This window comes from Haemaphysalis longicornis, unplaced genomic scaffold (genome assembly GCF_048455015.1).
Source record: "Haemaphysalis longicornis isolate Haplotype H1 unplaced genomic scaffold, Haemaphysalis longicornis Haplotype H1 scaffold_6, whole genome shotgun sequence".
In the NCBI taxonomy this organism is placed as follows: domain Eukaryota; kingdom Metazoa; phylum Arthropoda; class Arachnida; order Ixodida; family Ixodidae; genus Haemaphysalis; species Haemaphysalis longicornis.
The window spans coordinates 56,555,439-56,606,549 of NW_027526407.1; the positions used below are offsets into that span (position 1 = coordinate 56,555,439).

Genomic DNA, 51,111 nt, shown 5'->3' on the forward strand with positions numbered 1-51,111 from the left:
AGTTTTGTGCAGCCAGGAAAGTACAAACACGGCCGCTAGATTAGAGCGCACGCAAGCGTGCGCTCTCATCCAGCGGCCGTGGTACAAAGAACGTAGATATCCGTACGCTGGCGCGAGTTTCAAGTGAACTGGCTGCGCGTGGCCTCAGTTGCGAGGGCGCCGACATAACACATGCACGGTGGTGCTTTGACGCCAAAAAATTTGAATTTCCCCGAGAAATGACTGCTACCTGTATGTTTTTATTCAAAATACCCCCCAATTAACCGACAAAATTGGTTTTGGCTTCTTATTGTCAGGCAATTTTTTAATCGAATTGCACGTATAATTTCCGGAACCAGAACATCACTTCAAGTTAACCGAAAATTCTAACTAAGTGACTTTTAATTGTCGGAAATCGATTGTATCTTGTTTGCGAGCGTACTTACCGGACGTAGTCCGAACGAGCGCAAGGAACACGACACGATTGTTTTTTGCGGTTTAAAGCTATTCTTCAGTTCAATATAGTAATCAAATTTGAAAAGCCTGCAGTTTATTCTAGCAGACAAACATGAGGCTGCCGGTTTTACGGTGTTTTCGACACGCCAATGGAATGTCTTAGAGGCAGCGGCTTCATGTTCTCTGTATTAAAACTGTGACTCGTAATTACCCGCGCGTGATATAGCCTAAGATAAAACTATACACGAACATGTAGCCTCCTGAGCAGTCAGACTTCATTAATATGCTTCGGGGTCTCTTCACCAAACAAGAGTTACAGCCATTTTCTTTAAAGGGAAGGTGAAGCGGTTTTAGAATTAAAAGAAAAGTTGACTAGCAGCAAGTACACATTGAATAGTTCATGTGTACGAAATATTTTCGCAATACATGCAATAGAAGCGGCGCAATGAGCAAACAAAAGTGGCCCGATGCCCCGCCCCCATCTCGCCGCGCGATGCCGGAAGACCGAAGAGCGCGGGCGAAAACCGGCTGAAAAACGTCATACCTGGACTTCCGGCCGGATCGGCCGCCTCGGCCATGCTCTTATCGCCGTGTTTCCTTGTGAATGATACTTGTTGTTGTTGTGGTTGATAGCACTCATTTGTACAATTTTCGTGTTCAAAAAGTATGCACGAACGCCAAACGAGGCATACGTTATCATGCGGTATTCCTAAGCAGAATAATGCCACGCCGGGATGCTTGATAACATACGGAAGCGACAGCCGAGGTGGCTGTGCTTGATGACAGAGAATATACTACACTGGATTAAATACTTTGTAAACCGCTCCAATGCGGTTTTTTTTTGATGCGACGGACGTGAATGTTCACATCAGATTCTAGATTTAGGAAGGATGGGGAATACTGCTGTACTTTGGCCGGGGATGTTTCGTTCCATTCCAGAAACCAAGTCACATTTGTTCAGGAAATACTTGTTTCGTTAAACACGTCGGTTTTCTTTCCCTATGGGCTCAGGACAGTGTTCAAAAAAACCTTTTTTTGGCGAAACTAAAACAAGGGGCCAATCCTGATAGAAGTTCTGTCCCGGCTAAGTGGTAAACAGTATTCCTACAAAGTAAAAGAACCAAGACAACCAGATTACTTATTTTGCAAGTATACATGTCACGATAAGGTGATGTTTGTCTGGAATAAAAAAAAAAAAAAAAACACCACTCCGAACCACCACCGTGCCATAAGTTGTGTTGACTGCGGGGGCCTAATTTTTTGCCCAATATTCCTTGTGGCTTCATATTATAACCTGGCAAGCACTTGTTGTCACTGAACCTCAAGTGTGCCCCAATGATAGTCGGTGATATATATAATGATGATACTAAAAAAAATTAGGAGCGAAGAGTAAATATACGGCCTCTGTCCGAGTAGCGTGCTAAATGCTTAAATCTAGAAATGCTCAAACAGGTTAACGATTCATTATCCCAAACGTTTGGTGATTGTTACCTAAAGTAACGTAACTACAACGCAACTGCCTTGTCCGACTGGTCTGTTAATTATAACGAGGTGGCCGTAATATTGTAGCAGAATGCGCAACGCACAAGCGAAAATCAAGCCCTACTACAGCCAATAATGCTGAGCAGGCACTAGTATGCTGCAGTGTTTTCAGAATAAATGCATGCGAAGCAGTAAGACGGCACTCATCGAAGTGCAGCTAGCAATCGCGGAGGCGCTGTAGCGCCGCTGCCGAAATGGCGCGCGCCTGTGGGTCTGTGTACGGGGATGAGTAACGGGGCTGGGGTGGGCGACAACGAACAAACACAATGCGGAAGCAGAGTCTGCTTGTTGGTTTATGCGTGTACCGGCAAGATGTGTCTCGCATATACGTTTACAGCGCATGAACGCTTTTTTTTTCGCGCAGTGCACGTACGTGCTTTCGCTGGTAGATTGTTTATAAAACGCCCATTAATCTTCGGCATAAATGGTTTTATGTATAATAATAAACAGTTAAGGCAGTACCTAATAATAACATAAGGTATAAAATCCCCCTATGCTGGTTGCCTAATTCAAAAATATTTTGATGGAACCCACTAGTCGACGTCACAGTCACTGCTTTGGGGTTCTCTGTCGTGTAAAGCAAATTTAAGCTCCAAGATAATTGAACCAACAGCACGGGAAATTATAAAACAAACATCCAGACATGTGCGAAAATTAAACTGCAAGCTAAATTGCCCCAAAGGCAACCGTGCGATCGTTCGCAATGCTTCCGACAACCCGCGCGGCCGAACGGTGTCCTCCTTTGACGTCATGACGGGCGCAACCAATCAGGGGCGTCAAAAGACGAAAAGCGCGCGTCTTTCAAACGGGGCCGCGCTTTTTGCAAGATAAATGCCACTTGGACTCATGTACGATAAATTTCAATGTGATATTCGGTATCAACGCGCAAGAAACTATATAACTGTTAATCGAACTCAAATTTTTTGGAAAGTGCTTCAGCTTCCTTTTAAACCTTTCTCATCCCGTAGATGTTCACATGTTCACAACAATTCCTCAACGTTTACTATGCCACTGTGGCCCACCTAATTACGACAAGTAAATGAACTCGCCGTGATGAAAGATCTGTCAGGTCACACCATAATCGTTCCCGAGATAATATACGCTATAAACATCGCACCTTTTCGGCAGCTAAAGTTGCCCGCGAAGTAAAAAACCTTCAGCAACGCCTTACCTAAAATGTTCAGTAGCGATGTCTAAACACAGTTTTAAACACAAGCCTTTGAATAATAATTTTACTGTGGACCACTCCCTGAATATTTGCTACGTTAAAACGCATGAAGAAGTGCAGTTAATTGCTGTTAGCGCTTGCTTCCAACACATATGTACAGCTGCTGCCACTCGCATGCACACTGCTGTAATATTTTACAGCTCAAGGAGCATAAAACGGCTACATCTCTAGAGGTAAGAAGACGCATTCACGGGACCGAAGACACCCACTCGTGCTCGGCCCGCGAGCGCCCATCCATGTTTTCGTGTATGTTTAGGAATGGTGGAGACCCGAAGACCACAAAAGAGCATGGCCTTTTGTGCACGTCCCAACCCTCCTATTTGCTTCTTGTGGTAATTCGGCATGCTTCACCGGAAAGAAGGGGACCCTTGGGGCGCGTTGGTAAGAGCGGGTTCGGGCCTCCCGAGTAGGGGGAGAAGAAGAAGAAGAAAAAAAAAAGTCTCCACCTCGGAACGCCACGTGGTGTCAGATTTTCGGAGCTTTCCGGATGTCCCCGAAAGTTGGCCTTCTTGAAGGTGGAAGCGCTTACTCAAGAGGGACGAAAGTAGAAAAAAAAAAAAAAAAACAGAGCGCCGTAGCGCCGTGTCGTCTCAGTTTTTCTACTTTCGTCCCTGATGTCTGAGCGCTTCCGCCTTCAAGACAAGCAGCATTGCATGTATGCTGCTATCACTTCCTTCTTATCGACTGCCTCTTGCTTCGACAACTCAGCTCCAGGGAACTAGGCCGTTTAGGGACGCACTGCTGTGCACTGCTGTATCTCTGAATACGGTGCGACTCTCCTGATATGCGGCAGTGCTGCTAGGATGGTGCAGTTGGCGTGCTTCTGCTACGTAGGGCTCGTTGCATATTTATCAGCTCTTCCTAATCGCATGAATTGCCTTGCTCTCGACAACAGGCGCCGCTCAGGAAGACGACGCTAGATTAGGTTTGGCCTCTGCTTCCATGCCGCGTAAAGTTGGGCTCATGGCGGTGCATGGTGATAGAACGTACTTCTTTTGTGCTACACACTGGCATTCCTTTAGATCAGCTTCTCTTCGTAAAGTTATGCGCAAGTCAAGGTGCTCATTGCTGGCATAAGTTCCGGATACTGTAGCAAACTGTTAGGTACTAGCAGTGAAAAGAATAGGAGAGGTGTATACGAGGTTTATCTGTTTCCATCATTGCTTTCGTGTAGACCTTCCTAGCGGCAGCGGGAGTCTGAAAACTGCAGGAATTTCAACCATATCTTCGCTGAAGCTTAGGAAGCAATCTCAGAGAAATTACATCGGTGTAGGTTACCGCCGCACGAGATATTTATAGTCTCGTATACAAAGAAAGCCTCAAAATATAATGCGAAATAAAATTTGATGTCTGCACTAATCGCGTATATATTTCTTAAGAAAAACTGCGTTATTTTGTACGGCAGTCAGATTACGTAACCTTGCATAGACAGGTGATTATTTACAGAACTCAGACATGCACAGAAGCACGTAAACAGTGGTGAGGCGGGCAAAATCCAGGAGAACGCGCTTTTGAAAGTGGGAAAGCTCAGGAAAGTATTTGAAACCACATTATAAACTAAGCTGAGGTAACCAGGTAATACTCGCATCCGATAAAGACTTGCCTGGGAGTCAAGTCCTGCTAGAAGTTGCCTGAAAGCATGTGTATTAGTACGTGAGTCAGAGTGCTTGGCAGCGATGGTGCTTCCTGAGCATGATAGAAAGATATTGCGGCAGAAGAGAGAGGGAAACAGCGAGAGAGAGAGGATTTATAAACAATAATAAGAGCGTTAGATGTGAGCGGCAGAAATTTAGATGGGCAGATGAGACCAAGAAGTTTGCGGTGATAAATTGGTCGCAGTTAGCAGAGGACCAGGATAATTGGAGATTAATGGGAGAGGCCTTTGCCCTAAACTGGGCGTAGATGGGATCATGATAATGATGATGATGATTATGATGATGATGATGATAATGAATGTGAGAGCGGTTGCTCAGTGCAGAAGCTCATGTGCTATCCGAACTGCCATGGTCCTCGTCGCTAGCAGGAGATCGTCTTCAGTTCGACAGCTGGACTGAAGTATCACCTGCTGCTCAGAGGAAAGGGCGGGTTGAGGGACGGAAGGTCTGGGTTTTTTTTTTTTTTTTGTACAGTCGAATATTATGAGTTTCGGGGTTCCAGGTTCCTGGCAGAATTTCAATTACTTTAGTATTGTGTGGGATAAGGTAAATGCACCCGGACTGCTTGGGGGAAAGCGCCAACTTGAATCTGTCTGAGTGTGAATTCTTGGCTTTAGTTCAGAGATGTTTCAGAGTGGCCGTTCGATGATAGTATTCTGTGATTTCTTGGTAGGTGAGAGCAGGTGCGGAAACCCTCGCTGTCAAAGCGGCTCGGTGAGAGAGCTTTCGAGGCTGTTGGTGAGCAAAATTATTGCGCTCCAATCAATAGAGGGCGCGAGGCGCACAATGTCCACCTGGTGGGGAGGCGGACATTGCTCCGGAGGTCGCAATGTGGCGTAGGTCTCCAGTCCCGACAGAAACTTGGAAGGCGGCTTGGGAGTCATTCAGCATACTCTGGGAGGCGGGAAGAAGTGCCACAGGGAACAATTGCGCCACTGAAATATTGGGTTTTGAACTGTCCTACAGTGCTAATTGCCCTCTATAGTGCGAAGCATTCATTCCCGAACCATGTTCGTCAGGCTTTCGTTTTTTCTGGCTTTTCGACTGCTTTGTAAGGCGTCAGCTGAACGAGGTACAAGAAAAAAACGCAATAAATATTTTCTCCGCGCAGTGCTCTTCTGTTCCACCAACGCACTCTCGACTGTGTGCTCTTTAACCTGTGACAACATCGCGGGCTTCACTTTGACGCGCACGGCTGACGTCTTTTTTTATTAAGCAGGCTTATGCCTGTCGCCGCTTTTTGCTGCCTACGTTTGCACGAACTAGTTCGATGCGCGTTATAAAGTAAGTTCACACTGCGACTACCTGTAGTGTACTTCGGTTTGCTTTTATATGCGTTAGGCAACCTGTGACATAAAGAAGGTTGCCAGCTATAAATCGTGAAACCGGTAGCAATAATTTGGAATGGTCCTGCCTATATATCAATCGTTTTCAGGCTCCCTATTATAAAAAGTCCATTGCACCCCCTAGCAATCTGTTGCAGAACAAAAACGTGTGAAGTCACATTTGGTCTCAACCCCTCGAATCCCCCGAGAATTAGTAATTGAAGGATACGCACTGTCAAAATCTTGGCGTGGAGCGAAACCTAAGCACTTGCCGACTTCCGTACATTGGAACCCTGAATAAGGCCACAGTAAACTATCGTATATTTGGGGTGTTTTCTTCTTGGTATTTGTTTTTGTAGGCGCGTGCGTCTCATGGGTCGTCTAACACAGTTACTCGGTCTAGGCGACCTCAGGCAGCTACGAATCTTCATAAACTAGAATACACCACAATTCTTAACCACAATTTTCTCAATATTCTAAAACGTCAGTGTTATTCAGGGGACCTCTCTATGGGCCGATTCGCTTTGACCGAGCGGTAAAATCTCTGAACGCTGGAATGTGCTCAGAAAAATGAGTGTCCTTCGGAATACTCGTAGCAACTTTTTTCCCTCCTAAAAGCAAAGCATACGAAAGCTGCCAGCAAGAGTTGAAGCAAACAGAGCCGCCGTTTTCTAGCCAGAGGGCAATGATGCTTTATACCGCTTCCAGCAACCGCGGTTCGAGCCGCCGGTCGGGTACGTCAGTCTATGTCCGTGCAGCGGTTTTCACTGATGATGCTCCTCACAAGGTCGATAGAAATACGCAATGAAGTGGATATAAAAGTGCAGCTCTTGACCTAGACACATGTACGAATGTAAACCAACTTTCTACTCAGTATGTTTTAGTTCAAGTCTTTGATATTCTGTTTTTTTATACTTCCGGCGATTCTCTCTTTACATTGGGCCACAAAAGCGGCCGGAAGCGTGTATTATTTTGGGCAAAGGAAATGAACGCAACCAAGAAAGCGCCTTGACCGCGGAAACCTTATAGACTCCATATTCTCCGTGAAGGTGGTATACCCAGCCCGCTTCCAAGTAAAAATGATTCTCTCAGCAGCCGCAGATAGGCCTGGGGAAGCGAAAAGAAATGTTCTATTTTAACTGAAGCCTGTGTTTATAAAAACAGGGTCCTGTATTTTTATACTTCTCTGCGAGAGATGGAGAGACAGATGCTGAAAAAGAAACCGCAGTTTCTTTAATCTGGCAGGATAAAGACGCTGCTAGTAGCGCAGCGGTTGGGCTGATATGCTGCCGAAATAGTGCATGGCAAGCAATACCTTGAAGCATGACCGCAGCCTCAAAATTGTTAGGTCGAACGGGACGCGCTCAGCAACGACAACAATAAAAAAACACACAAAATTGGTAAATCGCTACGCGCTCAAAAAAAGAAAAAAAGAAAAACAGGCATTATACCAAACAGCGGCTCCGGGAAGGGAATCCGGCTTGGCGTTTTAAAGCAAAGATTTTTACCTCTACCCCCCAAAGGTTCTTTCGCGACCGTTGGTGTCACCAGAAAACTCCAGCGAATAAATAAAAGAATATGCTGGCACCGCCGGGAATCGAACCTGGAACTAATAGACTAACAAAGCGAGAGCCCGTTGTCTTACCAATTTAGCTACGAGCCCACGCGAAGACGGGGAAGACAGGTGGTATACTCACCATGCACATCTACGGGTTTTCCCCCTGCGTTCTCGCTGAATGCACGTGAAAGCATCACGCGGCCACTCACGCCCGTCTAGCGGCCCTGTGCGCACCTTGCCCATGTTCTAAGAGTTAGAAAAATTAAAGGAAGCTCACACCAATGCTAGGCATCTCACTTCTAGTACGCCAATGTGCTGAAGCCTGTAGCCCCCAGTCTTCACGTAAAAACTCACCGCTCCTTGTCGTCCGCCCTTACGCCAAATCAAGGAATACATTCAAATACTCCTTGATGGCCAGGCCATCACTCCAAGCCCCAGCATCAAGATCCTGGGCCTACATCTCTAGGCTAACACCAAGAGTGAAGTCTCCTTGCAGCGACTAAAAACAGCATTGATCAAATCATACACATGATCAGGCGAGTTGCCACCAAGAAGCGAGACCAAAAGGAATCTGCTACTTTCGATTAATTGAAGCTTTTGTCCTCTCGAGAGTTACTTACGACAAACCCCTATCTTCTTCTCGACGAGGAAGACATAGAGATGCTTTATATAATGATTAGAAAGGCGGTTGAGCAGGCCATTGGTCTTCTCATGAGTGCGTCCACACTGAGGCTGCTTAGCACGGGCTCCACAGCACGGTGGAAGAGCTGATAGAAGGCCATCTTTCTAACCAGAAGCTCCGACTCAGAACTGCGGTGGGTAACCGCATGCTTCACCAGATTGGCTGGGCAGCCCAGAATGTCACTCCGCTTGACGTACTCCCAAACTCTTGGCGACTAAAACTAAAGATGCTCCCTTTGCTTAGAAATATGAACCCCTCACATGACGAGGGTCAACGAAAAGCACGGGCTCAAGCGCTAAACACCACCCTCGGTGGGGCTCATGCAGTTATCTACATGGACTTCTCCTAACATCGAGGGCAGCAACACGCCATCATCGTGGCTACCTCCAGAACCAACCTCCTTGCGTGTACCTCGCTTAGGACCCAACAAATGACGGCAGCAGAAGAGGCAGCCATCACCTTGGCTCTCACTCAACCAGGGGTTCGGAGGGTAGTCGCCGATTCCCAGCAAGCCTACTGGAATTACCAGTCGGGTTGGGTGTCCTGACCTGCACTGTGCGTGCTAAAAAACCCCTCCCCAAACGGTTCCATTCAGCTGATCTGGACACCGCCTCACGCTTCAATGGAGGGCAACAAATACGCCCACCCAACAAGCCTGCGCTTTTACCTCCCGTGCTATGGGGCTGCACGAGGACAGTCACCCGCTTGTCACGTTCAGGGAGATAATCCAGCATTATCGCCTTCTGAGACAGACCGTACCTTCGCCTTACCCTGACCTTTCCAGAGAACAACAAACTACACTACGGCTCATACAATCCGGGCTCCTTCCCACAGCCTACGCGTCTTCACGTAATGCATCCGAATCGCTACGACGCTGAATGTAAATTTTTCTCAGAAGTAGGAATACTCCGCCCCGTAATCGGGTTGTGCGCCTTTAGCCCTGAGCACCCTCCTCTCTTTCTGTCAACTACCCAACAAGAGCAATGGGAGATGCTGCTGTCTAGGCCCTCTCTACCTACTCAGCTTCAGCGGGTGGACAGAACATAGGCCGCGCGGACTGCATATGGGCCCCACAGAAGAAGGAATCACTCCCCAAGGCTGCACTCTGGGCCGTTCAGAAATCTGAACAGAAGTATTTCTTCCCCCTCCTCCTCCTTCTCTGCCGCAAATCTCGTTGCCTCCGTCCGCGGCGCAGAGACGGAGAAGTCAGATCGTCTAACACCGTGTTGGAGCTTACTTTAACTTTATAAAAAAAGTTTCCACTCTTGTGCTACACCAATACAACTCAACCTACAACCGTTCATGCATCATGCATTGATTTAACCTTACCAAGAATATCTCTTTGAAGTAATAAATGGTGCGGTTAAGTGCATTTCACTTCTCTCTGGTTTTACTATTTGTAGAGCGATGTGAGTGAATTTAAGTGACCTCGCATGGGTAATCATTGTGGGTGCTGTTTACAGCTTTGCTTTCCAACCACATTCACCGGGTGGATTGGCGCGATTTTTTTCTTCCTATCTAGAAGGCGGTAGTTGGTATTTGCGCCTTCTAAAAACAAGAATTTTACGATAGAAAAAGATAACTAATACTATCTCCTAACAGTAAGACGTAAAGTAGAAGAATTCGGGATCGGGCTGTAGAACCGATATTCAGCTCTTAACGAGGAAGCCGAGCTTACGACACAGGAAGCCAGCGACAACCTTACTCGCATTATCACGGAGTGTGCACTAGAAGTCGGGGGCACTATGGCTAGACAGGATACTGGTAAACTTTCACAGGAGACGAAAGATCTAATTAGGAAACGGCAAACCATGACAATCTCCACCGCAGCTGACAGAATAGAACTAGCGGAGCTTTCCAAGTTAATCAATAAGCGTAAGACAGCTGACATAAGGAAGTATAACATGGAGAGGATCGAATACGCTGTAGAGAACGGAGGCAGCCTGAAAGCAGTGAAGAGGCGTCTTGGCGTGCGGAAAAATCAGATGTATGCACTTAAAGATAAGCAAGGCAATGTCATCACAAATAAGGATAAAATAGTCACAGTGGCCGAGGAGTTCTATAGGGATCTGTACAGTAGCCGGGACATCCAGGATAATACCGTACGAGACAGTAGTTCAGAGGAGATAGACATCCCACCAGTAACGACCGAAGAAGTAAGGAATGCTTTGAAAGAAATGAAAGGGGGCAAAGCACGTGGTGAGGATCAGATAACACCAGACCTCTTGAAGGATGGAGAGAACTTGTACTTGAAAAACTCGCAACGCAATGCCTAATGACCGCAATGGTACCGGAATCTTGGACGAACGCGAACATAATCCTAATCCATAAGAAAAGCGACATGAAGCACTTGAAAAATTCCAGGTCGATCAGCTTACTGTCAGTCGTCTACAAGGTACTTACCAAGGTAATCGCTAACAGAATTTCTGCAACTTTAGATTTCAGTCAACCTAAAGAACAAGCAGGGTTCCGTAAAGGTTATTCAACAATGGACCATATTCACACAATCAATCAGGTGATAGAGAAGTGCGCTGAGTATACTGAGCCCCTATATATATCCTTCATAGATTATGAGAAAGCATTTGACTCGGTCGAAACCCTAGCAGTCATTCAGGCATTAGGGAACCAGGGGGGTAGATGAGCATTATGTAGGAATACTATAGGATATCTACAATGGGTCCACAGCTACCATCATCCTCCATAAGGAGAGCAGCAAAATACCTATAAGGAAGGGTGTCAGACAAGGAGACACAATCTCTCCAATGTTATTCACAGCATGTTTACAAGAAGTATTCAGAGCGTTGGATTGGGAACAGGTGGGAGTAATGGTTAATGGAGAATACCTCAGTAACCTCAGATTTGCTGATGACGTTGCCTTGCTAAGTAACTCGGGGGACGAATTGCAAAGCATGCTTTCCGAACTGGACGAACAGAGTAGAACCGTGGGCCTCAAAATTAATTTGCAGAAAACTAAAGTAATGATCAATAACCTCGGGACAGCACAGTGGTTTGAGATAGGTGGAGAGGCAGTGGAAGTGGTAAGCGAATATATCTACTTTGGCCAAGTTGTAACCCCAGATCCCAACCATGAGGCAGAGATAATTAGAAGAATCAGAATGGGGTGGGGTGCATATGGCAGACATTCTCAGATAATAAATAGCAGCCTACCATTGTCACTGAAGAAGAAAGTGTATGACAGCTGCATCTTACCGGAACTCACCTGCGGGGCAGAAACTTGGAGGCTCACTAAGAGGGTTCAACTTAAATTGAGAACGACTCAGCGGGCAATGGATCGGAATATGATAGGTGTAACATTAAGGGACAAGAAGAGAGCGGAGTGGGTCAGGGAACAAACACGTGTTAAGGCCATATTAGTAGAGATTAAGAAGAAGAAATGGACGGGGGCAGGGCATGTAATGCGAAGGCAAGATAACCGCTGGTCATTAAGGGTAACAGAGTGGATCCCTAGAGAAGGCAAGCGTTGCAGGGGGCGGCAGAAAGTTAGATGGGCAGATGAGATCAAGAAGTTTGCGGAGATAAATTGGTCACAGTTGGCACAGGACCGACGTAATTGGAGAATAATGGGAGAGGCCTTTGCCCTGCAGTGGGCGTAAATAGGCTGCTGCTGCTGCTGCTGCTGCTGCTGCTGATGATGATGATACTACCTCGGTCCTCAACTCCCTGGCTGCGGCTTCACAAGGGTTAAAATAGTTTTCGATGACGTTTGCAAATGCAGAAACAAAGAATCGCCGCTCTGCTGTATCAAGTTTGTTTCAAACAAGCTCCGAGTAAGGCGAAGTTACATTCGGGTTACGTGCTCGGGTTAAGTGCAGGTCTTATCGCTGATTGTAATAAACCCGTTCATGTAACTTCGTCTTTCAGCGATTTGTGAGCACTCTTTGCCCCTCCCTATAAATAAAAGCTCGTTAGTTCGAAATCGGTTATTTCGAACTTCCGGTTAATTCGAACTCACGCCCTGGTCCGCGCACAGCCCTGTATAGTTCAAAGGGGGAAAACTCTCGATAATTCGAACGCGTCGGTATCCAGAACGGTTGATTCGAACTACGATGCCCTTGTTTCCATCGCTCCTGGCAGAAGAAGTCGACCAAGAGTGATTACATTGAGTTGCAAATCGAAACCAAACCAAATTTGCTCGAGATGCAAAACACCGAAACCGAAAAACAGCAGCGTGGCACGCGCGTTACGCTCCTGCAACAGCCTATTTCGCGTCTACCGAGGACGACGATCCACCGGCGCCAGTGCACCGGCGCATGCCATCATTATTTACGAAACATTATTTGCGAAACCGTCTGCCACAAACGTGTAGTAGCGCCTATTTCGCGTTAACGAATCCAGAGGTGGCTTCTTAGTTTTCTGCCCGCCCAGTGTTGCGCGATTCCCATTCATCCTATAGCGCCCTCGCGCTATTTCCAAGTCCGCTTAATTCGAACAATTTTATGGTCCCGTTTGAGTTCAAATTAACGAGTTTTGCTGTACCATTTATGAAGATGTTGTGTGCAACCGCTGGGCGAGGAAACAAAATACCGTAAAACAGTTACCTGAAGAAACTTACGGGCTATCGAGAAACATTTTTTAAACGTCTCTCAAGGGAGAATGTGGGCTTTTGAGCGTTTCATAGCGCTAAGCGTTTTCGTTGGTCCGACAGAAGCGTTCACCTTGAGGTCGGGCTTTAGAAGCGCAGTGTTTGCTCAAAGAGGAAGGTCGTAGGGTTTCTTACCGACTATACGTGAAAACTAAAACTTCGAACAGTGACAGCACTTCTGGCGGATTTTCATGTTTCGATCCCTTGGGCTGGAAGTCGAACAACGACGGCACTTAAGCTAGAATAATGGACAATCGATAACACCGCAGCACTAATTGTGTTCTTCAAGTACATAGTTACGAACGTTCTGACACGTTCCAGCACACCCGTAGAAATAAGAATTTTTTTGGATATCATATTTTCTTATACATTTCAAACAAATTACGCCCGGACCGTGTCGTGACGTCAATGATTAGTGGTTGATACATGTTTTTTGTCTTTTGCTGTGGGTGTGGCTTTTCTTTGGGATAGACGTTTTTACTGTTTAGCTGGCTGCACCGCAGCCGGCATTGTACGTGCAGTGGTCACTAGTTGCCTGTTATGTTTATATTCCCTTCATTTTTGGTACGTTTTAAAAAGCGTTCTCTACGTGTAATCGGAAAATTATATTGCACTTCTGCTTTGGACCAGATCCATTGAAAAACGCAAGAAAGAAGAATACTGATGGATGATATGCTATAGAATTAGCACACAAGGATTCCTCAGAGAGTAAATCTCCTTATAAGGAAAAGCGGCAATCTAACCGTGCTAGTTTTCGGAGTTGTATTTTCATTTGTAACTTTGACACGAAGCTCCCAATAGGAAATTTTATACATTACGGGCGGATGTTTAAATAACCCAAATCTTTTCTACTCTTTTCACAACCTCGTTACTGTATTTCTCTACCGGTAGTTAGTTTCCATGGTAACTTTTATATTGTTGCCTCACTGACCGTTATGTCAAACCAAATCAAATCAAATGAAATCTTTATTTGGACATAATTACATACGCCCACTAGGCAAGGCCATTTGTTGCCTCATTGACCGTTATGTAACTGAAATGAAATAAAAAAAATCTTTAGTTGAAAATAATTACATATGCCCACTAGGCAAGGATAAATGATATCCAAACGTCACCTGACGATGTCATGGCCTCGCGTTTACACATAATACAGCAGCGTACAAAAATATTGTAAACCAATACGATACACTCAATCTTAACAACAGTGGTAAGGACTACAAAGAGATATATACAGTACATCTCTTGGTACATGAACAATATTAGAAATTTGGGGCAATAGACAGAAGAAACAAACCACACCGTTCGTAGTAACAATAACACTTGAGTACATTGAGTCTACGGGGTTCGGAGTATTATAAATGAATAGTTTCTTAATTGCCTTTTTGAAAGGATGCACCATTTAGCTTAGCCGGGCTTCTTCGATCACAGAGTTATGTGTTAATAAAGAATATTGTTTGATTTTCTATTGTCTGAATGCCATAGCCAGTTCGGGTTCTTCGCCCCAATGAAGTCAAAGTCAGCATATTGTGGGTCACTTCTCAGCTCAGATATTTTTGCGTAAACAGGGAAATGTCAGATTTAATGTTACGATACATCAAAACTACCAACAAAAATTGTAAATTTGCGATAAAGTATTGCATCAAGAAATTCTAACTTTTCGGCTTTGCGTATTGTGTTTGGTGCACCGTACAGTTCTTAAAGGTGCCATGAAGAGAAAACACAAGTTTGGTTCATTCAAAAGATTGTCTCATTAGAATGATACTGACACCACTTTTAACGTAAACTTCGCTCAAATAAGCTACATAATTAGGAAAAACGGGAATGGTCATGCGACCCACCAGCTCATTTCCCGCAACAGAACCTATGTCGTCACATGAGCTGAGCTCTGCGATTGGCGGAGGCTGGCAGAAGCAGACGCAAATTAGGTAGAACTTACAAACTAGACGAACGAGCGATTTGCGCTTAAATTTAGGGCACATTCTTTACAAAGCAATAAGAATGATGGGACAAACAGTGGAAGTTACGAAAGCACATGTAAACATAGAAGTACTGATGCGTTCTGCTGTTCGTACTACGCACAGCATGCTTTGGTTTAGCTGCACAGCACTACGGGGCTTGGGGTTGTCTCAGACGACACTGGCCGATTGACGCAAGCAACGGTGTCTTACGTGACCCCATTTGTCGAGCGAGCACTGTTTCAGGGAACGAATATTTTCTCCCAGAACAAAAACAAGCCAGGTTTAAATGCGGGCAAAAACAAACCAAACGCTTGCCACGGTATGGTGGCGCCATCTAGGTTACGGAACGTAAAGAAACGCGGTAACAAACCAACACCGCTGTACAGGGTAGAGACAACCTTTGAACGGTCCCGTGCCGCCGCAATTGGGCCAACGGGCTCAACGCGTTATTCTTTTCGTTTCCCACGAGACCTAGCAACGCGAAACAGACAATATGATTCAAACTTCTTCAGTAAACCGCGTTGCGGCGATAATTTTAGCGCGGTTTTAACACAATGACTTGCTTCGGCGGCGAGCGAGCAACCGAACATGGCGGCGCCAGCGTTACGTGTCTCTACCCTGTACGGCGGATGCGTGAATGAAGGTATTCTAGGCTGCAGAGCGGTCGGTTCCCGTGATGTCACTTGGAGCCACGAAAACGCACGATTGAGCGGGAAAATCAAAATTTTAACCTAAATTGTTCAATTTCTCAGTGAATAAAGCACCGTTTGGATCCGGACAAGCGCTGGGGGCACTATAAAACACGAAATCTTTCGAATAAAACCAACTTGCATTTTCTCTTCATGGCTCCTTTAAGGTTTTTTTTTTTTCTGGAGTGCAAACAGCCTTTCCCCATCTGATGTGCTGCACATGCTTCTGACACATTCTTGTTTCTTTTTTTATGTTGCGACATTTACTGTCGATTGTAAAAGTTTGTTCGGAAAACATAGTTTCGTTCGGCTTGAGTCTCAAGATTTTGGACACAAAAGAAATTGTGCAATTTATGGTCAATTGAACCTTTAAATGTGGTTGTGTGCCTTTTAAAAAAGTTGTGACGACAAATACCAATACAAGTTCTCTACGGGTGCACATCACATGGGATATTGTTTTTAGAAGCCACCACCAGAAAACATGATTGCAATTATAGTGGGGGTCCAGTTCTGTCTAGTTGTATCACTTGAGTGCTAATGTGTAGTGAGCACACTGATAACTGTTTTCAGTGGTCCCTCTAGTGCACCAATGTTGTGATCGTCACGGGCATGAAATTGTGAAGTTCTATTATTTCTTCTTTTTTGGTTCAGACTACGTTTTTTTGTGTGTGTCATGTCAAGTTAACCAATATTTCAAGATATCCGAGTTTGACGCCACGAGGGGCCCGTAACTGTATATATAACTTAAAATTGTGCCATTAGTCAGAAATTGTTGCGTTTCATTTACTTACAGAGCCTCCAGACATACACCTGTCACCATGAATTGCATTAGGACACCATGGTGATAGGTCGTAAGCCTCCAAGGCCCTGGTGATGACACGCGCAGCACCATGGTACTGCGCATGCCATCACCTTAAAAAAACGGTGTGAGGATGCTCAACACCCTTTTTTTAAGAGTGTTGAGCTCAACACCCTTTTTTTTGTTCTTACACCGTTTTTTCGTCCGTACACCCTTGTTTTGCGAAAACACCTTGTAAGGGTGTTAGCCAAGGGACAAGGTTTTTACACCCTTTTCGGCCAAAAAGGGTGTAAAAAAGTTTAGTGTGTGTGGAGGTTCGCTCTGCTAATCCCAGGTGGCGACGTCATTCCAAGATCACTTTACGCTGGCTAGCACGTCCAAATGGGCCGCCTTTTTCCCATAGGCGCAAATCGCTAATTTTCTATTTATTTTCAGAATAAGCAGGTAAGTACCGTCGTTGATCCTGGGGTAAAACGAAATAGACCACAAAATGCGACTTTCTTGTGAAGTTTGAGCGCGAACCAAGCAGCGGTTTGCTCAGGAAATTTTTTAAAGTGCTCCAGTTATCGTCGTAACACCCTGCATTTGTACGACTATGATTACAAACAATAAATCAGTCTGTCACTGCAGACGTATACCTGTATAAATCCCCATTGAAAAAAAAAACCATTAGAGGCCCAATTGGACCTGCCGAGAGCACAATTTGGCTAAATGAATCAATTCGCGTTTCCAAATGGTTCCAATTGAACCATTCGTGTTTTCGGCGGGTCCAATTGGGCCTCCAATTGTTTTTTTCGACTTTGAAACGCGGGAGCGCTACTGTCGTGGGCGGGCCAGACACGAGCCGTGCGCGATGTGTGAGTGACTGAGAAGAAGAAGAAACGGATGTTGCCAAGCGCTCCGAAAGCCGTGACCAACCATTGCACAAGGTGAGCTTGGCGAAGATGGATTGCCTAATCAAGTATTCGATGCCTCCAGGTTATCACGTGGCTGGACGTTCCGCGAAGGCCCAGTAGAGGCTACTTTATGAATCACTGGTTTCGTGAAGCCCCAGTGACCACAACCTCTTGGTAGCTCGACAAGCTGTTGCTACTCATTAGGCGTTGATAGCTCGGCGTTTCAGAAGAGGGAAACGACTTCAGGCGTCGCTGCTGCTACGGATTAAGACATAAACGGCAGTTGGTTGGCACCGTTAGCCTAGCAGACCTTGCTGGTGGTTGCTTGGCCTCCCTGGCCTCGTAACTTGATTGTGGACGCAGTCACATCAACATTCACTTATTCGCCCGATTTGAAAGTTCACGAGTAGGCGTCACACCACCCGCCTTTGTAGCTCGAGTACAATCGAGCATTCACTGTGTACGACGCAAAACATCTCTGACGCAGTGTGCTCAAATTATCTTCATTTACGGGGTGAATCCTACATAGTCAGCGAGAAATGGGGCGACGTTCCCCGCCGTACTGCAGGCCGCGAGCAGTGGCGATGGAGCCTGTCATCTGTCGTTCAGCTGAGAAGTCCTAAGGGCGGTCTTTTGACAATTTTCCCCCGTGAAAATGGAAAGAGCATTTCTAGCAAGAAATCACAATTACCAGCTTCATTTCTGACTATATTTATAGATTCTAGCTGGAATCGACAGCTTCTAACTAGAAAAATTCTTGGTCTAGCTAGAGGTGATTATTTCCAGCTGGCAGGTTTTTTTTCTTCTAGCTGGACTGACAAATGCTAGCTGGAATAGCTGCCAGCCGGAAAAAACATCCCAATTCAGCTAAAAATGAGCTAGAAACTGAATGAATTTCTAGCTAGAAATTCTGCTTATTTCCAGCTAGAAATATTTCTAGCTAGAAAAAATTTCTGGTTTAATAATCCAGCTAGAAAAAATATTATTTTCACCCGGGTTTTTACCGAAAAAGAACCACGCAATCAATAAGCAACAAGGTTGACTATTTTCATCCTCCGTTCCTATAGCTCCTGCCACGTAGTATTTTTGGATATAACTGTTGCAGAACATCAAGAACTTCTAATGTAAACGGCCTTTCTTGCTGGCAGCCTTGTAAAAGCTCCCTTATAGTTTATCCACAAGTAATGCGCCGGGGCGCACGACAATATGCTCTCGCTGGGGTGTCGACCCTAACAAGCTAACGCAGCGACACGCTATGGTACTGCAAGGACACATATGAACTGAAATACAGATATCTGAACGAGCAAGATATTCAAAACCAGGAGGAGTCAAGACACTTACTGTAACAGTACCCTTGTGAGAACGCTTCTAACCCCGCATTCACATTAATTATATGCACGAGACCAATTAAATAAAACACGAAAGAAGCCGAAGCAGGCTATTGCAATATAGTCTCGCTTTCACATTCTACGACGCGGTAACCTTTCGTCACCGTTGCTTAAATCGGCCTCGACCTAAAAGAGCGCTGTTCCTGTCTGCGTCTCACGGTCGTTTGCGCACGCCTCTCCTGCTCCGGGAACCGGTTTAGCTACCGGAACGCTTTCCGGATCGCGACCTGCTAGATTTCTCAAGAAATCCGAGAAACTGGATTTCTCGGCTGCACACGTGTCTGCCGCTTAATACCGCTCTCAGTATGATGTATACTAGCAGAACCACGTTCTCTCTTCAACTCCGTTTTCTGTCCCTCCCGTTGTTCCCCTGCAGCAGCAGCAGCCCGGAGGAACGTGGCGACGGCAGCGCCCGGGAGGAGGAGACATGTCCGCCGGCAAGGTTCTCGCCCTGATCGTGGTCGTCGCAAGCTTCGCGATAGTCGCCGTCGCCGTCTCATGGTGCTGCTGGTGCGTGCGCAGCCGCTACGGGGCCGCCGACAAGAGCATCCAGGCGGCCAAGTCCGTCGCCACCGTCGCCGACACCATGGACTCCTCGAGACCCGCCAGGAGCTCCGTCTCTTCCAGTCTCGCCAACGCCAAGACCGTGAACCGGGGCACGAGCGAGCCCCGACTGCTGATCCCGGCCGCCGACGTGGGTCCAGCTAGGGCCTCTCTGCCGCCGTACGGGGACGACATCTTCCCTCTGATCGACGGCGCGCCCAGCGAAGCGATCCCCTCGCCAACCACGACAAGAGCGTCGGTGGTCAAGCACTCTCTTGACTCTCCCCCGCAACGTCGCTACGAGGAGGAACTATTTAGACGTCCGGCGCCGGAAGAGAACGTTCGGCAGAGGAGGAGCTCCTCCAAGCTGGACTTGTTCCGCCGAGAGACCTCCAGCATGCCGTCGTCGATCACTACTCCGGTCAAGTCACCCACCGTGCGCAGGCCCTCAGAGGCCGAAGTAGACGTCATGGAATTTGCCACATCCAGGGACACAAAGATGGGCGCTTGCGTCGAGGAGAAGGCTCCGAAGCGTGACGACGTGTCGCTTACCCCCGGCACTTCGCCTCGCAAAGACGCAGCCGAGGACAAATCCGACAGGTCTGCGACGGGCAGTCTTCGAGGGACCCTCGCGTCGGATGGCGAGCCGGTAGTAGTCGGATGTGACTTTCCCGGTGGCGATGCAGCGAAGCCGACTGCGACTCCTTTCCCGCCTCCGTTGGATTCGAGCGCTCAACATGGCACGTCGCCGAGGCGTTTTAGTCAGGGCAGCTCTAAAATGACTCCTGACGGGACCACCCCGACCAGAGGCGTGGCGGAAGGAGCCGGCGGCGCTAGCAACGCGGGCAACGTTTCGACTACGGCGGAACGAAAGAGCGTTCAAGACCCAACAGGCAGCATTGATAGGACTTCTCTCACAAAGGCATCCGATGACAGGCCGGCAGGACCTGCAGAGGGCGAGGGTTCCAAGTCGCCTCGCGCGTCTCAGCAGACGAAGAAGAAGATGGCGCTGTCCGAGTTCAGTTGGGCCGGCAAGCGATCACTCCTGAAGAAGGCGCAGAGGTTGTCGGGTTCGTCGTCTCCGAGGAAGTCCGATGGCACTCCGGAGGTGTCCATTGTCATCAACGTTCCCAAGAAGGAGATGTCCCTACTTGAGGTCACCAAGGAGCAGATGCTAGCCAACGCCAATCACTGCCCGCCGACCGCGAAGAAAGAATCCATATAGAGGAAGACGCTTGTAAATATACCGTTGTGTTCGCTTCTTTGAAGCAGTTTCATAGGCATTCCTCCCTTTCTAAGAATTAGACGCCGGCCTTCAGTCTTCGTGTCGTGTAGTTCTTTTTGCGAATGAGGGGACCAAGCAGCGAGAGGAACACGGCAAGGTAGCATAGAGGGACGGATGAGCATGACCAATTCGAAGGAGAAAAAATAACAAAAAAAACTGTGGTTGATTCCTCTGTCATTGGAATCACTAAAACACGAAAGTGAAATGTGCAGCGAAATCTGCAGCTGGGCATGATTTGCGTGTCGGCGGCTGTCTTGGGGGTGTGCTTGACGAGCGACGTCCTGCTGGCGGGTCACTTCGACAAAGGTGTACTGGCGTCATTTCCGGGACGAATACGACGTCAGTGAAATCTTGGGGTATCGCGGCATAAAACACTCTTTCGTGTTAAAATATAAAACCCGAAAACGAACAACCCTAAGTATAACGTACTATTTACAAAGCACCGGGGTTAAAGAGATCGGTCGGAGATTAGATATATCAGTTGAATCTTTGTTCGGTTTTGGTATTGCATGAATGAGCGCAAGTTTGAGTTGTTCTGGAACTCTTCGCCCGGGGCCCAGTGGAAGAGCGCAGCCTGAAGTTCGGCAAGAGTAAAGGGCGGGTCGAGGTCCGCGGGGGGCGCTGGGATGGTGATTACTGATAATGGCGGATGCCGATGAAGGGAGGCGTGAGGGCAGAAAGTCGTGATGAGCTTATACTCGACTGTTCTTGTTGAATTTTTGAGGGTGAGAAAGGAAAACGGAGAAAATTTGTTTCCTTTTATTAGAAAGGGTCTGTTAAAGGCCCCACAATTTATATAGCCCTCTTTCCTGCCCTAGCTTGTTGCAGAAGCTGTACCAGTGCTGAGTTGATAGTACTCGCTGGTATTCCCGGATTAACTTGTACTGGCGCCGTAGCTTTACAAGGTCTGAAGGGCGTTTTCCGTTGGCATAACGGGCAGTGAGAATATGCGCCCGTTTCCATAGGTTCACCATATGAGCATCGAGGGCTGGTGTAGAGGAGTCGCATTCAATATCTTCAAGTGCACTATCCCGAGCCGTTTGAATAGTATCGACGAGCGTCGAGAGGCTGCAAGAACAGCCTGTGCACAGAAGGCCCCCCAGTCCGTGCGTGTGAGACGCTGGCGCGTGCGAAAGCGTTTACCATGTATAATGTAATCAGTATGACGAGATGATCACTACCGCAAGTTGTGGAGTAGGGGATCCATTCGCGAACGATGCCACGAGATGCAATGGTGATATCAGGGGAAGTGTTCCTTTGGGAAGGATGGAGGCCAATGCGGGTAACCAGAGTAGGGTCGTTAAGAAGTTGAAGCCCACAATCGTCAACCATGTTTTCCAACCGAGTTCCCCGGCTATCCGTACAAGGGTAACCCCAAGTGGTGCTGCGGGCGTTGCCACCTATGAGCAGAGGAGTTCGAGGAAACTGAGACACCATGTTTTGCAGCCAATTATACCGAACATTCTTTTGAGAACCACTAACAGGACAATAGTAAACCGAAGCCACAATGAGATCTTTACCGTCCGGGAGGCGAATGTGCACAACGACGACCTCGTGATCCTTAGAACACTGCCCAGGAGAATTGACACGGCGGCATCCAAGATCTGAACGAACCAGTACAGCTGCTTGTTCAACAACCAGTGGCTGAGAGGGTAGGCGCTTTTTGCTAACGTGAGTAGCATATGGATGTTTCTGTGAAGGTAGTGTATCCTCGAAGAGATGGGGGAGCGCAGGTTTCTTGAAGGAAAATAACAAACTGTACCTAAACGTTGGGCGACACGAGCGGCGAGAATGGGTCCTACTTGAACGTAGTTGCGGCAGTTCCACTGTAGATCTTTTAGTGAGGGCTTCATTCTGCGGCCGTATCGCGTACTGTTACCTTTCTTGGTGGTTGCTAAATATCTGCCGGGTATACCTGCGGAGGAGGACAAGCAATGTACTCGATCATGGCTGCAGTTTGCGTGGCGTATTGGTCAGTAAGCATCGATTCCATCCCTTCTATCAGTTTCATCCGGCGCAGACGGGTTTTCGTCCAAATCTGAGTACCCATGACTGTCTTTGGCTGCTACGCCGATTCTTTAATCGCACCTCCTGGGCGGGTAACCCTGACTACAGGCTGCTATTCTCGAGGAGCTAGCTCATAGGGCACAAAACTGGGTACGTAATTTTCTTGAGGACCGTCCTATTCGTCTTTGCAGCACGTATCCAGGATGGAGCCCCAGGATCTACTACTTGGATAGGGGCGTGCCCCAGGGCTCTATCCTCGGGCCCATGCTTTTCAACCTAGCCATGGCCCGCGTTGCTCGTATACGCTCGAACGGGACTCTGCCGCTCGGTTTGCTATATACGCTGATGATCTCACGGTTTGGGTAGAAGCCCCTGACTTTTCCTGCCTAGATCACATGTTGGACGAACTTGAAGGTGCCGCTAACAGCCTAAATGATATCCTCCCGACGTTGGGCCTTGAGCGAATTGCCCCTGAAAAGACTGAATTTCTTTTTGTTCATGGTCGCCATCAGCTCCCACCTGATATGCGCAGGGTCATCTACCTCGGCGACACGCCGGTCTCCTCTGAAAGCGGGCATTTAGGATTTTAGGTGTCCCGTTGGCCAGCAGCAATAGCGCTACGTGTTGGATCAGCCAGCGTAAGAGCAACTGGAAACCCATGCTTCGTCTCATTTCGCGTATGTCGAACAAGTGCGGCGGAGCATACCAGTCAGCCTGCCTTACCCTTACTCGAGTGGCGATAAGTCCACTTATGTATGGCGCTCCTGTCTATAAGCTCAACAAAGTACATATGAAATATCTTCACTTTCTTTATCGAGCTGTTCTTCGCACCATTACCGGACTTCCGCGCCATACCCGCACGGAAGCCCTGAATCAATCAGTTCAGGTACGCCCACTAGAACTGCTCCTCGAGGAAACTCGACAACTCCACGAAGATCGCCGTTCCTTGACCTGGAAGGGGGTGGCTCTTACAGCCTGGAACTCGCAAATGGCGCTCCCCCCAGCCCTACCGCAGCCTCCCCCTCCTCCATGGGAACGCCCCTTGGGGGTTGACAATCGGCAACACATAGGCGTCCCAAGATCCCGACCCAGAGTTCGCCATCATGCTGTTTCTCGCACTCTGGTGGCTAAACTCCCTGACGAAGACGACATTTACACAGACGCGAGCGTGTCTGTTAGCCATGTCCCAGTTTACCTAGTTTAGACGGCGCTCGCACTCGACAAGCATCCACTGCTTTTACAATGGACGCTGAGCTATGCCATCCTTGCAGCTCTCGACCACTTGACCTACGAGACGTCTGCCCCATTACCACCCCGCATTCGGTTCCTGACTGACTCCAAAATGGCGCTACGTGAGCTACGGAAACCGTTCGCCGGTCACCCTCTGGTTCATCAGATTAAACATATGATTAGTCTGCTTGCTTGCAATGGCCGGGACACATGGCTCAGGGTTCCGGCAACCAGGCTGCCCATGATGCAGCGCAGGAGAATCTTCAAGTAACTCCTCCACTGGTTGACAGCCCTGCTCTCCCGCTCTCACTCAGGCAACAGCTGGATCACGCTCGTCAGGCTAGGCGTGCACAAGCGCCTTGCCGCTGCCGCTCCTATAGGTTTTCTGCATAACGCCCCATCACTAACTCGTCCTGCCGAAGTTTTTATCAATAAATTTCGCGCGAACGCTGCATTGACTCCCCACATCACACGCAAATGGCATCACCCGACGGGCGATCCTCCGCCCTACTTCCCATATTGCAGCACAGCTACAATAGCAAACCTGGCCCACCTTCTTTGGCACTGTTCTGCGTACCAATCCTTCCGCCCCATCCTGTTGAATGCGCTACCCAATCCAAGCGAGATACCCCCCACGACACTCAGCGACCCCGATTTCCTTGCTGCCCTTGGGCGCTTCTCTCTCTCTCGGGAGAGTGGCCTCGCAAAAGTAGTTTAGCCGGGGTCTACCACCCCTATCTGTGCACCCAGGAAGTGACTATTCCTCTCCAGGATCTTCAAGTGAACATCACCTCGTGACAACCTCTCCCTTCCTCTTTCCCCCCTCTCCCCTTCCGGCCCCTGGGCCCTCCTTGTGTTAATAAGACTTTCACTCACTCACTCTAGTACTAAAGGTTGCTTTCCCGCAAGAATACCCTGTGTGCAGGGGTGCACCCTTTACAGGCCGCTTGCTTCGTTGTTCTGGTGTCACTTCCGTGACGGATATGACGTCAGCGAACTCTTGGTGTCGACGGGTCGGTCAATATTTTTTTAACACATTCGTATTAAAAAAACATTGACCGCACATGAGTACCCATGGAGACATGTGCACGACTTTTATTCTGGCGGATATGCGAGTCCACTTTTATTATACGTGTAACAGCAAACGCGCTAATTATACATCACGTTATACGCAGTTGCGGGTAATTGGAATGGTGGCTCCGTCCCTCAGTAAAGTGAATTCGTCCATTGGGTAGGCGTGGCTCCGCTCGTAAAGAAGGCGTTGCTTTCACGAGAGCCACAACAGCAGAAGTATGTGCAAAACATGTAACGTCATTCAAGAACTAGGAGCTGAAGGCGGTGCAGTTCAGCTTGCGCGCACACATACTCGGCTGATTTTATTGCGCTGACGCCGCTTGCTGCCCTGGTGGGAAATATTCATACTTTATAGAACTAGCTTTTTATTAGATAATCATGTATGCCCATGGGCGTTCGGAAGGGGGCAAGGGGGGGGGGACAACTGCCCCCCCCCCCTGGAGATTCGGATATTTTTATGCACTACAAAAAATCTGCACAGCTTGGTTGGCCCATAATTAAAATAACTTTGCCCTGAAGGACAGAAGAGAGGAGAGAACGACACCGACGTTCTCTCCTTTGTCCCGTCCTTTAGCGCAAAGTTTTTGAAATTATGCACGTGAACCAACTTGCCCAACAATCCACGCTACTCAAATGATTAGCACACTCAGGTACTGCGTATCCGTATGGAGCGCCCTTCAGGACTGTAGTCAACATTGCACTTTAGACACTGACTAACATTGCTGGTCATGTGACGACAGTGTGCTGGCTATTGAAGATAGCGAACAATTCTGAAAGGTTTGACTTTTTTTTCCTAAACTCTAGATTTATGCAGTCTTACCGCAAGAACTTCAGTTTTCGGACAGATTTGCAGCATCTAGCAAGAAATCTTCACCGCCACACTTAGTAGGGAGAGTTTAACATTCTCCCGTGCCGTCCCATCACCTTGTACACCCTTTCCTTCGAAATTGCGAAATGTCGGCACCACTTAAGCACTGAAACAAAACCGATAAATCAGCCTCTCAAAACGCGTGTACGCCTATACTGCATCGAAAGTCAGGGAGGCCAGTAGTATCTTTATTGTGTGAACCATTTCAACAGAATTCATCACGCATGTCATCTCGCAATTTGCCCAGAAAAACCCGAGGCGTCTGCAGTTGCTATTCAAGGAAGATTGACGGAGTGGAGTGAACGTATTGTGCTGTGAACGTATTGTGCATGTGTATTGTGCATGTATTGAACGTATTGTGATGTGTGCTGGTGATCAGTTGCCGGGAGTCGAGAACCCTCACGCAGCGAGACTGTCCACTCTTTTTTACGAAGTGACAGTAACTTTTCGTATTTTCTTTATTAACTTTATTTTTGTTCGGTAATAAAATCCAATGTTATTCTGCAAGTCTGGTTCTAATTCGCTGTTTGTAATTTTTGTAACCACAAATAGCACCTTTTTGGTGCTATCCAACCAACCCCCCCCCCCTCCCTCCCCATCGGCTAATGGATGCCCCCCCCCCCCCCCCCCCTTGCAAAAAGTTATGCGGACGCCCTTGCGTATGCCAACTTGAACTAGTGGGCATTGTCGCCATTTTTTGATGCCTGATGAACTCATGTTAAACTTTGCAGAACTCTTTTTTTTCTTTTTTTTCTACTAGAATAAACTGCCTTGAACATTTTAGTTTGTCTGTTTAATTAACGCAGGGTAGAAAATGGGGCTAGTACAGTATTCTGGAAGGTTCTCGACTGAGAAAATATATATATTTGACATTGACGGCACGATGCATAATTCGAAGCTCGCGCGCCGCCCAAAAACCGAAACCGAACAATTTTCCGCCAGGCGCCGTAGTGGTCGACAGCCCATTGTGTCCAACCAGTGATGCCAACCCTAGGAATTTATCCCTAGATCTACGGGTTTTTTGCAGGGGGGTAAAGCGAGCTCCGAGACCGTACGAATCGTGGGCGCTGACATGATACAATTTCCATGGTTGCCAGATCAAATTGTATTCAGTCTTCTAAAACGTTGTTCCGTAATTGTTTAACTAAAACAAAAAACTGAAGCAAAATAGTTACAAATAATTGCTTCTGTAATTAAAACTAGCTTTATAAAAAACTATTAGTGTAATTAAGCTCTTATTAGCGGAGAAAGAGTAAGTGTGTAGTTCAGTTTTGGTTTCGATTTTCTTTGAGTGTGCTAGGAAGTGGCGAGGCCCTTGCGCCTGACTTGCGTAGTGTGTGTGCAGTCTTCAGCTCAGATGTGCGTGCTTGCAAAACGTGTACGACTGGTACAACTCGGATGCACGCGCTGAGCAAGTGCCTCCCCGGGCGCTTGCGAGGCTGTCATTCTTTCTTCACGTTAAGCACCCTATCTATTGCCCCTGAGCTGACGCCGGAACAGCGATTCTGATCTGAGCTTGACTACCGCAAGTTCACTACAGGCTACGGAGTGGCAGCCAGCGATCGTTCCCGTTGGAAGAGAAATAAAAGGAGCTTTTATAATCGTTCGGTTCCAGTTGTTTTATTCATGCAACTTCTTACAGCTCTTCGTGCATCGAACTTTCGCGCAAACGTTCGTGAAGGTATAACGAAAAAATAGGTAACGAAATGCGGTTTCTTTTTTAATCAGTCAATGTTCTCTCCTCGCGCGCTCTGTGCGGTAAATTACTGCCCATTCAATAGTGCGCATTCAGTCCCGCAAGCTTTCCCTTTGAAGTGGTGGAAAGCAGCTAGAACTTGACGAATACAGACAGAAAGGAAAACGGGACACGCCGCGGACTGTATTTCGCATACTCCCTTGGCATGCATTCTTCCACTCCGTTTGCATGCGATCGACCGCGCTCTTTCGTTCCTGTGCTTCAAAGCGCCGCGACTCACCGGCAATATCAGCGTTGGCCCATGCGATGTCTTTGTTGTGTGTGTCAATAAAGGTTTTACATTGAGCTAAAGCTACAGTCAGTTCACTACGCTTCGTTTGAAAAGCATTGAGCGACTCGCAAAATGTCACAGAATGGCAAATAAAGCGGCACAGCGCAAAAATGCACGGAGATCATACGGAGATCCATTATTCTGTGCACCCAGTACGGATCAGCTGACTCCTTGGTGTCCTCGAGCATGCGATCAGTCGCATTCGACCTTGCGCGCAAGTGTTGCGTGAGCGTTGCCACATCTTGCTCAAATAGTCTCAGTACATACAAGTCGCACGTACGCTAAACCGAAAACACGTCGGTTACCTACCCACAGGAGATAAACTACGCAATGCTGTCGACGCCGCCTACACAAAATGCGCCTGGCCAGCGGTCCGCCATGTTACAATTTCTCCCGGCATGCTTCGCTAGCCGGACACGGAAACGCCACAGTAGCACGTTGCCAGATTACAACCCATCGCTTTCGCCGTTTTTAGTAAGCAAAAGCTCAGCTGGCAACCTTCAAATCGTTGTATCATGTCTGCCACCGTGTGTCGTACGGTTCCAATCATGGAGGAAAAAAAAAGTTAGGAGACGGCATTACGTCACGCAGCTAGCCTTCGCAAGCCCAGGTCCGTTGAAGCCGTTCCCTCCGCCGTTTCCCTTTCTCAAGCCGCCGCAGTCGGCCCTCCAAGGTCGGTTGGGCCGGCGGCGGCGGCGGTCTCCGACTCCGGGGCATCTCTCGTGTTTCGTTGGCGGTAGCTGTTCCCCGTCCTTCCTGCATTTGTCTGCTCGGCGATCTCATGCCCGTGTGCGGGCAGGAGTGCCGCGTACGTGCGGAAGACAAAAGCCGTGGGAAAAAAAAACAACATATAGCAGGCTTCGCGACAACGGGCCGCAGAGCAGTTTCGAGCAGACGAAATTGAAGAGCGCGGCGGCCCATACAGAGGCGGTGCGGTGGGGTCACGTGGTGCAGTGACGCCTGGGCCGACTTCGTATGTATGGCAAAGGCTGCTGCACCCCGGGGATCCTTTCCCCCGGGGTGCTCCAGCCTCGCCCGATCGCGGCTGGCTGGAGCGCCCCACGGAAGTGACGTCACCTGTTTTTTGTTATTATTTCTTGGATTTGGTCGTCGTTGTTGATCGCCGAAACTAGTACGGAGTACCATCATAGAGAAATAAAAAAATTGTACCATACCGGCCGTGCAAAGTGGCCGTGCCGGCACGCATGTTTAGGTCGGCTGTGCTTTTCATTGTTTACGATGAAAAGCACGCGCTGTTTGTACGCGCCGTAAGCGCAGGCTGATAACTCTCCTCCTTGGTACATCGGCTGTCGTTCGGTGTTGTATTATCTACGGCGCACCTGCGGGCAAGGCAAAACCACTCTGAGTGGAGGATTCGGAGGATATTGTTCGGAGGATATTGTGCCCCCCTTCTGACGCCATCAGGTTTGATCTGCTGTGGCTCAATAGGGAAGAATGGGTCTACATGTGTCCTCAAACGTGGGCACTGGCTGAAGACTCTGCCGGCAAAGGTCTAAATAGTGTTGCACGAAGGCTGCTTGCGCTCCCATTTAGATCATAGAATCTGTGGCTTTTGTGGGGAGAATAGGCCGAAGGAATGCCTTTGAAGGCCCTCATTTGACAAGAGTTCTCTTGGGTCTAGATTACTGGTGCCCAGTGCACTTGATCTTCCACTCTGGTGCACTCTAGTACGCGCCGCTGAACACCAGCGTTTTTGCGCAGCAGCCTGAAATGTTTTGAAACCTCACCATACTTTCTGTGCATAAAAAGACCAGCAGGTGCCTTATTTTGGGGAGTGAAATCAGCACAGCTGGGACAAAAGAGGCCTGAATTATATTGGATGTGACAAAAAGATGTTTGGAGCGAACGCGTGTTAATATGCCTCTTTTCGTCGTGCCTACAACTCTGTATATTTGGTCATGTTGTACCAACTTTTCCGAGCTTCCAAAGTTACAAGGTACACGTACTGATCACAAAGTGTCAAAAAATTTGGCTTCTGGCACAAGCACAACTTTGCCACCCTTGTTAGTGATGGCCTGGAAAGAATCACGCCGAAGCAGGAAGCACCGACCAATCCAGGAGATACACTGTACTTCATTTCACCAACTTCACACACCGTTGTGCTGGTAACTAATAAACAGCGAGAGCACAGCGCTGTACCACACGCTGGTAAGGGCAGCAAATGTAGCGCCAACAATAGTCTCCCACATAAACTGTGCCCACAGCTCCTGTCAACACCAAATTGATAAAAGCGTTGTTGCACATAATTTGTATACACAAACGTCATGTAAGTAGTGCGCATGTTACTTCTGGTCATAGCAGCAGCTGTCCAACAGCCTACCACTGCAAGTGATGAAGAACCGGCCAACCATGTGACGTTTGTTGTCCAAAAAGAAAGAAGCATACATGCCTTCGTTTTCTGACAAGCAGCTCTGGATGCTCATCACGAATTTGTTCCCCCGCAGACTGGATGCTCTGGATGCTCATCACGCTGAAGTTACCCCGCAGTCAGAGCTGCGTGCGCATCCGTTTACGCGTATACGTGCTGCCACGTGCACCTGCAGCTGGCAGCACGTGGCAGCAAGGTTCCATTCTACCAAGGTGCCGGTTTAGCGCCGTAGTGATAGGATTTGGCTGCTGCTCTGGCGAAATGAGTTCAAGTACACCAGCCCATACAGCGGTGGCCCGGCCGACGCCACGTATATGTACGGTCAGTTTTCGCGTTTGATATTACACCTTCGTCTTTAAAACTGGCGAAACTTGCACTAAGTGACGCAAGGCGAGCTGGAGGATTTCTTTTTAGATCCTCCTGAAGCACTGAATGACACACCACCACGTATTGCGAAATTTGTTTATTTACGTGTTTCGTCGTCGCTTCTCACTGTGGCAGTAGTAGTCATGAGGTCCATAAAATTATCGTCATATCCATCTTCTACTTCCATGACTGGCTGACCCGGATTGCTTTGTCCGCAGGCTTTCCCATTCCTCCTAAAGTGAAATGCGTCGGCACGCGGTAGAACCGGCTTCGCGAGCTGGGCGTCTGCGAGGTGTCTTGTACTCATCCTTGTGGCGCAGACGTACGTGACTGTTTCCCTGGTATTTTCCCCAGCACCACAAACAAGCCAGGTTGATGCCGCACGCTCATCGCAAAACGCGTGCACACGTGCGCGGTAAACGGCGGGAGTAACTATGACATGATGTTTTCTGATGACGCCGCACACATTACGGCCAGCAACGTATGGCGGCTGGTCGTAATTATTATTCATTTTATAATGGGCACAATAGCAGTATTGTCGTAAAAAAGAACTGCAGCTAAATTATAAATCCTAATTGTTGTATACATGTTGCAAGAAAATCGGAAATGTAATAGTTATATCCCTTCGCTCACCAGCTGTACAAGTTGTACCTGCCCCATATGAGCCTTCAAATGCTGATTAGTCTCATGGCCAACACATGAGCCATACATGCCCAACTGTTCCCAAAAGAACTAAGCAAACACACAACCTCCAAGAAAGCACATCCGGCATTGGGAAGAAACATTTAAAATGGGCACACTTTATTTGACCAACAACCAGTACATTTTGCTTCTATAGCCCACAAGACCATCGCCAGAACTGCATTATGGCTGAAGAACTTTTCTGCAGTTGGCTTTGGCAACAAGCAGAATGCACCATTATGAACTGAAAACACATATATGACAAACCACAGCTTTTACCAGCCCATTGGTTGCACTGGGTGTCAAGAGATAAAAGGGAAGAACTAGCAAAAATGCTTTAATGTATGCACAATGATCAAACATTAATTCAGAGTGTAGAAAAACATCCCTTCCAGCATGTTCGGCTGATCAACCCATTTGTGACAGCCTTATCGAAGTGAAGGCAAGAACGAGTCCGTGGCAGGATTTCGATGTGGGCTTTAAGAACTGTAGTCTGTCTGCAGTCGTAATTACTATTGTGCGCCAAACACCCTAGTACACCGAATGCAGTGAACTTCAGCAATGAAAGTAGTCATAAGAAATTTTTATCGTATGGTGACTGTTGCGAATCCTAGTAAACCGTTACAAGCACCTGGCATGCTGGCAAGAGAGAGGTAGAGATAGTAAAAGATTTTTGAAAGGAGAAGAGGCCAGCCTGAGAAATTGAACTTGGGCCTGCTACTTAAATCCCACTGGGGCAAGGAAGGTACTGAATACTGAGGGTATGAGAAATGACAGTGAAATCAACCAATGAACTTTGTACACTTAAAGCATGTACGGGGCGCAGAAAGAGACTAATCACTGCATAATTCGCATAACTTATTTACCGAGCATAAAAAAAAGTTCCGCAGTTTGTGAAATTTCACCACATAGACCCAAGAGTCCTGACAGGACAAGCAGCGATTTGACAGCTCGATCTTGCTTCTTCGTGTCAGCCCACGTGCCAAAAATCTTTCGTTCAGACAGAGGGTAAGCATTCAAGCGTAGTAAGGCTGCTTCAAGGTCTTTTCACCCACTAGTATACCTTGGTCAAAAACTATGCCAATGATCAATTGTCTCTGTACAGCCTTACACAGAAGGTAGTCTGGGCTGTCCTCGCGTCCGATTGTGTGCAGATACTTTCAGGTCAATGCTACTTTAAGCCGCAGCCTGTGTAACAAGGTTTCATTGACTTCTGTGAAGTTGAGGGGCATGAGCGAGCCAGAACCTTTGCTCGGGATCAGTCCTGGGGAGCTGTTCCTGTCAATTCTGTGGGTCAGACCAATGCAAGGCAGCAGCTTGTGCACGGGCTCTGTAGAGTATTGTGTTGCTATCTTGTCTTATGATGTGTGTAGCCAAAATAGTGTATATCCTTTAGCCGGCACAAGGCAGCATTCCCTTCACAGAAAATTAGTTCTATAATTGTAATTACACTAGCTAGTTTCTAATAATTTTTTTAAACAAACAGCACGACTACAAAGTGTAACAAAGGGAAGGGACAACAACGACTTCGAGCTGGTGCCTTGTTTGAAACGTATGACCCATATAAATACCATGCACTTTATAACATCAACATAGCAAATACAGCACGACGCCATGCTGCAACTTTTCTGCTACGACCCCCATGAGCACTGCCAGCTTTCATGTCCGCAACAACCTCGTTAAACTCGGTTTCCCCTTGAGAACATGATTTTAGTGCTAAAGATGACAGACACACTTTAGTGGTGCTTGCATCTATCAATCAAACACCAGCAAACGTCAGTTAATTTGAAATGATACGGGGTAAACTTGGAAGCTGGCACAACTTGGTGGGATGGGAGTGGCAACAAAAATCTGTGCACAATACAGCCCTGTTGTGGCATTTTTCAGCACGGCGACAGTTGTCACACCGCCCTTGTTAACCTATATTCGAATCTCCTGATACCATGGAGAGACTTGTTGCATTGGTGGCACACTGGAATTACCACTGTGTTGAACCATGGAGCCTGCCAGTTGCCATTCTGCCGATGGAAATTTTTTCTGGCGACTGTTGCACTGCCCTGCAGTGCTTCATGAATTATTTCCTGTTGGCACAGCCACTCCATTCCACGCAGACAAACAAAATGTGCACAGGCCGCATGCAACAGGCATGTGTTTGTGTTATTGCGTGGGAAGCAGGTTTGCCAACGGGTACCAGTCGGCTGCGCAGTAGCACCCAATGTATGCTTAGATGCAGATATACCTAGCGGGTCCACCTTGGTTCATTCCACGGAGGCAAAAGCAACGCTTTCTCATGTTTCTCTGATGGTGCTTTTCAATGGCCTCAACTATGCATTGCATTAAACAACGAGACAGAGAAATATTTTATGGATTTGCGAGCAGAAGGATGTTAGGGCTTCCACCCCGTGAGAGCCGTTCTTGGTCCAAATGCACTGAAATCCACAAGCGCCGTCAAAGTAGCCCACCCCGGACTTCACCATCGCTACAGTTACATATGGATTTTTTTAATTATTAGTAACAATTAATTATTAACGGTGACTCTACACGGCTAGTCAGTGAGTGGAAGTGGTTTGGTTTGTTGGGTAAAAATCAGAACAGACTGCTTTCACCACATGTTGTGAAGTGGGCGTGACAGTGACCCTGGCTCGTCAGTGAGCAGAAGTGGTTTTACCGGTTGGGTAAAAATCAAGCATGACTGCATTGAGGGGCAGACGAAGAGTGTGGAGCACGTCAGACATACTTTTAGCCTGTGCGATCAGTGTACGTGCTTTGTGCCATTGAGAAATTTAGCAGGTATATCCTGTGTATTGTTTTTTACAAGTTTGTCCGACATAACTTTATACACAGCGTTAAATCATTCATTCCTTTTAAAAGCAACACGAAGCCAGCAGGTGAGAAAGAAAAAGGTATGCTAGTAATACTAAAGGAAATTCAGGCTATTAGCAATGGTTCAGAGCGACATGCAAACAATCTTTGCTAGCATGCACAGTAGCTGACGAAATACTGAAGGGTAACAGTAGCACATGCACACGTGATTGCAAAGAGGGTTATGGCATGTACAGGTAAGTGTGTAAGGTTGATTTAGTGCTAATACGCTGCGTGCACACGTAAATAAAAATACCCTGCAAAAAAGATGAACAAGGCAACTGAGGTTAGATCAAATAGAAACAACAACTACGCAGAGTCACCTAGATGGTATGCTTAGAATGTAGATATAACAGTTCAACACAGCACGTAGCATCTGTTATTGCTGAAGCCACATCACCTAGCCTGTCATAAATGGGCACGATCACGTACGTTTGGCGACATCGTAAATTTTGGAGCACACGAAAACAACACACACGGAAAATGCCACAGTAACTCACGACAGATATCCGGCGCATTTTTTGGCCACGCTTGTAACGACAGGGATCACGGCAAGTTGAAGCGAACGAACGAAAACTTGCTGTCACTGCGACGCACCATTGCTAACTGATGGGGCTCTAGATTATTCACGTATACACTCCTGCAGCGACACGAATCTGGACACTTGCAAGTCGAATACGGAGCAGTATCAAAGTATTTGCCTCGCGTTGTGATACCGACACAACACCGTGTATAACGATGACTGTGATGATAGCATCGATGACTGCGGCGCCAGCAGCTTCACACAAACAATAAACCTCTGGAAAACTATGACGCACCACACACATCGGTCACGTTTTGAAGGCAACACGGTGCTTCGTACTTTACTGCACATTTCGGGGCAACATTTGGTTCTGATACGTACGTATTTGATATGAAAACATTGCGCTCTGCGCAAGCGCTGACCAGCACTTCGCATTGCTGCCACGAATAGTCATCGGACTTTGAAGACTGTGAATTACTGCAGAAGATACAAGCGCGGTGACACAGGCTTGGAGCTGAACACCTCATATGAAACGAAAACACAGCGCAGCACCGCACCACTCGTGAGCGACTCCACACAACGTCGACGCACGCTCGTAACATTCTTGCTTGCCTCGGCACCGCGCGAAGCCGAAATATTTGAAATAGGCCAACGGAACCATGGAGGAAGAAAAATTTTTTCCTCCATGAACGGAACAAACTCGGAACAGACAAGCCCGTACTAGAGTGAAATCTACCCGTACGTATGCCAATACGGGACTCTTCGATGCCTCTTCTCCATTGTCAAAAACAATAACAAACTCGAGTTTCGCAGAGAAAAATAGAATGCAAACATCTACAAAGCATGTCTATGACGTCACGGTAACTAGGTGACGTCATATTAAAAGACAATAAACTCAGGCTAAAAATAAATCTTAATATTGTAATATTAGTGTATCACTGCCAAAAATATATGCAATACTATTGAAGTAATTGCAGTGTAATGCAATTACGCAATTTTTTTGTTGACGTACGTCACTTCCGTGGGGCGCAGCAGCCAGTTCGGGGGGAATCGGCTCGGAAGCCCCGGGTTGCAGCAGACGCAGCCTTTATGTATAGGCTTCGCGTGTTTCCGTCTCCAAAACGCCGTAACACCAAAACTTCCGGTGACGTCACACAAAAATAAAAAACAAAAAACAAATACGCAGAAGCCGTTTATGCATTAAGTAGTAATAAGGATACTCATAAAAAGTAAAAATATTGCTGCGTGTGTAAGCATTTGCATCGAAACGTTTCACGCATTAACGAAAGTGGGGCGGATGCGCCACGAGCGCCTACTAGTGGCACTAGTGGTAGAAAGCACCCGTAAAAAAAAAAAAAAAAAAAAGAAACAATGGCGTTTTCTGATGTGCGATTCGTCCCACGAAGTTTGTGTAGGAACTGTACGAATGTAGTGCATCATAAGGCTCTAAAGTCGTCTGCGCCGTGTGTGTCTTGCCGAGTCGTCATTTGTGCGTGAGGAAGTCGTGGTGGGCTGTTTTTACTCGTAGCGTCGTCACCTATCTCCTGCCGAGAACGTCCTGGCTTTATTTGTTGCTGGTGTGATGTGTGTCTGTGTAAAATCTCCCTGATGGAATTTGAGTGGCTTTGTTCTACGACAGCAGTGGTGACAAGCTACAAGGGTTCTTTTTCTGGCTGTGAACATGGGCTCACCCGACGTTAAACGTGAGCCTACGTAGCTGGTGTTACAACTCACATTCTAGTTCACTCTAATGACAACGGAAGGTATCCTTTACGGAGTGGTTTCGCAGGTTGCTCTGGGCGGTAGTACAATCGGAGCAACGATGCGTTTTTATCCTGTACACAATCGTCTGAGACTGCGTATCTTACAAACAAAGCACTATGAACGAGCGCGAATATTGTTCAGGTAATCAAATGCGCTGGCGTTATATAGAGTGTTTCATGACTGCTATGGACTATGGTTGTTCGTAAGCATTAGTAGTTATGTCGGCTGTACAGATGCACTGCACTGCACATCGTGTGTGTGCGTGCGTGCGTGCGTGCGTGCGTGTGTGTGTGTGTGTGTGTGTGTGTGTGTGTGTGTACGCATATTACAGAGGTGGTGCCACATGTTGGCATCTACGGATAATATGGTGGCACCTGGTGCTTCTGCGAGCCACTACATCTTTCCCTCCCGGGGAACAAACAATCATTAGACTAGACAGTCCTGTCTGCACAAATCACCAATACGGTCACTGTTTGTGTGCAGAAATCACCAATACAGTCACTGTCTGTATGAGCCCTGACAGCTGTCGAATCACTGCACGTAATCTTGGAAGTGCACTGGAGGTCTGCGATTTCTCCTGGGCCGGTCAGGTGGTGGCCCTGGCATTGAGTCCATTTCCCTCTACCGGTACACTGCACTCCTCAGTGCCAGAGCCTGGAGCCAGACTTTGTGGCTGCGAACCTTGCGCCTGTGGTGGGCTCGATGGCACATGTGATGGTACAGCGCATGAAGACTCAAGTTGATCTGCGGATGAACTCGCAGATTGTGTTTGTGGCGGACCCCCAGGTGCAGTGATCCAAGTCTTCGATGGTGCAGCTGTACTTTGGTAGTCCGTCAACAGGGGCATGTTGTACGTGCAAGAGTTGTCCTTAGTTTCTTGCCCTGGTGATACCTCTTTTGGTACTGCTGATAGCTGTGAAGCGTTCCAAGTTAGACCGTCTTCCAGATAGAAGGACCAGCGGCCAATTTTTTTTAGGATTTTTAATAGTGGTCCATAACTTGGAGCCAGGAACTGGCCCAGGAACTGGTTTCTTCACTCGTATGTAGGTGCCAACTTGGAACTTGGGGACTCTTGCAGCTCGCTGTTGCTCAGCGTATGCCTTACTTTTTCGTTCACACTCTGGGACTCTTTTTCCTAGCGGGCTCATCTCCCGTGAAGGATTTGTGCTGAAGTCAGCTGTCAGCTGACCAATGACGTCCAAAGTAGTTCTCATGTGTCGGCCATGTAGAAGAACGGCCGGGGAGAGACCGGTGGTGCTGCGAGGGGTGGCTCTGTATACTCCCAAGTACTCAGTCACAGTTTCCTTCACTGGACGCTGCTCGAGCAGAGCCAGTTGAATGTATGACTTCAGTATACGATCAAATCTCAACGAGACCACTTGCCTGTGGGTTGTACACGGCAGAAAAGATGTGGTTGATTCCACGGTCTTCAAGGAAGGACTCAAATTCCCTTGATGTGAAGTCGACCATGAACAGACACTATTTCAGTAGGGTAACCCTCACGTACGAAGAGTGCTAGAAGCAACTTCGTCACCGTGTGAGTGGTAGCGTCAGTGCAAAAAGCCACTTCTGGCCATTTTGAAAAATAATCAACTACTTAAATGGCAAATCGGTAGTCTCCAGGTGCACGCTGAAAAGGAGCAACAACGTCAATAGCTATCTTGTCCCAAGGTTTGTCAGGAAGAGGATTTGGCTGAAGTGGTGTGGGTGAGATCTTGGCACTTTTTTCCGCATGCTGACAAACGGAACTGCGGATAGCTGTTTCATCATGTTTGCCGAACCCTGGCCATCATACTTCTCTTGTAGGCATTGTTTGGTTTTCACGATACGAGGGTGGGATTTGTGAGCCAGCTGGACAAAACTTGCTGTGAGCTTGACAGGAACTGTGATGCGCTTAGTACGGAAGAGCATGGCATCAACTGCTGTCAACTCCTTTTGGACTTCATAGTATGGAGTCAGCTTAGGTGCCTGATTCTTGCGGGGCGGCCACGATGTCTGCACGTAACGGGAAACTTCTCGTAGAGTGTTATCCTCCACTGTCGCTTGTCTCAGTTCATCTTGACGTACAGACGTCACCAGAGACACTATTTCTTCAGACTCGCGTGGTTTCGTGGTGGGCGGTGACAACTTGTTTGAGTGCTGTGGATGCATTTCGGGGCGTAGCATTTTGGGGCCTTGTGTCAATGTTTTACTTGGTTTGTGTCAATGTTTGGCTACAGTAAGGCAGGGTAATTCTGTGCCCACAATCTGGAGGCCAAAAGCTTGTACGGCATCAATACCCAGAAGTGATGTTCCACTTGGGTAATGTGGAAAGTCACTACAGCTGTTTCCGATTTGTGCACAGTAAGGGCAGGGAACTGTCCACGCACAGGAATTTGTCGACGTGAAAAATCCAGTAATGTTAGTTGCGATTTCTTCAGCTCAGCTTGGTCTCTGAACAGGTTTTGAAAGCTTTGTTCTCCCATTATCGATACAGCTGACCGTGTCCACTAAAAATTTTATGATGTGCCGGGGTGATGCCAGAGAAACAGGTTGAACCCCGACATCAAAGTAGACACTAGTACGCTTAATTATCAGTGTGAACAGTAAGAATGTTCATGACACTCTCAGCGTCTTCCTCTGGAACAATTTCGGCGACTCTTCCACACCCGTGACGCAAACTTCGACAGTACTGTTGAAAGTGACCTCGAGGCGGCCACACGTGAAGCAGGTTCAACCGCGGGCTACGGAGGTTGACAGTTGTCACTTTTGTGCGCCACAATTTCCACACGCGGCTGTGTTTCTGGAGTACGGGATGACAGCGCCACTACATAGGACACTACAGTAGTATTCTTTACAAGTTATGAAAAAGGAACCAAAGACATTGCTGGATTTGGACCCCGTCATTGCAGAAAGCTGAAAGTGTGGCCCCGCGGCATTACTTCACATGTTTTTGATAAATTGATTTTAAAAATCCACTTACACGCAGTGTTTCATTATGCCTGCTACGCTGCTGGTTCGTTGTTCTCGTTGCTAATGAAAGTGGCATCAAAGGGGCCGACTAAGGGTGTACTGATCTCAAATTGCCGTTATTTTGTTGGCAGTGTTGGATTCTGTCTGAAGTGTCGTCAGCTATTAAAGTTATTTTGGAATTGTGCAGTGCATTTCTGAGAAATGAACCCAGCAGTTTATCTTTCCTTTATTTTTCTTCAGAGTTTGTAAAATGACCTTCGTGAGCAATAAAAATGTGCTTCATAGTGATGGCTGGAGTTTCATGATTACATTTTGGTGCTTGTGCAGTTTAACAGTAGAGTATAAATTTTTCCAAAGGAGTTTACAAAGTGTATTGGCAAACAGTCAGGTGTCCAGCGTCCCCTTACAACGATAGAGCCATTATTCTACCAAGTGGGACAATTTTTTAGAGACTTCCCATAAATATTTAGTTTGTTTAGATTCAACACCTCTTCCATACACTTGGAAGTTATTATTGTTCTAGCAACTATGACGAGTTGGAGGGGCTTTAGAGTGATGTGTCACTGATTTTCAAGCATGCACAGTTGCATCTGATTATGCAGCTGCTGTAAGAATAGAAAATGATGCGGCATATCAGAATAGTTCAGGACCTTAGCACTTCATGTTGCTGCATTTCAAGAATATTCTGGCTGTACAGCTGCAGTAAGAATAGGAACCGGTTGCCCAGCAGGTTGCAATGGTTTGATGTCAGTCCTTCGAGGTGCTAATGTTGCTCCTTTGCAGAGGTGGGCTGTTGCTTCTGACTAGAAGGCTACGGCAAGAATTGCAGACTTATGTAGTACGCTGGAATGGATTCATGTGAGGCCCTCTGGCTGTAAAGCCGCTGCTTCTCAAGCACACCTCTTGTTTACAGCCATGAAGCCGCGGTAAGAGAACATGCCAGGGCTTGAGACTGTGAAGTTGGTGCTTCTCATGAACACAACAGTGTAATTTTTGTATAGGACCCACACCTCCACCATCACCTTTGCCAGCTCTCCCAGTATTGGCGTTTTCAATGTGCGTGCACAGCCTGGACAGCTTTCATGGTGCGGAAAACACTACTCGAACACTGCGCCATGAAATAATTTTCTTTATGTTGTGCGACGGCTTATGAAGATACGGCATCACTTTCACGTTGTTTTCATGGGGATTGTGCATTTTCGTTTTGCCTTTTAAACTTAATACAGAGGCAGTCTGCAACTGCCTTAAGCACTGGTGTCAGAAAAGCCTATGAGTCTGGCGGTCAGTGTGTTCCTGGATTACGTGGACACAACTTTTCTGCAGTGCACTGCAGAAACGGAATGTGGCTATGCCTCATCAGCGATGGCTCAAAGGTACTGCACTTGCCTCATATGGGGGAAGTACTGGGTTCGAATCTGCGCACCGCCGGGCACCCACTGGTTTCTCTAATGGGTACAGGTGTCCCTGGTCGAGTGCGGACTTTTGAAAGGATAACTCACGCCTGGAAAGCTGCCTTTACCCTTGCGAGCGGCTTCCGACCTTTGTCAATCTGGTGGGGCCCCGGCCTTCTACAACACCGCATTGCCGAAGGGAGGAAGAGTCTGGCGGCATGTCCTACCACAGGCGGTTACTGAGTAGAGTGTGCAACGTTGCTGTGGAAGTCACCATGTGCATTCGTGTGCCTTGGTGGTGCCGGGCACCTATTGAGAAAATAGGTACAAGCCTGGTGCTCGGCCCTTGTTACCACTAGAAGATGCTCCTGGCGTGTGACTACACTTGAAAAGTTGACCCAGCTTGTACAGGAATCACCTCTATGCAATTAGGTGCTAGAAAGTGCAATTTTTTTTTTTGGTTTGTGTCCCCACACGATTGATAAAATCAATATAAGAAAAAGGGACTGCTAGCACACATCTTCACCTCAAAAATTGCAATTAATGGGACAAAAAGTCTACGCCTATTGTAGCAAAAACTGGAAAGCGGCAATAAAGTACATAAGTAGTTTACTGAAACACTGGCACTGTCGCCAATTACTGAAATTTTAGAAATTGGAGCTGAGCTGGTGGTAGATAGCGGCATTGGAGTTGTAGAGAATAAGTGAAAAAAGTTTTGTCAGTGGCACCTGCATGATTTCGGTGACACAGGTTTTGGGAATTACATTCTCAGATGTAGGCTATAATTTATATTTTAAGCACCTGCAATGCAGCCTACTAGGGAATGGTGCTATGAGATGCCCCGTACCCTACACTGTACCAACAAAGTGACGTGACTCTGGTCTCTGAACCACTGTTAGATGGTACGGTCAATAAACAAAACCGTTCGCAAATGACAGTCAACAGGTGCAGTTTAATTTTAACGCTCTCTTTATCTGCTTTTGCTGCTAACCTTCCAATTTTGACACATACGCGTTCTGGGGAAATAGAAATTTCGAGAAATGTGAGCACGGCCCCTGCAAAAATGGTCCCAACTCAGCGATTATATCACCGTTTGTTAGCTGGCTGAGAAAGAAATCGTGCAATGTACTTTCCGCCCTTGCATTTCAGAAATAAAATACACAGAACTACAACTTTTTCGGAGGCTGTGTTTTTGTTCGTGAACTTGACTAAAAATAGTTACTACAGGTGCAGGATGCGCTCTTTATCAAGCGAAGATAAGGTGACGGGGATTTCGAGAAAGCCCTTGCTTATATATCGTTCCGTCTACTCGGAACGCCAAGCAGCTTTCCCGGCTCACAACTCGCATAGAAGGCAGTCTGTGTGCATTTTTACCCTACCGCTACCGCTCACTGTTAATTATTAAATACCCTTAATAATTACATTGATAATTACAGGTTCGGCGACGGGCCTCGGGGCAAGCAACCGCACTGAAATGGTCCATGTGAAAAGCTTGGCATACTGCTGAACAACAATGCGATCACAACCATCGCAACCATTGTCACTCGAGAATGTAAACACAAGCATCGCGCCATCGCCTCCTGTACGATGATCGCGCTCGCCCGCTGTTTATTATTATATTATTATTATTTTTTGGCAGCGTCTCCTGCCACGCGCGTGGCAGCAGCCACGCCCCCCTGGCAACGGCTGCTGCCACGCGTGACGTCATAATGACGTCATAACATTAATAATTGTCATTATTTTGTGTAGTGTAGTCCGAAATACACATTTTTTTTTATTTGCAGTACAAAATAACGCACCATTGAACTGCTAAAACTTTTCTAAACAAACAATTTTTGTTCTTGCGGGAGCAGCCGGCGATGCTGCTGCTGCTGCCAGCTGCCGTATCGCGCACATGGAGTCGCGTATCCGAAAGCGTGACGAACCGATTTTCTCGGGCCGACAACGTAGATAGAAGAGTTCATATTGTTAGAAGCACTATCTGAAAACGTGAGAAAGTTGCTTGTGATTATGTATTGCGTGGGGACCCAGCCAGCCTTTCCAGACCGCAGCAAAATAGCCGCTCTCGAGTAATGTTGACCTGTGACCGCTTGGTTATGCTTGGTGTACGCCGATGGTACCTGCGTACAGTTTCAGCGTGCGTGAGACGACATCGCACAGCCGACTGGCGTCGTTCGAACAAGCTACGTTCCACACAAGAAAAGACACCGTCCGAGCGTAATTCTGTGAACCTTCCGACGCATGTCGGCGCGGCGGCATCTGCTATCAACAGTTTGCACCACGGCAAGTCCAGAATGCTTAAATGGGCGACCTGAAATCGCGGTGTGTGTTCTCGAAATGAAGACAACTTAGCAACGCCAAAAGATAATCAGAATGTACAGTGCCGAGGACGAAGGGTAGTGGCGGCAACCGTTTTTTACTAGGCACATGTGCGCATTACAATTACAGACAATTGCGCCGAGAATAGGAAAGGTAATCTTTGGTGTCCCCACACATGTACCACGTACGTACCACTACAGTAGATCTCCTCTTCTGATATATTAGCAAGGAAAACTCGAAAATCGGGAAGTTCTTATTTTCTAGTGGGCGAAATTGTAGCTTAAAATTTGTTTTACACCCACGATACGTTTTATGAGCAGAAAAGTCTTGTGAGCATGCTCCACAAGGATCATAATTGCGTGATATTCAGCGCTTAAAAAGATTTCCTAGTAGAAACCAAATATTTCGTAGTAGGATACATGATTCTACAACAGTTTAGGACCTGCGACCTTCAAAAGGTAGACTAGCTAGACGCTTCATCTCATAGCCACTGCACTGGTATAACTTTCACGTCTCACTGTACCGTGGTGTACGCTATGTTGGCCAGACTTGACTGAGTCCCTCATGCAAAGGAAGTTAATTCAGGACACACACCCAGACGATAGGGTCAGAGAAGAGGCTGTAGAGACGGCAATAGGAAGGGTATACGCTTGGCCGGCCATCATGTCTAATACACCTACATGCACTCCAGCATATGAAAACCTATGGGTTCTGCGCAGGCTCAATAAGCAACGTCAAAGAGAATCTTAAGATGTGCCTGGAACGTGAAAGCATCTACGGATTGTTTGTGTAAACAGGTATAAGCAGCGAGCATGCTGCAAATGTAATTGATAGGCAAACGTCAAGGCTATCATGGGGCGAATTTAACAAAAAGAAATGGTGCAAAAGATCCCAATTTCAAACTACATTGATGTTATATGTGCATGCACTATAAACACAGTCATCAGTATGTTAACTGTACGTAAACACTCACGTGATATGATCAAACGGAACTAGAGGCCCCACTGCAATTGATTGATTGTGGGGTTTAACGCGCCGACGCAACGCAGGCGATGAGGCGCGCCGTAGTGGAGGGCTCCGTATTAATTTTGACCACCTGGGGATCTTTATCGTGCGCCGAAATCTCGTACACACGGGCGTTTTTGCTTTTCGCCTCCATCAGAAAAGCGGCCGCCGCGGCCGGGAATCGAACCCGCGACCTCGTGCTCAGCAGCGCAACGCCTTAGCCACTGAGCCACCGCGGCGGGTCCCACTGCAATTGCCCAGTTATGTTTCTTTGCAGTGGAATAGGTCGGTATCTGTTAGTCGCACAAACAAGATTCTCTGATGGCATGGAGAAATAGCTGGAAAGTGGCTATGGAGCTCCAGCTGCTTTACACATTTTCTGTAATACCAGTTATTTGTTTGAAGTTTGCAATAAAATTGATCTCATTTGTTAGTCTTTTTAATTAATGAACGAAACTTTTCATGGCCACAAAACAGTGGTCGATAAACAAATGCTTACTTTCTTTGGTGGCTTGTAACGATTCACTAGAATTTCACATGGCCAACCCAAGGAATCCATGGCTCGTACACTGCAGGGTAGTGCTAGTCTCCAAAAACATTTGCCAGGACGACTGGAAACTAGTGCGGCCCACAGGCTCCATAGGTGGAAACCAGTAGCCCACCCACAGTGCCATAAAACAGCTAATGAATGGATTGAGTCTCTGCTAAATATTAAGCAGGTTCAAAGGGTAGGTTCGCATTGATAGATTTTGTGCCATCGTTCACTGTGCGTAGATTAACTATTTAACGGGCACAATAGTCATTTTTGTTATTTCGGACAGCTGAAGGGTTGCCTAAATGTTCTTTAACAAAACAAAAAGTGAAAGCTCTCAGGGATTTTAAAAACATTGTTTAGCCTCTCCAGCAATTGTCCCAGCCTGAAGGAACTCGGCTGATAGTTGGTGCCGACTGTCGTCCTCGCTTGCTAGCTCCCTGACCAAGCACATGAATGAATGCAGTGACTAAGAAAGATGGTGACCAAAGTGAGAAGAAAAGGTGGATCCCGTACAACAGCCCTTGATCATCTAAACACCAGAAAAAAGCGCCGATGACTCACAGGCCACGACTAGGGTGTTAAAATACCTTTTGACATACATTTACAGGGCATTTACAACCTTTTATCAAAAAAATCTTGATTACACACAGTCCCTCCATGGAAGGGGTTTGTTTCTGACAAGGTCGTTGAAATTTGTTATTAGTGACAACATAAACTCATCATTGGTCCCTTTCATCCAGCACACTTACGGGCTTCGTTTTAAAAACCCTGCTGTTTCTATTTCACGTTTAAATGAACTGCTTATGCAATATTCTCTTATTTACCTATGTTCGAAGTAAACTGTGTTATACCGTAAAATGTGATGTGCCGAGTGCATGCAGGTGTAACATTCTTCAATGGGACATGCAGAACATGAAGCTCAGTGCTGATAAACTTAAATCAGGGAAAATAAAGCTTCTCATGTTGCTTCTTTATTTTTGTAACTATTCTCTCTACGAAATACCTTGGTGGTAAACTCAACTAAGCTCACCTTTTCCCTAGGCCTTTATAATTGTTTTGCTCTGCAATTATACATTCTCAGCTGGAGCATGCCTGCTGAATTCAGGCCCCAACCACGCTTTACTATTTCTCAATTGCAGCTGTATGAAATGTTGCTCTTTAGGTTTTGCCAATGATTTCCAACAGGCCATTTAATTGGTGTCAGAACCATTTTATACCTTTAATTGCTATTTATAGCAAACAGTATTATATCATTTTTCATAACACAATTTGTTGTAACCTCATTCAATGATTTTGTTACCCTGCCAGCCTGGTTCATAAATCTTTGCGTGAACATGCCCGTCTTGCAGCTAATCTGCATTAACAGACACCGCACATTTTGGCTTTCCAGCGTAGCTTTGGTGTCCGCAAAAAGGAATCTTTTTCTTGGCTCCTCTGCAGCGCTTTGTAGAAAAAGATCACTTGCTGGTTTGGCTTTCCCGCAAGGCTCTAGTGTTGTGCAAGAAAGTATCGCGTGCTTATTCCTTTTTTGTTGAGGTTTTAATGCTGTGCATCTTCCAGAAGAACCCTGGCATTTTGTTTAGATATGGAACTTCACAGCACAAACAGTGCAGAGAAAGTAGAGCTACTCACTTTTTGCATAGATACGGAAGTTTGGCAGATCACTTGTCATTGACAAGCAAGTGTTTGATTTCTGGCTTAAGGTGCAACGCTGGGATAGTTTACTAGCTGGGGGGAAAAAACACAGCACTGATAAACGGTACTGAAGTACTAGGAAAGGTGCCGTGATCAACATGGTTTCCATGTGTTGGCAGCTTTTTGGTCCAGTGTTTTTCATGAATATTTGCCAGGGGGCCTTAACATGGCCTGCTTTTGTGTAACAAAAATGTCAACAGTGAAGCACTTATCAATGCTCACATGCTGCTCATTGATACCAGAGCAAAAGTACGTTCAGCAGTCATTTTATTGTTAAAGCCACCCATGATCCATACACCTTCCAGCTGTACTGCAACTTTCACAAACACCGACAGACATTCACATCTACGCACGTGGCCTTGGCTCCCGTTCTTGCACAAGGAATTAAGAAGTACTCTTGGGAGTGGGCAATGTCACGCTCGACACCAACCATTACCCCGAAGTTGTACTTGATGAACTATTTTTTACGCCTGTTGGCTTAAAGGATTGTTTAAGTGCCCGTTTTGTGGAAGAAAAAGAAACAGCTAATGGGCACACAACACACAACCCGTGAATGTGTTTTCTAGCAGCTGGCTTCTGACGAGACTTGCATCATTGTTGGGACATTTTATAAAGCCCCTTACCACTAAGTAAATTCACTTGAGCAATTTTCCAAAACAGTTTACACAGTGCGGAGTTAAAAAGCAATAGAATGTGAAACGTCCCCTCACAATTGGAAACTCTTCCTGTTCACTACCCCAAAGGCTTTGACAGTAGACGCTTAAGCACGCTTCACCAGTTGCGAATACAAGCATTAGTGTCAAGTTGAACTCCGCAGAGTGCTTGGGATGGGCATATAGATGTCACAGCCACTTGGAATTTGTGCAAAGACTGCAAGCCTCCGAGATAAGCTCTCATCATCATTAGCCCATCCTGCTGAGAGTGAATGAAAGTATTGTGCCTGGTTATGTTCAATTCCAACCAAGCCAAACACAAGAGTAAAGAAGGAACGAGCCTATCAAAATACATACTCAAAGCAGATGCAGGAGGAAGTTCTGTTGCCTAACCAGGTTAGAGGAGGCGAAAGGTACTGGAGCGAAGGAAAGGGAAATAAGAGCCAAGCCGTAATTTTAAGCCTTGCCTATCATTTCATTAAGACTTCCTAAGTTGAAAGCACAATGGTACTAAGCAACAAATCTGAGCATAGATGAACAATAACTGAATTGTCACTTGTTAACCTTATGCACACCAGACTTTTAAAGGACTATTAGCAGAAGTTCCAAACTTGGCTCACACGGCGATCTTATCGGCTGCACTTCTCCCATGCTTGCACAGTTGGAGCTTGAGCCTCCTTGCACAAGAAGCCAGCCAGTCAGCGAATGGTTTCAGTGGTATCTTGAATAGATATATCTTTGGACGGGCAGTTGGGCTCTACCCACGGAAGTGCAACTGCGCTCCCTGCACGGATTCTGCAGCGCTACGTGCACAGATCGTTTCTGTGGAATAGTCAGGATACATTTCTCGGCGACAGTACTACTGCCCCGGGGGAAAAATTGCAGAAGCTACATGCGAGATCGGATTGCGTTCGATGATGCCGTGCGCTACCTGACGACACTCGATTCGTGCACACGCTGACACTACGTCGCTCGCTACGGCGCGACGCGATAGAAAATACTGATCCCTACGTTTTATAATTGAGCCACCACTCCAGAATCAGAACACAAGGCTTGGCATGGAAGAAGCGAGGCACAAGTAGACAACAAATGCAGGCGCGTAAAGCAAATAGCACGCGAACTGCAAAACAACGTGAAGCTTACAAAATATTAAACGACAACAGTACAGTTCTAGGAGCATGTAAAAAGCGGGGCGAAGCAGCGTGCAGAAAACAATGCGTTAGGCTTACCAAGACGTGCAACAGCAAGTTCACAAAAAATACCCAATCTAAATAATTACAAGCACACCTCCCAAAAAGAAAAAAAACGCCGCGAGGCAGCCGCTGTACAGGGAGATAAGGACGTAACGATGCGTCAGGCCTGCCATTCGAACCACGGGCGGAGAACATCGGGACACAAGACGCGAACACCCGGCTGCCGTCGTCAACACAAAAAAGTGGAATGATCAAATGACGTAATATGACGTTTGTTTTGTGACGTCACAGGAAGTCACGTGATTACTTAAGCTTGACGTCACTTCTGCGTGGCAGCAGCTGTTGCCAGGGGGGCGCAGCTCGTGCCACGCGCGTGGCAGGAGACTTAACCTTATTTTTTTTATAACTGCTGCTACCACTAGTAGGCGCTCGTGGCGCATCCGCCCCACTTTCGTTAATGCTTGAAACGTTTCGATGCAAATGCTTACACATGCAGCAATATTTTTACTTTTTATGAGTATCCTTATTACTACTTAATGCATAAACTGCTTCTGCGTATTTGTTTTTTGTTTTTTATTTTTGTGTGACGTCACCGGAAGTTTTGGTGTTACGGCGTTTTGGAGACGGAAACACGCAATGCTTACACATGCAGCAATATTTTTACTTTTTATGAGTATCCTTATTACTACTTAATGCATAAACTGCTTCTGCGTATTTGTTTTTTGTTTTTTATTTTTGTGTGACGTCACCGGAAGTTTTGGTGTTACGGCGTTTTGGAGACGGAAACACGCATAGGCTTCACGTTTCTCCGGCGGCGCCGTCTCCTAACTTTTTCTTCCTCCATGGTTCCAATGCATTGGCTCAGCGGCGCGCTTTCCCTCTAGAGTCAGTATATTATCTCTATGGTTTTTTGTCTCTTTTAAAGATTTGGCGTCTTTTTGTGAAATCTAGGGATTTTTTTAGAGTCTGTTGAAATGAAACGCTATGCAGCTTAGTGACTGGTGTTGCTGAGTAACCACGCGTTTTCAACAATAAGTGACTGCAAAGAATGTAATTTTTTGCTAATTTCTATTTTTCATTTCTAACTTTCCTTCGCTATTTCTATTTTTTTCATTTTAAACAGCATTGGTGTTGTGCAAGCCGAGAGAGGGCGACTGTGGTTCTGTAACGCGAGGTTCTCGCAATAGGGAGGCGAAGCTAAAGTTTGCCGGGCGAGGGAAGCGCTGCCCTCTCCCCGGAGGGGGAGTACGCCGGGGCGGCGGCCTATTCGGCACGTGCTTTTTTCGCTGCGCGCGTGCTGCATTTCTCGCGCTAGGAAGAGGGCTGGGTAAAATTTTCTTTCGACTTATGAAAGCATACACATTAGCACGTGTCCAGCAAGTTCGGTTTACACGTAGAGTAGTTACTGAGTTCATTTTTGTCGACGTTTGTCTTGTCTGCTACAGACGCGCCGCCTGCTTCCCGCCGCTCGACCGGCAGACTTTAAGGGGGGAAACGCGTTGTTCGGCGGTCGTCGGTTGCTCTTTTCTTCTGCAAGGCGACAGCTGTTCAGCTGGTCACAGCGTACTTTTCTCTTGTTTGTTACTCCCTTCGCGTGCTCGCGCTTCTGACATCCGGACTTTCTGGACTGCAGAAACACTGACGCGTGCAAGAAATGTAAGATAAACGTGATTGATTATGGTTAATAGGTTATTTCTTACTCTTGAAACAATCAGCTGCATCTTATAAAAACGCATTAGAAAGGCACACGCTAATTAAGGGGTGCGCTGACAGCGCCGAATTTCCATTTTACTTGTCCTTGAAGAAATTTTTGTTTGCAATGTTTGTCACCCGCTTGGAGTACAAGTATGGGTTAGCGTGACAGTTCGCGGAAACAACAGAACAGCTTGTGGCGTATAACTTTTAATTACTTTAATATACAGAATTTGGTGTATACCTCTTTTAATTACCGGTATTACTAAATGTGGGAAAAAAGCCAACAACGCAGCAATCCCGTCCAGAACACAAGTCACAATGACAAGACGGACCAGAGCTACTACAGCCAGGTAAATCGCTAGAAACTATTTTTTTTTTCACCCATGCAAAATGTCAACCTATTGTGTTATATATGGACGATATCGAACGGCACCAGCTAAACAACTCCGAAGTTCATTTATTCTAGCGGAAAACAATCATTGGCAGCATGCATTAAAAAAAGTGTAGAGGGGAGGACTCGTTAGAACACTAGTTCGCATTTTCAAAGCCGGGTAATGTAAACTGAAAGCACACAGGTACAAACAAAAATGTGTCAACTTATTTTACCTTTCGAAACGCAGTGATCCATGCTTACCGTCTATCCTTTTGGTGCGCTTTCGCGGGGAATATGCAGAATTTAACGAATGGATCCTCTTCTTTCGCCTTGTTACTGTCGTGGCAGCTGACCATGCAACAATATGGGGGGTTTGCTTCGCTTTCAGTTTCATCTTTTCGTTTCGGGCTAGTGAGGAGTGTTCCCGCCGCTCTTTGTACATACGTGCTGGCTTAAGTGGCTCGCGCAGCCGGCGGTCGCCTTTTGTTCGCATTCGTGAGTAGGAGGCTGGATGCCTCAGGCGGTGCGGGAGACAGCGCGAGCTGCGCGTGCACTTGCCAGACGCGGAGGAGCGGGCCGGGAGGCGTCTGCTTCACAAGAGCACTCTTTATCCCGTGAAACCGCCGGGGCGCTCGGCCGTTCGACTGGCGCGTAGCAGACGACGCGTCTCTAGCAGACGACAAGACAAGCACCGGCAAAAATGGACCCAGTAGCTACTCTACGTGTAAACCGAACTTGCTGGACACGTGCTAATGTGTATGCTTTCATAAGTCGAAAGAAAATTTTACCCAGCCCTCTTCCTAGCGCGAGAAATGCAGCACGCGCGCATCGAAAAAAGCACGTGCCGAATAGGCCGCCGCCCCGGCGTACTCCCCCTCCGGGGAGAGTGCAGCGCCACCCGGCGATCGTTCCGGAGCCTATAA

General features: G+C 47.0%; 1 protein-coding gene across 1 annotated transcript; it reads left to right on the plus strand.

The window, feature by feature from the left end:
- The first annotated feature begins 18,261 nt into the window (after positions 1-18,261).
- LOC144142737 (uncharacterized) lies at positions 18,262-25,633 on the plus strand. The gene has a single exon (XM_077674415.1). It carries the CDS (start codon positions 19,186-19,188, stop codon positions 20,524-20,526), a length of 1,341 nt encoding a protein of 446 aa, XP_077530541.1. The 5' UTR covers positions 18,262-19,185; the 3' UTR covers positions 20,527-25,633.
- Positions 25,634-51,111: the final 25,478 nt, after the last annotated feature.

What these genes read in the sequence shown, in the direction of transcription:
- LOC144142737 (XM_077674415.1), top strand. Translation starts at nt 19,186, where the DNA reads ATGTCCGCCGGCAAGGTTCTCGCCCTGATCGTGGTCGTCGCAAGCTTC.